General features: G+C 31.3%; 2 protein-coding genes, 1 long non-coding RNA gene and 1 other non-coding gene across 4 annotated transcripts; 1 reads left to right on the forward strand and 3 right to left on the reverse strand.

Annotated features, from left to right (window-relative positions):
• The first annotated feature begins 21,152 nt into the window (after window positions 1-21,152).
• Window positions 21,153-25,166, forward strand: LOC115723320 (serine/threonine-protein kinase-like protein ACR4). Its single transcript, XM_030652755.2, has one exon. It carries the CDS (start codon window positions 22,068-22,070, stop codon window positions 24,831-24,833), a length of 2,766 nt encoding a protein of 921 aa, XP_030508615.2. The 5' UTR covers window positions 21,153-22,067; the 3' UTR covers window positions 24,834-25,166.
• A 64-nt stretch (window positions 25,167-25,230) lies between these two features.
• TRNAT-UGU (transfer RNA threonine (anticodon UGU)) lies at window positions 25,231-25,302 on the reverse strand. The gene has a single exon. It is a non-coding gene; the product is annotated as a tRNA-Thr (tRNA).
• Window positions 25,303-31,253: 5,951 nt separating this feature from the next.
• On the reverse strand, window positions 31,254-32,712 carry LOC133030748 (uncharacterized). The gene is made up of 3 exons (XR_009684288.1): window positions 31,628-32,712; window positions 31,424-31,544; window positions 31,254-31,305 (listed from the first exon to the last, which is right to left on the reverse strand). It is a non-coding gene; the product is annotated as an uncharacterized LOC133030748 (long non-coding RNA).
• An 8,364-nt stretch (window positions 32,713-41,076) lies between these two features.
• Window positions 41,077-48,046, reverse strand: LOC115722774 (phenylalanine--tRNA ligase, chloroplastic/mitochondrial). The gene is made up of 10 exons (XM_030652083.2): window positions 47,528-48,046; window positions 46,527-46,717; window positions 45,821-46,027; window positions 44,628-44,745; window positions 44,420-44,496; window positions 43,296-43,475; window positions 43,118-43,162; window positions 42,908-43,012; window positions 41,567-41,680; window positions 41,077-41,465 (listed from the first exon to the last, which is right to left on the reverse strand). The coding sequence occupies exons 1-10, from the start codon at window positions 47,730-47,732 to the stop codon at window positions 41,415-41,417; spliced, it is 1,293 nt and encodes a 430-aa protein (XP_030507943.1). The 5' UTR covers window positions 47,733-48,046; the 3' UTR covers window positions 41,077-41,414.
• Window positions 48,047-72,089: the final 24,043 nt, after the last annotated feature.

Raw genomic sequence — 72,089 nt, forward strand, 5'->3', positions numbered from 1 at the left:
CTTGATTGTCTTCCAATGTTCCTTTCCTGGATTAATCTGATACCTACTCATTACTCCCACTCAATAGCAGGTGTCTGGTCTAAGGCATACTAAAGCATATCTGAGACCTCTCACTATTGATTTAAGGAATTCTTTCATGACTTTATCTTTTTTGGAATAGTTGAGACTTTTCCTTAGATAAATAAAATCTATGTGTAGAAGTTGAGAAGCTTCTATAGATGGCCATTAGAAAAGAAAATTCTTCAGCATCTTACCGAAGTAAGCTGCTTGCACTAGAGTAAGTAATTAACCAGGTATACCATGAGCCATATGTTTAGATAAACTCAAACCTATAATACTAGGAACATGAAGTTTTGTTAAGTCCATTGAATAGACTTACAAACGAAAAATTTCCTTTCTTGTCCTTGTTACAGAAAACTTTAGGTTACTCCATGTGAATGGATTAAACCATAGTTCTCTTGGCTTTACTTCTTAGTTTCTTATTTTGACAATCCATTACTTGTTTAAACTCACAATGGATTTTAATCACTAGTGTCTTCCAAGTCATAAGAAGGTGAGTTCCTAGAAACCCTCCCATTACGACAAGGTATCGTGAATTATGTCTAAGAAAACTAAATGGTATTGACATCTTCGGTTGTGTCAAGACAACAGAGGCAGTGGGATCATCATATGTAGAATAAGATGATAGAACACTTTTGGAATCAAGAAAAAAAATATCTCCTTTATTTGCTACTTTATTTTCAGACTTAGTCATTTTCTTAGAAAAGTAGTATTTGTTTAAACAAACACTTTCTTATCTATTGACTATGGGATGTTCCACCCCTAATCACTTAGAATAGCTAACAAAAATGCAAACCATGGTTAACAGTTCTAGCTTTTCTTAAGATTTTGATTAGGTCATCCATGAATCTAGTAATGGTTTACACTAAGTACACAACCATTACATCATTCTGAAATTGTATTACCATAGAAGGACTTAGGCAACGATTAGTAACTAATCATCAATATGTAACTCGAATTTCTGGGGAGGTAAGTTTGGATATAATTCAAAAATCAATTTAATGATCTTTGTACTGCATATCTACTAACTATTTCTCCACCCCTATCAGTTCGCAAGATCTTTAACCACTTACCTTAATGGTTTTTTACCATTGCTAGAAATTCATGAAATTTTTCAAACATTTCAAATTTCTTGTGCTTAAGGTAAAATCTAGAGTGATCGTTTTTAGAATACAACGAAAAACTCATATCCACCCCTCAATGTACATCCATTTGCGAATGAGATGAACATACTTTCAGTGGATATAGGCATATTAACTCTTTGCAGAGATTGATCTTGTCAAAACCATTATGAACAAGATACAAATGCCATAGATTTAGAAAATGTGGTTGTAGTCTTTTGATGACTTAGGTTTAGTTACATTAAAGGGTTCTTACAATAGTGCAAGTGGATCCTAGTCACAGAATTTCAAACTCATATTCAATACTAACATACAGTTTGAATCCATTGATAGAAAAAAGGTTATTAAACACTTGTGAAAGTGTAACTGTATAATGAGTAATTCTTTCTTGGACCACCACTACTAATGTAACTCTAAGTCTGATTTGCCCATACAAGTAGGAGATTTCTAAGGTTGAGGATTTATATTATTTTGGGATAGAATTTCGGGAATATAATCATATGCGTCATTTTAATTTCTTAAGAGAAAATATAGAATGACATGAAATGATTTATAGACAATTCATCCAATGATATGGTATTGAGCTAATTCGAAATGAATAAGCTAAGAGGAATTAGAATAATTTCGTTTTTAAATAAGAATCCAACGATGCTTCGATTAGCGAGAGACAAAGTAATCTTATTTATTCAATCTTCTTGTTTCATGTTGTAAATACTAGTCTAAGGTGTCATCAATTGATTAACAGCTAGATGTTGCATTTACAATATTTATCTTTCGAGATCTAACACTATTATGTTTGTCTAATGTTGACAATCCATTAGGGATTTATCTCATTAGAACAACAAACCAAGTTAGACCAACAATGAAGATTCGAAATTAAACTACAATTTAATAACAGAAAATAACATGGTTCAATATAAATTCATACACAATTTAGAAATTATTAAACACATAGCAAGTAGGAATGACAAGTGAAAGTACTAAGACATACAATCCTAAATAATTTCCAAGGTCTCCAACAAACTGATATCAGTGCCCCGTTTAGGCGAGAGTCAGTGATACCATCCATTGAATAGAGTTGTCAGCTCATCTAAAATGAAAAAAAAACATTCTAGCAACCTTTTATTCGATCAAGATCAAAATCCAGCGTTGTCTCGTTTAGGCGAGAGTCAAGGCTAGTCTATCTTATGAGCTTCCACCATTGTTTCATACTTTTGTAAGTCAAATACAGTCGCCACCATTAGGGAGATCAATACCAATATAAAACACTTACAAATAATACTTATCTTTCGAGATTCTACGGCGTTAAATTGCTAATGAACGTTCCTCCATTAGGGAGGATTACTCACTAAAATAAGAACTATGTAGAACCAACAATGGAGATCGAATGTCCTAATAATAAAGCTCATTATTTAAAGTGTATTTTCTTCTAATATTTATTTTAATCAATTTATTTTAAATATATATTTATTTAATTAAAATTTCTAATTTAGAATGAAAAATTCTAAATATCAATTTTAATTTAATATTTATAAATTATACTTAGATGGATATGAAAATAAAATGAATTATTTCCATCTTAGTAATAATTTCCAATAAATATTTAGAAAACTATTCAATTTAAGTTGTTTCAAAATTAATTTAAATTAATTTACAACTCAAATTCAATTTTTTATGAATATATATATATATTGCATTTCGAAAAATTAAAGTATTTAAGAATACAATTTTCGAAAAAAATGCTTTAAAATAAAATAAAAATAAATCTTGGAAAAATTATTCTAATTTAATGTTGGCCCAAAACTAATTAATAAAAATTAATTTACAATAAAAATATAATTTTCCTATTTAATTAAATATTAAAGAAAATTTTCAAATATTTAAGTATCACGATGAAAATCAACTTAAATATTAATTTTCTATTTAATTAAATACACTAGAAAAATACTTCAAGCAAAGCAGATAATAACTATCTAGACTTTCATTGACTAATTAATTCATTTTCTAATTATAATATATTTTAGTTCATTTATTTTAATTAATCATTAAATGAAAAAATCATTGATTTAAGTTGGTTCAAAATTAAAATAAATAATTTTCAACTTTAATCTATTTTTCACATAAAATCGAAATTTTTGCATTTAAGAAATGTAATTTCGAAATTGTGGGAAAAAGATTAATAAAATAAAATATATTTTGAAAATTATTCAAATTTAAGTTATTCTGAAATAAGATTTAAACTTAAAATAATTTTCAATTTTAATTAAATAACTTGAAAATAATAATATTTAAGTATCATAATGAAAATCAACTTAGGCATTTAAAATTTTCAATTTAATTAAATGTATTAAATTCAAGAAATAAATAATTAAGTATAGAGGAGACTTAATTATTAATTCTAGTTTAATCCTAGGAAAAAAAATACTTAACTTAGATTGTACCAAAATTAATTATTAAACAATTAATTTCACAATCTATGATACTTTCCTAATTAAATATTAGAAAATATAATTAGTACTAGAAATAACTATCTATAATATATATCATTAACTAAGTATCTTTTTAAAAATTTAGAAAATATCTAATTTAAGTTGTTATAGAAAGAATCTAAAATAACCAACTTAAAAATTTCCAAATAAAATTTAATTAAATATCAAAATTAAGTTATAACTACCTAATTTGAAAAATATTTCATTTTAAGTTGATTTATATTTTAAAAAAAAATATCAACTTAAAAAATATCTTAAGAATCTTAATAACCAATCCCTAGAATTCCTCAACTTAATTTTGAAATTCAAAAGATATTCAAATTTAAGTTGATAGATAAAATTAGTTAGCAATAACTAATTTACAACTTAAATAAAATGAACAACTGTTATTAATTGAATAGGCCCAATCACTAAATGGGCCTAAATAAAATCTATCATGGTGTGACATTTTATTTAGCAACATAGTCCATTTTAATTACAAAAATTAAATGGGCTTTCTATATGCATCTAACCCAAAGCAAACATATAGGCTCACACAGGCACACAGATTTGGATGATCCTATCATGTTACTAGGTCATACACAGATGAAACCTGTTACAAATTATTTACTTGACCTATTGACAATTGAACCATGGGTTAAAATCAGATCATTGGATATGTCAACAAGTTAACCGTGGCAATTTAGATTAAGCAATAATAGGTTTTACAAAACTTACACACAAGCTAAAACACATACTCCTGCAACAAGTTGAATTTGGATAGTTGGATGTAGGATTTTATTTAATTTTAAATTAATTAATTTTAAAAAAATCCAAAAAATAAATAAATAAATAAATAAAATATTTTTTTCGGTTTTTTTTTAAAAAAAAATTAAATAAAAAATTTAAAATTAAAACCTACAATTTTGAAAAATTAGGTTTCAACCAACCTAAATATCATTTCAAAAATTTGCTAACCATCTTTTAAATTTCATGTTATTTTATAAATTAAATATTCAATAAAATAAAATGATAATAAATATCTTTTTCTGATTTTATAATTTAATTTAAATAAAAAAAAAAACAAAATTTAAGAGTTAGCAAAATATCTTATTTCTATTTAAAATATCTTGATTATAGTAATCTTATTTTAAATTTAAATAAGGTCAAATAATTTAAAAAATAGAATAATTTAAAAAAAAAATGTAAATATCTGACCTTAAATTTAAAAATAATATAAAATAATCAAATTTAAAATATAAGATAGATAATTTAGCAAAAAAGATAGATATTTACCTATTTTCAAGTTCAAATTACACTAATATCATAAATTAATTTTAAAAAATCCAATTAATTTAATCCTGATAATTAGAATTGAAATAGGAATACTAAATATCTAAATACAAAACTATACAAAAAAATCGGAAGTTAATTCCATGAAATAGCATGAAAAATCGAAGAAAAACAAAAAAAATGTGAGCTGTACGAACGGCATGCAAAGCACACCATCCAGGTGCACATCCTTGGGTGCAAGGGGCTGCTTGGGCGCACAAAGGGTGCTGTCAGCAGCCACCCGCGCGCACAAGTGTGTGTCACCACCCCCAATTTTTTCAAAACTTCAAAAAATCATAACTAATTCAACTTAAATCGAAATTGAGTTCTGTAATAAAGGAAATTGCTTAATTTTTTCCAAACTATCCAATAAAAATAATTCTAGAAATGAACATTCAATTATTTTTCATATAATTTCACAAGCATCAATCAATCATCATATAACACACAGATCAACATGAAACCATCCAAATCAACACATATCATCGTTTTAATTCATATTTCATGAAAGTAAATCATTACCATGGCTTTGAGGCTATTTTTTGGAAATATTTTACCAGGATCTCGATTTACTACCATCTATGTTTCATTAACATCCTAATATGAATTCTAAAATAATGAAATAAACACATATAAAGTTTAGGAAACCTTACATTGGGTGCAGCGGAATATAATGACTCCTTCCGTTCAGATCTCTAGCCCTTGATTCCTTTCTGTAGCAGAGCATCACCAAGATCTGAACCTGGATCTCTTTCTCTCCTTCCTTTGATGGTGAATCTCCTTCTTGTTGATTGGATTCTTCACAATCTTCCACACTATGATTGAGATACCACTTGATGTATGTGGGCACTCACTCATTCACTCAAGGCTGAACAATATGAAGAAAAGAAAAGAGAAGGGAAGTGGTTCGGCCTATAGAGAAAAGAATACGAGGCTCAATTTTCATCTGACAAAGTTAAGTGTGAATGTGAGCCATCACTATCTATTTATAGGTAACCACCTAGGTTTAAGTTAGAATTATTTGGCATTAAAATAATGAAAAAATAAATGATAAAATCCATTAAGTGTGGCCGGCCATGGGCTTTGGATAATGGGCCTCACTTATGCAATTTTGCTGTTTTATTATTTCTGCATCTCATTTTCTCAAAAATATCAATTTTCCAATTCAACCATTTAAATGCCAATTCCTATTATTTAATAACTAAAAATTAATTATTAAATTATATTGTCATTTAATATATTTATTAATTAGACATATAAAGTCTCTTAATTAATAAATAAACCTAGAATTTCTTTTCTTTACAATTTCGCCCTTGCTTAGTGAAAATTCACAAAGTAGACATAGTCTAACTTTAGAATTATAATTGATTAATTAAGATCAATTAACTGAGTCTTACAAGCAGTATGGTCTCAACTAGTATGGGGACCATGGGCCTATATAACCGAGCTTCCAATAAGTCGAACCGAATTTACCAATTAAATTCCCTAACTTATTAATTCCTTATTGAATCCACACTTAGAACTTGGAATTGTACTCTCAGTTATATAGAACGCTCTATATGTTCCACGATATAGATACGCTATTAATTATCCATTGTTATAATCCTAATTTGATCAATGACCCTCTAATAGATGATCTACATTGAATAGGAACTAAATTACCGTTACACCTTCAATGTATTTTATCCTTAAAACACTTAGCTCCGTATAAATGATATTTCAGAGAAGTGAAATGAGATCTCCACCATTTATCTCTGTTTAGCCAAGCTCGAAGAATATCATCATTTCACTTCTAAATTCCTATAGAAGTTATAAACTCCATATTTATGTTAGCGCTCCCACTCAATTATACTATCATGTTCCCAAAATGTACGTATCACCCTGACCCAAAAGTAGGCTTAACTAACAAATCAAAGAACATGTATAATACTCTTGAGATCAAACCTAAGCATATCAGGATTAAGATCATTTGATCTAGGATCAACGGGTGATATTGAATTGAATAGATATTACGGTAAATTTTAATAAATCTAATCAAAGTTCAATATCAGTCCCTTCCGATGTATACTCCATACATCCGATACTGGTAAACTTTGCCAATGCCCTGGAAAGGACATACCACTTATCGAAGGTGTAAAAATACCTATCGCTGATTATACCATGCCATTCTAAATCCAGTGTTCTGACAAATCAGGGAATAAACTTTCGAACATATAATCAAGATTATATTCCACTGTGCTGACAACACTATAATCATTAACAAATTTATATGTTCTGGACTTAAATAAAATTTATACATTATATATATAATAATGAAATAATTCATGTGAACCATGCAACATAAAATGTTATTTCTGATCTTTATTAATAAGTAAAGCTGATTATATTGAAATGGGTTTTATTTAGGGCACAAAACCCAACAATAGTTTATTTTAAAAAAAATAATTACAACATCACTAAGTAAATTTAATTTAAAATTGATAATTTAATTAGTTAACACTACAATTGTAACACAAAATTCATTTAAATAACTTGGTAATTTTAAAATGTCACAAATTTACTTATTACTTAATAATTATTATAAACTTTATTAATTTAAAAATTGATAAATTAAAAAAAAATGGATTTCTCTCTCTAGCTTTCTCTCAGCTCTTTGAGCTGCTGCTATGGCAAAGACGAGGGCGACGAAGCAGGGCAAGCCAAGGTCACCAGCGAAGAAGAAGAAAAAATGTGGTCCTGATTCCTCAGCAGATGCGAAGAAGGCCAAGACTATGGATGAGGTGTTAGGAATTGAACCTATCATCTTTTCGGATGCAGAAGAGGATGAAATCGAAGATCAGGATACAGAACATGAAGCGGGAGTTCGAATGGAACAGGAGGATTCATGGAGGGAGAGTATTCGACTGGAAGTCGCACAACTGATGGAGGCAAAACAATTCAGGGAGGCGCAACATCTATCTGCAACTGCTGTTGCGAGAGGTACGACTGTTATACCCCCTGTTCTGAGATCTGGTAGTATAATTCGAAACCTAGAACCAAGTTTCTCTGGTTCATCCTCAAAGCAGAAAATTAAGATTACCCGTGAGGATATACAGGAAGAGGTTGATTTTTGGACTCCTTCTATTGTGTGTTATGTGCTTGGGGCTAATCCCCCAATGTCTATATTAGATGGTTTTGTTAGAAGAGTCTGAAAGGATAAAATTGACAAGGTGGGAATGATCTCATATGGGGTTTTCTTGGTACGATTCAACACAATTGCAGACCGAGATCATGTCTTATCTGGGGGATACATATTCTTCAACAATCGTCCTGTGATAATGAAGGCATGGGCTCTAAACAAGAACTTTAAAAAAGAAGACATTCAGTCAGTGCCTATTTGGGTTCAGTTGCAGGGTTTGGAATTGAAATGCTAGGGTGAACAAGTCCTGTTCAGGATTATAAGTCAGATAGGAACACCTATTATGTTGGATTCTTTCACTAAAGCTAAGGAGAAGTTGAATTACCCGAGAATACTTATAGAAGTCTCCTTGCAACAAGAATTCCCTGAACAAATAGAATTTGAAGATGAGCATGGTGATGATATCTCAGTCTATGTAAACTATGAATGGAAGCCTACAACTTGTGCTCATTGCAAAGGAGTAGGTCATTCTACTATTGACTGTAGGAAGAAAGAGGGGAACAAAGCTGAATGGGTAGTTAAAAAACCAGTTGTGAAGAATCGGGCAAAGAGAATAAGTGATGAGGATGGGTTTTTACTACCAAAAAAAGTGTGGAAAGAGAAGACTACTGAGCACCAAGTTGCTTCTGCTGTGGCAGTGGCAAACTCCTTTGGTAGTCTACAACAAGTTACTGAAAATCAGCAAGAGAATGCTGATGGGAATTTAGAAGGTGAAAGTGATACTCTGCTGGTTCATGAAGGCATAGAGACCATTGGGGACACAAGAGGAGGGGGAGATCCTCCTCTTCCCAATGGATAAAATCGTTAGTTGGAATGTTCGAGGAGTCAACAACCAACAAAAGCAACAAATGGTGAAGCAATTTATTAATACACAAAAGGTTGGGTTGGTTGGTCTCCTCGAAACTAGAGTTAAGGCCTTAAAACTTGGGGCTTTATACTCGAATGTTTTTAACGGATGGTGCTTCACTTCAAATAACCCTTGGCATCCTGGAGGGAGAATTGTAGTTGGTTGGAAACCAACTAGTTATAATGTTAATATTCAAAGTTGTTCTAGTCAATTGGTTCACTTGAAAGTTTCAACTGTGGATATGAAGGAGTCATTTTATGTAACATTCATATATGCCTTTAATGATGAAGAAGGAAGGAAGAAATTATGGCATGATCTTCAAAGCTTATCTACCTTGAAGCCGTGGATTGTAATGGGGGATTTTAATGACATTTTATCAAAGGAAGAGAGAATTGGCAAGCGAGTGAGGTACTCCACTTCTACGCAATTCATTGATTGTATTGCTCATTGTAGATTGGATGATATTAAATTCAGCGGGATTTTTTACACGTGGTGCAATAAGCAATTTGGAGATGACAGAATCTATTCTAAGATCGATCGTGCTTTAGCTAATCAAGAATGGCTGGAAGCATATCCTACTGCTGAAGTTATCTTTCTGAATGAGAGTATTTTTGACCATACCCCAGCAGTTCTAAATTTCCACAACAGTGTTATTAGTGGAAGGAAGCCTTTCAAGTATTTTTCTATGTGGGAATTGCATCCTAGATATGCTGAAATTATTCAGCAACAGTGGCAGATACAATACAAGGGGACCTTAATGTTTCGGATTGTAGCTAAACTTAAGAGTATGAAAATTTCTCTCAAGGAGTTGAACAAGGATCACTTTTCTAATATATGTACCCAGGAGGCGATTGCTAAAGCTAAACTTGATGAATGTCAATCTTTACTTCAGCAGCAGCCTAGGAACGAACAATTACACCAACAGGAAATGTTCTCAGGACTCATTATACCATTGTATTCAAAAGTTACTTGTCTTTTTTGCAGCAAAAAGCAAAGCTAAATTGGGCAAAGGTAGGTGATGAAACTCAGCCTTGTTTCACTCTAGTATTCGAGAGAGAAGAAGACACAATCAAGTTATTACAATTGTGAATGTTGAGGGAGATATGATTGAAGAGTCGAGGGCTATCATTGATGCCTTCATTCATTATTACAACGAACTACTTGGCAGCAATATGCAAGGAAGGAAATCGGTTCAGCAGAGTATTCTTAGAGAAGGGGAATTTCTTTCCCAGCAGCAAGCTGATTTTCTCTTGAGAGACTACAATCAAGAGGAAGTTAAAGAGGTAATTTTTGCTATTCCTGGTAACAAGGCTCCAGGACCTGATGGTTTTGGGAGTTCTTTTTTCAAAAAAATTGGAGCATCATAGGCACTGAAGTAGCTGAAGCAATCATTAGTTTACTTAAAACAGGGAAGTTGCTCAGGGAAATAAACAACACTGTTTTAACACTTGTGCCTAAATTAAAATGTCCTAACACTGTGAGAGATTACAGGCCTATCGCTTGTTGCAATGTAATGTATAAGGCAGCCACCAAACTAATATGCTCGAGACTCAACAGCATACTACCACACTTGATAGCAGGTAATTAGGGAGGATTTGTTCAAGGGAGATTTATTGCACACAATGTAATGATATGCCAAGATCTAGTTCGTCATTATGGAAGGAAGTTGACAAAGCCCAATTGTGTTATTAAGCTTGACTTGCAAAACGCCTATGACACAATAGAATGGAACTTTATTGAAGAAATGTTGTATGGATTGCACTTCCCTGATCAATTCATTCAACTTGTAATGTTTTGCATCTGAACTCCCAGGTTTTCATTGATGATTAATGGATCCCTACATGACTACTTTGAGGCAAAAAGCGGAATAAGACAAGGCGATCCTATGTCCCCCTTTGCTTTTTGTTTTGGGTATGGAATATTTAACAAGGATAATGAGGAAACTTGGGCAGAAAACCGATTTCACCTTTCACCATAGATGCAAGGATCTGACTTAGAATCATCTCATGTTTGCGGATGATGTTCTATTATTTTGCAATGGTGACTTCAAGAGTATCATCTACTTGCTACAGGGTCTTAAACTGTTCTCTCGGACTTCGGGTTTGCAACTTAATCCCTCCAAATCAGCTATCTATTGTCATGGTATGACTCATTCAGAGATACAACGAATTATTGATGCTTCTGGTTTTCAAAGAGGTGAAGTTCCTTTCACCTATCTAGGGATTCCTATCAGTCCTAAAAGATTATCACCAAAAGAATGTTCTAATTTTGTTGAAAAGATGACTCAGAGAATCAGAATTTGGAGTACTCGGCACATTTCTTTTGCGGGCAGAGCTGTCCTTGTAAACTCAGTTTTGCTAGCAATTCATACATATTAGAGCCAGGTCATGCTACTTCCAAAGAAGGTAATCAAAGGGATCGAAAGCATTTGCAAAGCTTTTCTATGGAAAGGGCAACATATGATGACAGGAGTCGGGCAAATCGCTTGGGAAAATGTTTGTCAATCCAAAATAGCTGGAGGTATAGGTTTCAAAAAAGTTGCAGATTGGAACAAAGCGGCAATGTTCAAGTATGTTTGGACAATTGTAACCAAAGAAGACAACCTGTGGATTAAGTGGATACATAGTGTATACATCAAAGGCAAGGATTGGTGGAGCTATGAGATACCCCAAACAGGCAGCTGGTATTGGAGGAAGATCGTAGCTTTAAAAGGTACGTTGCTGAACTTAGTTGACCCTATCACATTCACTCAAACGAAATATAAAGTAGCAGATGGCTACAATTGGCTGTGTCCTACGGTAAATAGGGTCAACTAGAGCAAGGAATTCTGGAATCGGCTAAATACTCCCAAACACAGTTTTGTGTTCTGGCTTGCTATCCAAAATAGATTGAAAACCAGAGACCGTTTGCTCAGATTTCAAATTGCAACTGATCCCTCATGTTTGCTCTGTTTGGGGAGTGCAGAAACTTGTGAGCATCTGGTTTTTCTATGCCCTTTCTCTATTGAATGTCTAAATCAGGTTAAGAGTTAGTTGGGATGGAAGACCCCAGCAGCTAACTTAACTGATCTGGTGCGAGTCATAGAGAAGAGATCCACCTCTGCTTTTCGAAGACAGGTATATACTGCTGCTTGTGCAGCTCTACTTTACCTTATTTGGAGAGCAAGGAACAATGTATTGTGGCTGAAGACAAAAGAAGACCCGAAGTCTATTGTACAGAAGATTAAAAATATTTGTAAAACTAGGATACAAAGTGTATGGCCTAGGAAGGTTTCAATAGGGGATACTACATGGTTTAATGAATTGTAACCAAATGTAATTACTTAGAAGGAAAAAGATCAAACCTTATTTTATAAAAGGTGTTGAATGGATTGTAAAAAGTCTTTTGGAGTAATGAAAAACACTGTTGATTTCCCAAAAAAAAAATTGATAAATTAAAAACTTATTAATTAATTTGAAAATTTTCATTTATATTAGTTATAATGTTACATAAATTGTTAATTTAAAGAAATTAGATAATTGAAAAAATAATTACAGTTGTGACAAAAAAACTATATTTATCACTAATAGGTGAAATTCATTAATTAAGTAAAGTTTTCATAAAATAATTAAAAAGACCATAATTGAAATGAAAAAATTTGGAATTAAAAATAACATTCAACATTGAATTAATAATAACATTAATAAAAATACATAGGTGGTATATAATATAGCATAAAATAACATTGAATGAATAATAACATTAATAAAAGTACATAGGTGGTACATAAAATAGCATAAGACGTTATAAGATATCATAAGACATTTTAAAATAGCATAAAATGAAATTCTTATCCTGAATTGATTTCTTTGGTTATAAACCAAAGATAGGATAGAACAATTTTTTTTGTATTATCATATAGTGATAATTTATTTCACACACACATTTTTCCTTAGACTCGTTTGGAGAGGCTGAGTCAATAAGGACTCTTAAATACACTTCTCCAAATTATCCAGTACTTTTTATGTCCACATGGATAGTTTGGGCTTGTTTTATACCTATAGTGTCATCTATTGCTCATTTGATTGTTTCTTTGTTAAAGATTTTGGTACACCATCTCGCTGCATGTTCTTGTAAGTTGGCATACTTGGTAAAAGTTTACTTACTTATGAGAACTTTAGAGAGGTCCTGCCGAAATTTTGAAAAAAAAAAAAGAAGCAATCTTAAGAGAATAGATTGCACTATATGTATATCACAAGCCTGAATGGGATAGGTTCTTTACCCTTTTAGAAATGGAGTGACAAAGTGGAGTAGGACACATTTTCAACTTTAATTTAAGTTGTGTGTTTTCATATTGTGTAGCAATATGGTGAGCGACAGAAGCTGGATGACTTCAAACAGACGATCTGTAAAGTCTCGTAGGGGTGTGGATGAGTTTGTTGGAGTTGCTCGAATGCATTTAAATTCTTTATGTCGCCGGCAAAAGTCATTCGTCGACGAGCCATTGCCGGCAGCTTTTACCGGCGAGTTACACGTACTTTTGCCGGCGAGCTTATGCGCCGGCAAAAGTAGCTTTTCTTGTAGTGAAAATGGTAGCTGGTATTGTAATGGTATTTTGCTCAAGCGAGAAACTTGCTCCACTATTTTGAATTTTTGGCAGTAAGCACAAAGGTATTATTTAACATAACAATTAGTAACCTCCATTTTGCCATCAGATTGTGGATTATAGGCTGAGCTCATTCGTAATGTAGTCCCCATAAGTTTAAAAATCTTTTTCCAAAATGCACTCATGAAAATAGGATCTCGGTCCGATACAATTGTACGAGGCATTCTATGGAGACGAATGACCATGTTGGTGAATAATTCTATCACTTTGGTTGATGAATAATGATTTGGAAGGGTCCAAAATGAGCATAGTTGGTTAATTTATCAATAACCACCAGAATATTATTGAATCCATACGAGCTTGGCAATCCCACAATGAAATCCATGGTCAAATCCTCCCAAACACGCTCTAGAATTTGAAGAGGTTGGAGCAGCCCATATGGTGCTTGTGGGAAGTACTTGACTGTTTGAAAAACTAGACAAGCTTGAACATACTTATGCAGATCTCAACGCATTTCTTCTAGAAAAAATTGCCACATAGGCGAAGGAAAGTGTGCTAAATTCCTGCATGGCCACCAATGGGAGTGTCCTGAAATTCTCGAATGAGAGTAAGCTTGAGATTGGAGTGTTTGCTAAGAAGGATTTGGTTCTTAAAGTACATCATCCCATATCTAAAGACATTTTGGGAAGTGGCTTCGTTTTGAGTCTGTAGTTGAGTGTAGATCAGTCTGAGATCTGGGCTGCTCAAGTTCTCCTGCCTAAGTTCCTCTAAAATGTCAAACCACCCTAAAAAGAGGGTTGTTTGGAGAAACGAATTAGCCCCCTCATGCTGCCTTGAAAGAGCATTCACAACTTTGTTTTCACGGCCCAATTTGTACTCAATTTTGAATTGGAATCCCAAAATTTTGAAGAAATTTTTGTAGGTCTGGTGTTTGAATTACTTGAGTCAACAACTCCTTGAGACTCTTATGACCAATTCAAATAAAAAAGGGACGTCCCAAGAGGTATTGACGCCACTTAGTCATCGCTCCCACAATAGCACGCAAATCGCGCATATAAGCAGAGGTACCAAAGAATTAAGGGACAAACTCTTGACTGAAAAAAGAAATTAGATGACATGCTTGCATAAGAACACCTCTAATCCCAACATTTGATGCATCTATTTCAACCACAAACTCCTTAGAAAAATCTAGTAGAGCAAGAATTAGGGTATTGGTCATAGCATGTTTTAGAGTGTTAAAGGTGGTTGCTACTTAAGGAGACCAATTAGAGTTGTATTTCTTCAACAAATTGGTTAGAGGAGCTACACCGGAAGCATAATGGGAAACAATCCGCCTATAATAACCCGTAAAGCCAAGAAATCCCCTGAGTTGTTGTTGGGTCGTGGCCAATCAACTATGGCCACAACTTTTAGAGGGTTTGCTCCCACTCCCAGTGCAGAAACTAAATGATCCAAATAATCAATTGAAGTTTGAAAGAGCTGACACTTACATCCCTTAGCCAAAAGCTGATGTTGCTAAAGTAGTTGAAGTACTTGTCGAAGATGTACCGGATGCTCAGCCCATGTCTTGCTATAAACAAATATATCATCAAAAAAAGGTAATGACATTTTTTCGAATGCCAAGTTAAAATTGGCAATTCATGGCCGCTTGAATTATTGATGGAGCATTGGTCAGCCCGAATGACATTACAATGAACTCATAGTGCCCTTTATGATTTCTAAAAGTGGTCTTATGAGTGTCTCTTGGGTCCATTCAAATTTAAAAATAGCATGCTCTCATATCCAGCTTTGAAAACACCTTAGCCCACCCAATCCATCTAACATCTCATCAATGGTGGGAATGGGAAAGCGGTCTTTGACATCCACACTATTTAAGGCTTGATAATCCACACAGAACCGCCGTCTACCATCTTTTTTCTTGACTAATAAAATAGGAGAAGAGTATGGGTTGGTATTGGTGTTTGCAAAATCCCAAGAGATAAAATCACGCACCATGTTTTCAATGATATCTTTTTTAAAAATGAGGATAGTGATAAGGCTTCACATTGATAGGAGAGATTTCCCGCTAAAGGAAAATTTTATGATCAACACTTCGATGAGGACGTAATTGTTTTGGTTCTTAGAAGACCTCTTGATACTCAAAAATCAAGTGTTTCTCTTCACTTGGTAAGTTATCTTCCCAACTCTTATTGTTTAAAGCTATGTAATTGTGTACTTTTGCTACTGTCATTAATCGATACACCTCTAAGACTTCCCCTTCATTGAGCAAGGTACAAAACTGATTGAATGTGAAACAATGAACACCCAAATCAGCTAAACCCGCCAACTTGACAGTCTTTCCTTGCCACTAAAATTCCATGATAAGGGCCTTATGATTGTGCAAACAAGGACCAAGAGTTTGGAGCCATTGCATTTCAAACACAACATCAAGATCCCAAATAGATAGCACATACTGATCCACAACAAATTTATGCCCCTACAACCACAGTTCAAGTCCACAACATATTTTTGATCACATTAAGGAGTTACCATTACCCATGTAATCTTTGAAGCACCTGGTATCTTCACATTTCTCTCAAAAAATTAGCTAAAGTTGCTTGGATGAAATTATTATTGCTGCCAGTATCAATAAGAACTTTTAGCAATTTAGTTCCATGCTTAGCACTTAATCAAAAAATTTGTGGATTCACCAAATTAGATAAAGTATTAAGGATTTGTTTAGCCCAATTTTCCTTTCCCTATTCTAGATGCTTTTTTAGGTATCCTTGGGAGTTTGGTTGACAACCTTGACCTAGACATTGGCCTGAGGATGTGCAACTGCTGAAAAACTCTTTGTAATCTCATGCCTAGAATAAAACTTAGTGAATAGGTCATTGTCGAACTATGTTCCATTGTTTGACAGTATTTTCTAAGGTACATAGAAGTGGAAAATAATGTTCATGATAACAAAGTTATGAAATTTCTTTAATGTGATGGTAGCCAGTGGTTATGCTTTAGCCCACTTAGTGAAATAATCCACTGCTACAACTTTATATTGGACACCTCTTTTCCCCTTTGCCAAAGAGCCTATGAGGTCGATTCCCCAGACCGCGAATGATCAGGTTTTTTGGAAGCAAAACCCAGGAGGCAAATTTTCTGTGAAAGCTGCCTATACTGTGGAAAATGCTGAGATTTGCGCCAGAGAAAAAGTTATGGAAATGGATTTGGGAAGCCGGTATCCATCCAAGAGTGTCAGTCCTTCTTTGGAGAATTCTCAACGAGGCAATTCCCACGAAAACCTGACTTCACTTTCTGCAGAATAAAATGTGCAGCTTATGTGAAGTTGAGGAGGAAAGTGTTTTTCATCTTTTTTGGAACTGCAGCTTCTCCAGAGCTATCTGGTTTGGGAGTAATCTGGCTCTGAAACTAGATGACATACCAGCAGATAATGTGATCAGTATGCTGGAAATGTTAATTGATCTTTTCGATGGTTTTGATAGGAAGGAATTGCTTACCTATTTTGGCTGCATCATGTCTGAAATCTGGCACTAGAGGAATGCTTTTTGTTTTCAAAATATAGCTGTTAATGTCCCTGCTGCTCTGATTAAAATTGAAAAGAATGTTGCAGAGCTAAAAGATTCATTTACATCTGAGAGGCATTGCTGCAATGGTGGAGCAAGGACAGATATGGGGAGGCATGGGACATGTGTGAACCCTGCTATGTTGAACATCCAGCCCTGCAATGGTATCCGCAATATAATTCTCACTAATGCCTCGTGAATTCAAGGGGAAGCAGGCATTGCTGCAATCAGCATCGACATTTCAACTGGCTGCTGGTTTGTCAGCTCGCAAAAGATTCAGGCACTTTCAATTCTAGAAGCTGAACTCTCAGCTATTTTTCTTACTCTTAACAGGGCAGTTGACTTAGGGTGGCGAGAAGTTCATATACTGTCGGATTCGAAGACAGCAGTCAATGCTTTATCAGCAAATGTAGTCCCTGACTGGAGGGTGGCTAGAGTGTTCTATTTAATCATGAACCAATCTAAAACGTTTCATAATTGTTGTTTTTCTTTCATTAATCGTAGCTTTAATATATTGGCAGATGGTGTAGCTAAAAACGCTAGAATTAATAGAGATTTGGCAGTTTTGTACTAAGGGGAGGGTAATCCCCCTGTTGTTCCCATCAACTTTCTTAATCAATGAACAAGTAGTTCTTTCAAAAAAAACCTGGTGATAATATTTCCAATTCAAAATATTATGTTCTATTTTAATTAAAATTAAGGTCAACCTATTTGAATCATAATTTTGAAATACTAAATAATAAGAAATTTTCTCAAAATTTGTGAAGTTTCTGTAAGTATAATACATCTTTATGTTTTTCTAAAAAAAAAAATACATATTAATGTGAAACAAAATGAAATTGTATCAAAATAGTATTTAAAAGTAGTTATTAATGTTTGTCAAAAAAAAAAATAGCGGAATTACCCCATTTACTATTTTTTAACTTTTTTTTTTTAAATTTACGGTTTGGGTTTCTAAAGTGGTTGCAGCGCTAGTTGTAATAGGGGTTTCTATACGATTTTTTGTTGCAATTTAGGTTGCAGCGCTAGTTGCAATAGAGGTTTATATGTAGAATTTTCGTAAAAATAAAAAAAAAATAAAAAAAAAACTGATTTAAAGTGTAAAAGTAAAAAAGCCCAAAAACATAGGGAAAAAAATAGAAAAATACAAAAAAGGAAAAAAAATTACAAAAATACTTTGGGTCGGCCCATTAAACATTTATACAGTCCACATATAAATATTTACAAAAATACCACATGCACTAAGTCTTCAGCTGTACAGAGCGAACCATGAAGGTGAAAATACCGCGATCGTTTCAAAACTGCAAAACAACCAAAATGAAACCAAAACGATAAAAATACAACTATTAATTCTGGCGATAAGTCTGTTTATTTTTTGTTTTGGTTGTGTTATAGTTGCATTATCGTTTTATTATAGTTTATATATTATGCATGAATTTAATTTGACGGGGACCAAAAAATAGTAGTTATAATAAAATAGTTGCATATTAGTTTTATAATGAAATAACATAAGCAAGTAGCAAAACTATAATAAAACTACTAAACAACTGTATACAAACTAAAATAAAGGAAAAACTCTTTGAACATCAACATCCATGATAAATCTCATTGTTACCCATTGATGATATAAAAATGGACAAGAAACAACTAGACAAAAAACATATTTAAAAAAAATACATACAGAAGGTGTTTACACTATTAAAAAACTATTACAAAATGAGAAATAATTAAATGAAGAAACTGAAATGAAAAACAATAAAACATCTGAAAAAACAAAAAACAGAAACATAAAAAAAAAAACAGAAATTAAGACTAAACAAACGAAAATGAAAAACTCATAAAAAGAACAAATAAATTAAACTAAAAAATAGAAGCCCTAAAAAACTAAACAAAACTAAAAGAAATGTTAAAATGAAAAACCTAAAATAGTAAAATCGATAAACACAAAACACAATAATGTCAAATACGAAAAAAATTTCAAAAAGGGGGGAAACGAAAAAGAAACCGAAAACAAACCTGAGATCGAAGACCAGCTCCATCTTAATCATTTTTTGAGCACCATCTTGATGAATTTTTTCCTGAGCATCATCTTAATCATTACAGTTATGGGATTCGGTAATGGGAGTTGAAAAAAAATTAAAGAACAAAAAGAAGAGGGAAATCGAGTTGGGATCGTGGAGGGGGAAATGTTTAGCTATGGAGGTTAATATTTTTATAAAAAAAACTGAAAAGATATGAAAAATAAAAAGAAAAAAGAAGAGAAAAAAAAAAAGAGAGAGAAATGATAGGGAAATTTGAATTTTCATGCTTAATAAACTCATAAATTGGTTTTTTAAACTAATAATATGTATAATTTGTAAAATGGGATAACTTTTTCCTAAACCCCAAAAAACCCCTCCCATTTTTCCCAACCGTCCCTCTCTCTTCCTCTTTTTCCAAAAAAATTGACTGACCATCGGGCTGGCCATCGGGCTGACCATCGGGCTGGCCATCGGGCTGACCATCGGGCTGGCCATCGGGGCCATCGGGCCCCATCGGGCCCTATATCGGGCCCCATCGGGCCCTATATCGGGCCTTTGTCTTCAACCCAGATTCAATTTTTTCATCATGATGCATCGGGCCTGCATCGGCCCGCACGGACTCCGCATCGGCCTCGCCTGTAAAATGCAATTTTCAACCCAAAAATCACAGATTCACCACCGCCTTCAACCCAGATCCATCGGACTGGGTTTGCCTTTGATCTCCGGTGGTGTTCGACCGGCATGCGTGCGTGGTGGATCGCCGATGGTGGTTCGGTTGAGATGGGTATGGATGGGCGTGGGTTGGCTTTCGGCATGGGTGGTTGGACGAGGAGGAGATGGTTGGGGCGGTCGGTCGGTAAGTCAGACGGGGTTGCGTGGAGGGTTGGGGCGGTCGGTGGGTGGGTGGGTGATGATGGTTGAGGGTTAGGGGCGGTTTCCTGCGATGGGGTTTTGGGCGAAGAGGCAAAGAGGCAAAGAGAGTTTGAGGGAAGGAGAGAGAAAGGGTTTGAGTTTTTGAGAGGGGTATTTTTGGGGTTTTGGAAAAGTGATCATATATTTTCAATGTAGAAAAGTATTAGTTTAGGAAAAAAATTATCCCCTAATGCATGCATAGAAATTCAAATTTCCCAAATGATATATAGAAAGATTGATGTGGTACATCAATCTCACGTGTCAATCAAGAGAGCATTTATTGTGTGTGCATGTGGTACAAATGTAAAAAATTAAAAGAAAAGGGTATAAATGTTTGGGTAACCGTGTAGTGATTTTTTGGTAATAAAATTAATATTTTGTATTTTTAATGTAAAAATTTCAAAAAAATATTGTTGTATTAGTAAATATTAACCATATATCCCTAAAAAAATAGTAACCATATATATAAACAAACCAAGCAGACTTATATTGCTAAATAAAAACATGACAAAGGCTACCTATACATAAAGATAGCTAGGTTGAATAAAAAAAATAAGAAAATAAAATCAAGTTAGATCAAATTGGTAGATTAGTTTCTAAATTAAACTATAGATTTAGTAATGATGATCATTGAAAGAAATAACAAATAATGGTCCCTGTAAAAGTACATGCTAGTATCAGCTGAAATAGAAATGTTTTCCAAAAGCCTAACTCTCTCATTTCATCGTATCTCATACGGAGTTCCCTTAATATTCTATGACAAAATAAACTGTGATCCTTTAATGATATATATATATACACCATTTTTCGAAGCTTATTGTACAAGTAAAATAATAAATAAAAAAGCAACCGTTAATAATGAGACAAAATAATCTCTCTTAAAAAAGAGAGAGAGAGAGAGAGAGAGAGAGAGAGAGAGAGAGAGAGAGAGAGACAAAACAAAAATCATGCATGCAAGAAGAGACATGTGAAGAAAAAGCTATAGAGCTTTACGCTAAAGTGTTGTGTTGTGTTATGTGTAGAACTATTAAGAAAATGAAAAACTGGGTACAAAGGGAGGGAAGTTTAGATACATAAATACATACATTCTGCAAAGAAAGAACAAAGTAATAAATCGAGGAAGGTGGAAAAGTAAGTGTGTGAGTGTGTTTGCCTTTTTAAAAAAAAATTAAAAAAAATTGAAGCTTGGAAAGATCAAATATGCATTAACTTCTCATTTATTGCTTTCACCTACACTGAGGCCATTTTCAGAGGTTGCAGTTTCATGTCATTTAATGCTTTCTCTCTCTCTCTCCACACATTCTTTCTCCTGTAACAACAATACCCTGCAACCAACCCAGCTTTCATTTCCTTTCTTTTTATTTTCTAAGATATTCATTTCGTTTTATTTCACCACCAAACCTCTCGTTCAACCCAGAAAACAGTATGAGACCAACTTTGAGTTGAGCTTTGTAAATGAACTTGAAAGTAAGCCAAGCTGTGTTTTGAGAGAGAGAGAGAGAGAGAGAGAGAGAGAGAGAGCGCTTTCAAAAGTAATCTGAATTTTGTTTCTTGATCCGAGGTCAAAGTAAACCGATCTGGGAAGCTTTTGTTTATTATTCTTATTGGTTGTTCACTTCAGTTTTATGTGCTTTTTGATGGGCAAGTGTTAGTATTTGCTGGATAAAGAGAGGAAAGTATGAATTTTTTTTCACTTGGGTATTGAAGAAGAACAGAAGAAGTTGCTGGGAATTGCTTTGAGAATGGGGTGTATTCTGGTTTGAATCTTGTAGTGTTTTGCGTTGGTTAGTTAGTAGCATGACGTTTTGCTTTTACTTTCGCATTCATTTATGGGGATATAATTTGCATTGCATGCCTTTTCTTCATTCTACTTTCATGGAGGAAAGGCTAAGTAAACTACATTAATGGCGGTTTCACATGTTTAGACGAATCCCAGAACTGGTGCCTTCTCTGTCAGCTCTATTTTGCTTTTATTAGCTTAAAATGAGGATCATTTTAAGAGGTTTCCTTGTCTGGACTCCTAATACAAGCACATGGAGAGCTGGGGTTTTGGTGGTATTCCTACTAGTTTTATCAGATTTGGTTTGCTCAGTTTCAGGGCTAGGGTCAATGTCTTCGATTGCAGTTTCTTATGGTGAAAAGGGTGCTGTCTTCTGTGGATTAGAAACAGATGGGTCTCATCTTGTAGCTTGTTACGGGTCAAACTCAGCTATAACAAATGGAACTCCAGTTCGTTTTCCATTTCTTGGTCTAACAGCTGGTGATGGATTTGTCTGTGGCCTTCTTATGAACACTAACCAGCCATACTGTTGGGGTAGTAGTGGCTATATCCAAATGGGTGTTCCACAACCTATGATTGAAGGAGTTGAGTACATTGAAATCGGTGCTGGGGATTACCATTTGTGTGGATTAAGAAAACCCATCACTGGAAAGCGCAGAAACACTTCCTTTGTTGACTGTTGGGGGTATAACATGACAAAAAACTATGAGTTTGATGGTCAGATTCACTCAATCTCAGCTGGTTCAGAATTCAGTTGTGGATTATTTGCTCAGAATAGGACTGTTTTTTGTTGGGGTGATGAAACTAGCAGCAGGGTTAGCAGTTTGATCCCCAAAGAGATGAGGTTTCAGAAGATTGCAGCTGGTGGTTACCACGTTTGTGGGATATTGGAGGGTGTGAACTCTAGAGCCTTTTGTTGGGGAAGAAGCTTGGATATTGAGGAAGAGATCTCAGTAGCTCATTCTCCTGGTCAAGGCAATGTAGATTTGGCACCAAACGACCCAATGCTTTCTGTAGTTGGAGGAAAGTTTCATGCTTGTGGGATTAGGAGCTATGACCGGGGAGTTATTTGCTGGGGCTTCATTGTTAAACCAAGTACTTCAGTTCCTAATGGCATAAAGGTTTATGAGATTATTGCTGGGAATTACTTCACTTGTGGGATTCTTGCTGACAGATCTCTGTTGCCCGTTTGTTGGGGTTCTGGTTTTCCTACTTCTCTCCCTTTGGCTGTCTCTCCTGGACTCTGCAAGTCCACACCCTGTGCTCCGGATTTCTATGAACTCAGCCATAAGAATGCCTCTTGCAAAGATCCAAATTCTAGGATTTGTTTGCCTTGCAGCAGTGGTTGTCCAGCTGAAATGTATGAGAAGACTGAATGCGGATTGAATTTTGATAGGCATTGTGAGTATAACTGTTCCATATGCAACTCTGCTGAATGTGTTTCTAATTGTTCTTCGTATTCCAACGCTCTAGCAGAGAAGAAGAACGAAAGGTTTTGGTCGCTGCAATTGCCTGTCATCATCGCGGAGATTGCGTTTGCTGTGTTCTTGGTGATTGTTGTGTCCTTAACTGCAGTGTTGTATGTCCGTTACAAGTTGAGGGACTGTCAGTGCTCAACAAAAGACACTAAGTCCAAGAAGAGTAACCGGAATAGTACTTCATTCCAGAAAGACAATGGTAGGATTCGCCCCGATTTGGATGACCTGAAGATCAGGAGGGCTCAGATGTTCACTTATGATGAACTACAAAGGGCCACAGGCGGTTTTAAAGAAGATTCTCTAGTTGGGAAAGGAAGTTTTTCATATGTTTTCAGAGGATTTTTGAAAGATGGGACGGTTGTTGCTGTGAAACGAGCCGTTATGTCTCCAAATATGCAGAAGAGTTGGAAAGAGTTCCATACAGAGCTAGACCTGCTCTCGAGATTAAATCACGCCCATTTGCTTAATCTTCTGGGATATTGTGAGGAGGGAGAGGAAAGGCTTCTTGTTTACGAGTACATGGCTCATGGATCATTGCACCAACACCTCCATGGTAAGAACATAGCTCTTAAGGAACAACTTGATTGGGTTAGAAGAGTAACCATAGCAGTTCAGGCAGCCAGGGGAATCGAATACTTGCATGGCTATGCCTGTCCTCCTGTAATCCATCGAGATATCAAGTCTTCGAACATTCTGATTGATGAAGAACATAATGCCCGAGTGGCGGATTTCGGTCTGTCACTACTGGGTCCTGCGGATAGTTGCTCACCATTGCCTGAGCTTCCAGCTGGAACACTTGGCTATCTTGATCCCGAGTACTACAGGCTTCATTATCTTACAACCAAATCCGATGTTTACAGCTTTGGTGTGTTGTTGTTGGAGATTCTCAGTGGCAAGAAAGCTATTCATATGCAATATGAAGAAGGAAATGTAGTAGAGAGGGCAGTGAACATAGTTGAATGGGCAGTTCCTCTGATAAAATCGGGAGACGTAACAGCGATTTTGGATCCTGTTTTAAAGCTTCCATCTGATGTAGAAGCTTTGAAAAGGATTGCAAATGTAGCTTGTAAATGTGTGAGAATGAGAGGTAAGGAAAGGCCATCCATGGACAAAGTGACAACATCATTGGAACGAGCTCTAGCACTGTTAATGGGCAGCCCATGTAACGAGCAACCGATTTTACCAACTGAGGTGGTTTTGGGGAGTAGTAGGCTGCACAAGAAACCATCTCAAAGATCTTCAAACAGATCAGCATCCGAAACTGATGTAGTAGAAGGCGAAGAGCAAAGAATTGAGTTCAGAGCTCCATCATGGATAACTTTCCCAAGTGTGGCCTCTTCTCAGAGGAGGAAGTCCTCAGTGTCGGAGGCAGACTTAGAGGGAAAGAACTTGGAAGCCAAAAACTCCGCCAACGACGGGTTGAGGAGTTTGGAGGAAGAGATTGGTCCAGCTTCTCCTCAAGAAAACTTGTTCTTGCAGCACAACTTCTAGCTGAGTATTGAAAAAAATTAACCAAAAAAAAAAACTTTGATAACCAACCTCTAGTAATTGCAACTTGTTTCATATTTTGTATTCTTCTTCTTTGATACTTGAATTGGGAGAAAAGAATAGAAAGAAAAAAAAAAGAAAAAAATGGAGTCATCATGTACTTTTACTACTACCACTGCTCTGTTATTATTACACTATGACCAACCACCTTCTGTTTTGTCGTGTTTCAGTATTGTTTTTCAATTCTAACTCTTGGGGTTTTGGTGGTGTAAACTGTAACTTGTCTTCATGAAAATTAAATGCAAGTTTCTCCCTCTTATGGAGATGATTAGATTATGATGTATCATGTTATTATGTAATTAGTTCTTAGTAAAGAAGAAAACAAAACGAAAAAAAACATTGCCCTCACGCAGGATCGAACTACGGACCTTCAGTTTACAAGACTGACGCTCTACCACTGAGCTATAAGGGCTCTTCATGTCTAACTTTAGTTTCATTATAATTTCTAAGTTGACCATTGCACTATATAAATTAAAGCTCAATTAGCAAGGCTTCAGGCTTTAAAGCATAATATACTATTGATGTGATCACGTATAAATTTAAGAAATTTTTGCACCAAAGAATCTTATTTTCCACTTATTTACGAATTTGGCCTACCGTTTTCTCTGTTTTGCTTTTTCTTCATATCTTATATGTGTATTACAGGTTTATAGGTTTTAGCTATATATCATTGCTTTTTTCAATTAGTCCCAATCAGTTACGATCATTTCTTTTTTTTTCCTTATTTTTTCTCTCTCATTGATCAGCATACTCAAGTTTCTCTCCCATTGCTTCACCACTCACGATCTCAGACGGTTCAGTTTCTTCTCTCTCTATATATTTTGAGTTGAATCAGTAAGATATCTTTTCTTTTACATTTCATTTTGATTTTATTTTTTTCTTTGTTGTTCTTCATTGTGTTTTCGAATTAGAACTGATTTTAGGGTTTGTTTTTTGTTCTGTAAGAGTTTGAATGTGTTGCTATGGTGATTACGAGAAGCTCGATTTCTCCATCACCTTCTGGTTTGAAGAGAAAAGATGTTGGTGATGAAGGAGGCAATGTGAGGAAAATATGTTTGGGTGATGATAAGAGTGATGATTCTGTGGGTGTGGATGTTGTGAATGAGAGGAGGAGTAAGAAGAGTAATGATTCTGTGTGTAAGGATGTTGAGAATGAGAGGAGTAAGAAAATAAACGAGAAAGTTGCTGAGAATGTGAAAAAGAGTTCAGTGAGTTCTTTGTCGAAGAAAAAGAATCGTGTGCTTGATATTTCTCCTGATGATCGTAAATCAAAGAAGCTAAAGTTGAATAGTGTGGCAGAGGTTGATGAAGGAGTTCTAGAATCTGACGATGAAAGTAGTATTGCGATTCCTGCGAAAGCTAAGGTAATTTTGGTATTTTTTTTGTAAAGATGTGTTGTTTTTATTTTTACTAGTTGATTAGTGATTGTTTTGTTTATATTTATTACTTATTATCATTTTTTTTTAGATTTTTATAGGTTTTGTTTTGATGTTATGAGTTTTGGTAGTTTTGATTTGTATAAATTATGAGAGGTTTGTTTTCTTTTTTTAAAGGTATTTTGTTTAGAATCTTTTTTTTTTTTTTTGGAATGTTTATACATGTTATATGATGTTGTATTTGTATTTGCCAGTTTCTATATAGTTTCTTATTGTAAAATAGGTAACGTTTTGATATTATGAGTTCTGTTTATACAATAAAATATGAGAGGTTTGTTTTTGTTTTTTTTAAAGGTATTTGGTTTAGAATCTTTTAGTTTTTTTTTAATGTTTTTATATGTTATATGATGTTGTATTTGTGTTGGCAAGTTTCTATTTAGTGTCTTATTGTAAAATAGTGTGGCTGGTGCTTGAGTGTTTTTAGTGTAGGTGTTTTTTTCATGTGTTGTATGTGGTGTAAGTTTCTATTTTGTTGTTTTTTTGAGATTTTAATGGTTATATAGTAAAATTTTTATTTTATTGGCTTCATGATTATGTTTTGTTATACGTTTCAGTTTCTAATTTTTTTTTTTTTTTTGGTGTGTTGCAGTTGTGGGAATTTTACTTGAAGCCAGAGGAAATATTTTGTGGTAAAACCATATTCTGGACTCATAATGATGATGTTTTAGTAGATATTAGAGCAAAATTGACTGAGAAGCAGCGTGCTATGTTTATTGCAACTTGTTTTGGGCATTTATTGGATATTTACTCTTATAAATTGCAACATCATATTTTCACACTGCATTGAATAGGGAAGTCCATCAACCAAATTCTAAAGATATGTGATTCGATTTTGGTCGTGATAGAGTTCATTTTGGGTTAGGGGAGTTTGCTGTTATTAGTGGTTTGTTGTGTAAGGGTGATACTGATATGCTTAAGTATGTCAGAAATGGAGATGTGTTTGTAGACAAGTACTTTAGTGATATGATTGTGACTCATGGAGCTGTTAAGCAGCATTTTCTGAATAGCACTTTCAAAGATGATGAGTTTAAAGTTAGGATGGCGGTGTTGCATTTGGTTACTAACTACTTGTTAAGCAAACCTCCAGATAAACATGTTAGTAACAGGTTGTTACATTTGATAGGATCGGGTGAGTTTGATAGTTTCCCATGGGGAAAGGTTGTTTATGATACTACATTGTACTATTTGAGGCTTGGTTTGAAAGGTAAGAAGGGTGCTAAATTGAAAGCCCTTGCTAAGATAAAAGGAATTGATAAGAAGGGGAGTGATTCAAATTCTAAAACATACAAATTGGCTGTGTTTCCTTTCATCTTTTAAGTTTGGTTGTATGAGGTTATTTCTTTTTTTAGAAGTCAAAACTTTTGTACTTTTGACCCTTCTTCGACATATAAGGTATGTGTTTCAAAAATTAAATGCTACTTGTTTCAAAAAAAAAAAAAAAAAAAAAAAAAAGATGCAAAACTAAATTACCATAATTGAGTGAAGCAGTGTAGTATATGTGAGAATTATTATGAGAACTGTTTTTTTTTAAACAAGTAGCATTTCGTTTCTAATATTAAGAATATTAATTTTTAAAATAAAAAAATAAATGTAATGCATCTGGACCCTCCACGTGTCCTTATTTATGAGTTAATGGAAATGGTAGTAATGAGTTTAAGAAAATTGTAACATTAGGTATTTTTGCCTCCGAAAATAAAGATAAGGTATTTAAGTGTATAAATACTAAAATATTAGGTATTTATGTCGCAATATACCCTAATATTTATATAATAATTTGATTGCCGCACACGAAGTGCGGCCTGTTTAATAGTATATACATAAAAGAGAAAAATAAAGCGATAACATAGCACTCTAAAATCACTCTAAAATTATTTTTTTCTTCTCTCTTTAATTCTCTCATTTTTAATATTCTATTAGAGCATAAATCTATAAATTGATATTTTACTTATTTTAATAAATTACCACATGTTATTATTATTATTATTAAAATTATTATTAATTTTATGAATGGATTGATTACGTTAATTGGAAAAAATTATATATATATATATATATATAAAAAAATTAATTAATTGATTGAGTTAAAGTTTTTTAAGAAATAAAAATATCTTCCTAATATATAAACTAATTTACAATTTAGAAAAAATTTAAGAACTATAAAATATAGTAGAATATTATAAATCACAAGTATTTTTCACAATTTTTGTTGTTTTCCAATTATTTTTTCACAAATATTTTTTTAAAAAAAATTTATATTGTTGGATGATAGAAATAGCAAAAGATTATTATTTATTTTTTCATTTATATAATAACATTTGAAAATATCTAAAACACATAATTTAAATGGAAATGGAAAGTCAATTACAAGTGAAATACGGTAATGATAATATTTTTAAAATCATATGATGATGAATTTTCTATAAATTTGTCAATAATTATATATATTTTGAATTCATAACAATATACAATTTGAAAACTAACGGTATAATAATATATATCTATAATAACTTAATTACTTAATAATTATTATTAATTAAGTTTAAAATATTTAGAAAAAATAAAACTCTATAATATATATATTTATATTATTAAAAGCACTACAAAAAAATAGTTACTTTTAGTGATAAATTTTTGTCACAACATAAATTTTTTGTAATTAAATGTGACTTTTAGTCACAACAAATAATTACTTGTAACTAAAACTTAGTATTTAGATACAAGTTGTCACCAATTTAGTTTAGTCACAATACTTATTTAGTCACAACAAATTGTAATTTTTGTGACTAATACATTTAGCCACAAATTTTTTATTAGTCACAACATAGGAATGATGATTTATAATTAGGCAAATACTATTTTGGACCATGTATTTTGCAAAAGTTACATATTGGACCCTCTATTTTATTAAATGATAAAATAAACCCTATAATTTCCAAAAAAAAAAGTAAAAAAAGAACCCTGAGCTTAATTTTTGACAACTTTTTTTTTTTTAAATATAACTAACCTGAAGACAATTCCTAACACAAACAGATACAGAAAATATAAAAAGTTTTGCCATAATACATTTAGATCGGATTATTATTAAATTTTATTTTTACAAAAAATCAATTTAAGGTCCTATTTGTACTATTTTGAAAAATACAAGGTCTATTTTGTCATTTAACAAAATAGAGGATCCAATTGGTAACACAGGATCCAAAATGGTATTTGCCGTTTATAATTTATCACAACTTTTTTACTTTTAGTCACAAGTTTTGTTGTGACTAAAAGTAAAATTTTTTGTAGTGAAATAAAATTATACAAATTTAACAAATTTGTTACTAATTAATATTATTAAAATAAATATATAGAAAATATTAAAATTATCATTAAATACTAATTACAAAAAATATCACTAAACAAAATATAACCGTACGCGAATACGGATTGTTTTCTAGTTGTTAAAATACAAAAATAAATAAAGTAACTAAATAAAAATCAACTAAACTAGCATTATTTGACTGTGGGAACCTAATGTTGCCGTCAATTTGGCAAAAATAAAGTTAAAAGAGTTTGAGAGGAACAATTTACTAAAATTAATATAATTCAGAGACTTAACAAAATATCTATTCTATATAAAATGTGGCTATATAACTGAATTATTGGTTTATGAGAAATTATTGAGTGATTTTTTTTAAAAAGAAAAATATTCAAAAATAATATTCTTTCTTTGTTGGCTGAAGTTAACGCCTTATTGTTAACTTTCAAAAAATAAGTATTAAAAAATTAATAAAGACCTTTTAGCGATTATATTTTTTATTAATATTTTTCTTTAAGAGAAACCAACTTAGCTAAAAAGAAGGAGAAGTAAGAAAATAAATTTTAAAGCTTATCAAAGTATAAAAAGAATAGATGAATAATTCATAATAGTTTTTTCTCGATTTTACTTTTCTTTCATCAATTCAATTAATTCATTATTTAATCACTTACCTAATTTATTCTATTTTATTGTTTGATTTAAAATTCATTCAAGAACTTTTTGTTTGTTGAAATTTAATTTGTAACTGAGATTTTATTTTTTTTTCCTCCAGTTTTTATAAAGAAGTCACGCGATTGGAGCTTAAGTATTGTTGGTGGCCAAATTCATTGGCAGGCCTCAAAAGTCACCAATATTTGATCTAATCTAAAGCTTTGCAAGCAAGTATCGACTTGAGATGAATGAACCTCATAAAACTTTGCAAGCTCTTACTAATGATTCCCCATAAGTAATGATATTTATATAATCGGTTCAATAAATTAATTGAAATATTTTTGAGTTTAATTATATGATAATTGAAAAGTTGATGAAATGTGTTCCCAAAAAAATTTTGTACTAGAAGATAAATCAAACTTTATTTTTCAGTGATGTATTTTGCTATATTAATTATGATATTTTTATTCTGATATATGATATTTTGTGTGTATATATATATAGCTATTTATATTATAAATTATAATATCTTTGTATGCACAACACCATATATAGAGGCATATATATTATACTAGCAAAAAACTACGTGCGAGGCACGTATAGTAAATTTTATGCTAGGTTTTTTTTATGTTATTTGAAAGTGAGATTATTATTGAATACTGAATGCAATATATTAGTGTTTAAGAAAACTTAATGATTTAAATATGTTCTTAAGTTAATCCAAAAATAAACTAAAAATTGATGTTCCAATACTTAAAGAAATATTACTTAAATGGGGGTAAGATAAAAAGAAAATTAAAAATCAATCTCTAAATTGTTGATAATTGAAGATAGCATTAGTTTTAAAATTGTAGATAAGAAAACTAATGATAGTCATTGGTGGATTTCAATCTTCATTTTCTTTGATAGAGACAATAGTGTAATTTTTGTATTTTGCACTTTTCATTCTAGCCGGGTCCGCATATATCTAGATTATCCATTTTTTCTTTGATAAATTGATTATGGTAGTGTCGACAAAGCGGCGGTGTTCCTGCAAACAGTGATGTATTTTCATTTAAGATGATTAGACATGATGTGCATAATTTATTTAATTAAAAAATCAACTTATGAAAGTCATGTAAAACTATTTAATTTTTTAAAAACTACACCTCTGCAGTATAGTTCATTAGTTGGGCAGCATTACACGAAAATATTTTTTCGACAATATCTGCGAACATGACAGCAGATAGGCTCTTTGTATTGTCATCAAGTTCAACATATGCTATAGCACTGTAAAATACATTATAAGATTGTTAGTATATTTTTTTATTTTAACTTAATTTCAATAACATTATATGTTTTTTGTAATATACCGTGGTGTAGGAAATCCTTCTTGGCCGCATGTTGGCTTGTCACATATGATTTTTTCATCGCGATTGTATAAATCTATTTTTTTATGACATGCGTCACATGACATGTAATAAAAATTCTGGAGAGTGTCAGTTATTTTTATAGCCGCCTCAATCCAAAAATATTTTTTCTACATCCAAATCAAATGGTGTTAATAATAGTAAGATATTGAAACGAAAGTTTCATAAAGTAAATATTATAGTAGTTTTTACCTCATTCAGTTGCAAATTTTTCGTCAACTCTGAAATTTAGATGTTAGTCACTATTTCGTGTAATCCAACAAAAGATTTTGGAGAAGATTCGTATGTCAAGCAGTTTGCTATTGCGTTTTTAATTTTTGTTTCGTTGCTCTCCGCCCTTAAAATAGAGTAAGTATTATTATAAATATAGTATACAAAAATTTAATTTTTTTTGTGAAATGTGTAGCTATAATAGTATGTGTATTTGATTTTATGAGTATTACCATTCCTTTAGTGCTTCTGCTTCGAGGAGTTGAGGATTGATTTTGAAGGTACTCGTGTCGCGTGACGATAGAGACAGCCCTAAATCAAAATGTATGTGTTAATTGAATTTTTGAATTTTCGCTTTTAAATATCAGTAGTTTAATTAATGCAAACCTCTCTTGGTTTGAACAATTAGTTTTGATCCCAATATTATGGGTCTTTCTTCGATTACTTCTGCTATTTGTAAGCATTCATCGTGAACTTCATGCCCCCACATCGTCAAACATACTGGTTTGAAGCTACAACTTTGTAAAGAAATAAAAAAATGGATTAGCAAAAATTTTGTTAAATAGTATTTAATATATCACAATAAAAATGAACACAAGGGTGTATTTATAGTGGTAGATTAAATGTATAGTTTACCTTTCATCAATTAAATATATCTCTTGAATTGTATGTAGTCCATAGGGAGTGTTGACTTCTTTTGGTGGGTTCATTTTGAGAGCAATAGCCAAAATATCTAATAAATTGAAATATTAAATAGTTAGTCAATGAGGAATACATATATATAAAAATCAAATTGTAAATACCTATTGGTTTGCTGAATTCTTTAGGTGTATTGTGTCGCTAAACGGAATGAAATCATAGTTTGGTGCTGATATCTGGTTGTCTTCTGTTTGGATTTCTTCGATTTCTGTTCTTGAGTTCAATGTCCAAGAATATTTGTAGTCTCGCTTTTTATCGAAAGGTGGGGCTGTTTTTTTTACATAAGCGTTGCTGATGTAGTAAGTGTGGAACACTTCCAAAGTGTTTTCTCTAGCATCAATTTCAGTGCCAAATATTACTGCTTCAACATCATTACCCTGTGTTCATTTTAAGGAAAAAAATATATTTATGAAATAATAATTTGTTGGAGCGTGTTTATAGTCAGAATTCGGTAAATATAGCATTTATTAGTAGAGTATTTACAATTTCAACGGTAAATAAACTAATTGTATACCTTTTTATCTGCTAACATAAGCTTTTGATATTTGAGTGGTGAACTCTTGCTTGTCCGCTTTCCAAATCTTTCTAACACTCTCATTTCAATCTTCCAACTTTCTGTAGTTGGGGTGATATCCTTAATTGTGGTATATATGGTAGCCATTTATTCAACTGTTTTCAAATAAATCTGTAGATAGACAAAATAAAAAATATAGTAATGACTACGTAATCAATAAAAAGAGTCATAAAATATAATCAATATCTTATTAATTATAATATTAGTGAAGAGTAGTGCATGAGATTGAAGATGGTAGCCTTCACTTATCTTTGGGTTACACTATAACAATTGAAGGTAAAAATAAAAAAAAAATTAAAAAAAAATGGTCAGTTTGAACGGGTTAACCGACAAAACGATAAATTTCATTACGCGGGTTATTATTTTCTTTTTGCTTAATTGGATAGATTGCACTTAGATTTTTGTAATCCGTCTTTACATTAAATTAAATAAAATATAGCATAAACTGACCAAATCCACTAATGTACACCCCTAGTTAGTACTCCAATTCGAACCCGTCCGTCCAATAAACAGGTCCAATCTAATTTCAACGGATTTTGAATGGCCAGACTTCATACAAATGGATTCTGATGGATTGGGCGGCGAGGCAGATTGACAGATATTTCGTTCTCCTACCTTAAACATAAGCCTTGCTAAATTTCCTTTTTAAAAAAAAAAAAAAACCCTTTGCTAAATTTTAGTGATACATATTTTGGTTAAAGACGACAGAGTACAAAATTACAAATACTCTTTGTGTAGTTGGGATGGGACAGACTACCCCATGTAGCTGTAAGCCAATACTGTTCAAAAGCTTGTTTCCTAAGCAAAAAAAATCTAAAGGCACCACTCCTCTAGCTACTCTCTATTTTTCTTCTCTTCCTTCACAATAATAATCAATGATTAAACAAAAAAGTTATATACATACCAAACACAATGATAAGTAAAAATATCAGCAGCCAACCCCAAAATCCATCTGCCATAGAACAGGATGATAAGGCATCTTTAGCACTCAGTGACTTCTTATATAATCCTGCAAAATTTTCAACCAACGTGAATGTTTAGACGACATATGCCAGTGCATGCAATAATACATTAAATTTAATTCATTGAAGTGTCTTACCTTCCCAATCTTGTTAATTCTGGTTCTTCAAGAAGCATGTCCTGCAGAGGCTTTACGTCTTTATCTTCGCTTGCACAGCTACTAAAAAAGAAATAGAAAATTAATGTCATCCATGTCGATCAACTACTTGTAGAGTTGACATGAAGCTAACAAGAATATGTACTATTGTTTCGTGAACATATTAATTCAGATCATTAAAGGGATTGTTGGAGAAAGAATATTTTTTCCTATTGACTAAGTAGTGAGTATGGACATCCAATTCTGATGAAAAAAACAGATTGTAATCAAGAAACCAATAATTTCTTCTAAAGGTTAAAATCACTTTTCCCTAAACAAAGTCAGCATACCGAATGCGATATGCCAGGATTAAGAAAATCCATGATTTCTATATCTTAGATGGACTGTACATCTAAATATAGAGGAAGATTTACACAAATTTCTTGGCCCTTTTTTTAGACTTTCTACTGTTGGTACTTGCATCATACAAGACACGGTACCATCTATATTGCCATCAACAGTGATTTTACCTGTCTGGACATCAACCCTCTCTTGCAGTGCATAGATGACAATTTCAGCAAGATAGATGAGCAAATTCTGTGGAGTAGCGATCATGGTCGAGATTAATTCGATTGGGAAACAGGAAAACTCGAAGCAAACCATGCCAGTATGCTGTACATACTTCCAATGCAGTTTTTTTTGTTTACACATCAACTTATAAATCCTGCTTGATATGATGATCATACAAAAGAAAAACAAAGCAGAAACCTTATTATTGTTCAATTAAATCAAATTCAACTTCAATCTTTACACAAAGTGCTTCAGCAAAATTAAATCAATCAACTCAACTATAACATTAATTTAACAAATTTCGAAGTATAAAAAACCAAATCAATCTTGATTTCTTCTCACGAAGGCTTTGAATCCGTTTTGTAAAGCTTGTTATAATCCTCAAGTTCATCGTAATAAATATCCCATAAGCATCGAACGCAACCGCTTCCACAACAATCCCCAGGCAACGGTTTTTCCGGCGGAGGAGGCGGCGGAGGTTTTTCCGATCCAGTAGCGGGAGGTTCCTCCCAACCCAAGTGAAGTGCCAAGTTGTGATTGTTCGAAAAAAAAAAAAACAAAGAAGAGATAATGATACACATTCGTATGCGCATGTCTGGGAGATACAGGACGCCTATAGCTTATAAATGAGTTAATGATACACATTCGTATGGTTCTGTAATTGAGGGCAGAGGTTGATTCAATTGTTTTAGAATATTTAATTGAGGGCAGAGATTGATTCAATTGTTTTAGGATATTTAATTGAGGTGATTGTTAATATTAGTTCAAATTCAAATATTTAATTTAGGATATTTATTATTATTTTATTATAGATAAATAATATTTTATAATTCTATTAAATAAAAATTAAAAGTCACCCATAAAATTCTCAAAAACCAAAAATTTCAATTATATAGGTATACTTTATATAGAATAGATATAGTCGTGATATTAAGCTTCGCCATATATAGTTTCTTTTTTCTCTTTTGGAAAAAAAAGTCATCTTTTATTTTTCATTTGCTAACTTTAATATAATATATAAATCTATCTATATATATTTTAAAAGTTGGTAATCAAATAATTAAGCTACTGATCTAAATGATCAGTTTAATGGGTAAAATTTTAGTCTAATTCATAAGATATATATGAATAGAATTAGAATATATTTTGTAACTTTATTTGGTTGATTATATTTCCATCATCATAAAGAAAATTAGAATCAAAATGCATATTTTTTTATTACATATATAGTGTACTTATATTATGTTGAACTTTGACCAATTACCAATTTATATTTTATGTTTTTAAAATTTTTATTTTCATACTTTATTTTGTAAAATAGCTCTATTTTGTAGGAGATATTCCATTTCAAATCTTATATTTGAATATAATGACTTATTGAGAATTTTTATTTTGTAACAAAACATATAATTTTATAAATAAATTTTTAATTATGAAAAAAATATTATTTTTAGTTTAATTTAACTGAATGCTAAAGTAATCACTATTTTTAAAAATATTTTAAAAGTGATTTTTTTTTCAAAATTTTTAAAATTTTGATTTTCAGTTAAAAAATTGAAAAAATAAAAATAATTTTATAGAATATATTTTTTAAAAATATTTTCACTTTTCTAATTAAAAAAACAAAAAAAATAATTAAAAAGTGTTACCAAACGCACCCTTTATTTAATTCTTTTTTTTTTTTAAAAAAAAAAATCAATTTTGTTTCCTCTTTACATCTGTCGTCTTCTGATTTGTATCACTAATGTAGTAAAGTTTGATTGAACAATCTAAATTTAACAAAAAAAAGTTACCTTACATGTTTGTTGATTTTATTTTCTTTTGATTAATATTATTTTTGTCTTTCTCATTTTCTTGTAAAACACCATCAAAGAAGTGTGTGAGTTCACTTGTTTAATGTATTTTTGACAATTTACTTTTAATTGTCAAAATTATAAACTATAATATTTAGATACACATAATAATAATCTCACTTAATAACAAATAATATTTTTCCTTTAATTTTTAATTGTATCACTTTTAAATAACATAAAATAAAATTAGTATAAAATTTAGTATACGTTGCCTCGCAGTTTTTTCTAGTATATATATATAATTCAGAGACTTGCGGTATACAAAAATTAAACTATGAATTCCGAAACTTTTAAAAAGAAATAGTAGCGAAGTTTCTCACTTAAGTCTATAAATGATAACCAACAACAGTCAACTCAAGTGGTATGGGAGGTGTGTGTAACTTAGAGGAAGGAGTTTGATTCCTATTTCAAAACATGTCTACAAATGATAAAATAGGCGAAAATTATGGAGAACGCATACATAAAAAGATGAGGTTAATTATTTATTAGTAAATATTATTTTGAATTCTGTAATTTACAAAAGGTTAACTAGGATTTTTTTTCTTTTCAAACTTTGAGATGTACCAAATCATGGTTAAAATTTTGAGAAAATTACACTCTATACCTTTTTTATATTGTTCTCTTTTATTTTTACTCTCTTTTTAAAAGTCTATCATTTTTACCTCTTTTTTTAAACATTGTATCAATTTTACCCCTGTCACTTCAAGATACTCTCCATGTGACTATCTTATGTCAAGGTATTTTGGGTACAATACATATAAAAAGATGTATATTTCAATTAAATATAAAATTAAAGGTAAATTTGATTAATTGATTAATAAAAGTGGTATTTTTCAACTTACCCCTAAAAATTTTCCTTGAACTATTGAGAGATTTAAAGATGTGGAAATTACATGCAGTATGGCTTTTTTACATGTTTTATGATAAATATGGCAGTTTTAAGTTTGGACAATTTGTATGGCATTTTTTCTTTTTTAGGTTTTTATATGGGTTTGAGGATGCCATATTTAGGTAAATGATTCTTTAAAATCCCATATTTAAGGATAAAGGAATCTAACTTCTCTCTCAAACGCTACTCTCTCTAGCTCTCTCTCTCTCTCTCTCTCTCTCTCCAATCGACTATACTCTCTTCTACCGCTCACTTAAACCGAAGTCCACCACATTCTTAGCTGCCTCTTTCCCTTTCTTCTCTATTAAACTTGTTTTTTTTTTCTATTTAAACTACTATTTATTTATTTTTTTTTTTTTGTTAACAACTAATTATTTTATTAAAAATAACACAAAAAAAAAAAAACCAGTTTCATCAACATCATCATGGAAAAAAAGAACAATATAAAAAATTATAATCTAAAAAGAATACAAACTTTAAAAACTACTTTTATCAACATTGAAAATAACTAATATTTCATTAAAAGATTAAAAAAAATAGTTTCATCAACAAGATAATGAAAAAAAATTACAATCTAAAAACGATACTAACTTTAAAAACCAGTTTCATCAATATTAAAAAAAACTAATTATTTCATTAAAAGAGGCAAAAAAAAAATAGTTTCATCAATAACATACTGAAAAATACACAATGCCTAATAACTAAACTTTTACAAACAATACTAAATTTAAAAACCAGTTTTGAATATATAAATTTTATATCAATACCTAATAACCAAACTTCTAACTTTATTCTTTATTTTGACATTTAATTTTTATTTGCTTGCTCAAAAAATAGAATTGATTTAAACATACGTTATGTAGCGAATGTAGCAAAGAGAATTAGAAATTAAAATCAAAGAGGAAAAAAGAAACAAAGAAAATTAAAGAGACAAAATGCAATAAAAACCATAAAAGAATAACAAAAAAAAAACAGTGGAATGTAAGAAACCAGTTAGTAAAACAACCAAAATAAAAACAAACAAATAAAAACCAGTTTCTTGAAATAATCAAATAAAAAATTGAAACTTAAAACTCAATTATGAACAACAATAAAAAACCAGTTATGAAAACTAGTTACTTAAAAAAAAAAAACCAGTTATGAAAATAATAAAATAATATGTTTGTCAAAAACTGATTATTTAAAATAAAATAAAAATTGTTGTTCAAATATAATACAATAATAAAACTGGTTTTATACAAACTAAAAAAAATACAATAATATCATAAAAATGGAGCAACCCCATTACAGAACAGTTAAAACATGTGAAACCAGTTTCGACCTATGAAACCAGTTTTGACGCTATAAAAAATCATAACAAAATATAAATATTAATTATAAAGTTAACTGAAACTAGTTTCATCAGACAATCAAATAAAAAAAATACACACACAAAAATACAAAAAAAAAAAATACTAATCACAAATATAATCAAAACAACACACCATGCATACAAATATTAAAAAAATATATATAAGTGTAAAACAACCATAAAAACAAAAAAAAAAAAAAAAAAACCATAAAACTCGAATAAAAACCATAAAAGAATAACAAAAAAAAAAACAATGGAATGTGAGAAACCAGTTAGTAAAACAACCAAAATAAAAATAAACAAATAAAAACCAGTTTCTTGAAATAATCAAATAAAAAATTGAAACTTAAAACTCAATTATGAACAACAATAAAAAAACCAGTTATGAAAACTAGTTCTTAAAAAAAAACCAGTTATGAAAATAATAAAATAATATGTGTGTCAGAAACTGATTATTTAAAATAAAATAAAAATTGTTGTTCAAATATCATACAATAATAAAACTGATTTTATACAAACTAAAAAAAATACAATAATATCATAAAAATGGAGCAACCCCATTACAGAACAGTTAAAACATGTGAAACTAGTTTCGACCTATGAAACCAGTTTTGACGCTATAAAAAATCATAACAAAATATAAATATTAATTATAAAGTTAACTGAAACTAGTTTCATCAGACAATCAAATAAAAAAAAATACACACACAAAAATACAAAAAAAAAATATATTAATCACAAATATAATCAAAACAACACACCATGCATACAAATATTAAAAACAAAATATAAGTGTAAGGTTCCAACCTAGAAACAAAATAATAAAAAGGTAACTTAAAATAAAAAATTTGTAATAACATAATGAAACTATTTTTTTATTTTTTTTAATGAAATTATTAGTTTCTTTCAATGTTGATGAAACTGGTTTTTTTTCAAGATGATGTTGATGAAACTGGTTTTTTTTTTCTGCTGCTTTTAATGAAATAATTAGTTTTTAACAAAAAAAAAAACAGTAGTTTAAATAAAAAAAAACAACTTTAATTTCTGTAAAAAAAAACAACATTTACAGTTGAGATCATTTTTTCTTTATTTTAGTGTTTTATTTTTTAAAAAAAGAAAAAAAAAATAAAAAGAAACACAAATTTAAAGTATTTTATGACATTCCTCATTACTTTTTTCCATATTTGTAAGTTTTTTTAAAAAAATTCCACATTTAGAATAATTAAGTTTTTATGCCATATATATCAAAACATATATTCATTTTCCCATATTTTTGTAAATAGCCCTTTAAAGATTTTTATCTAATTTTAGTAAAAAAATTCTAACATGAATGAAAGTTCAGGAACATAATTTAGTACATATCAAAGCTTGAGGGGCATGATTTGGTAAATATCAAAGTCCGGGAAGCATGATTTAATACATAAACAATCACTGAAATAGTAAAATTGAATGACATTAGACAAAAGTCCTTAAATCTAACAATCTCAATAGTTCAGGGAGAATTTTTAACGGCAAAAAAAAGTTCACGGGACATAATTTAATACATGTCAAAGTTCGGAAGAAAAAAATCTTAATTAATCAAATTTATCAATTAGATCTATATTTTGTTAGCTGACAATTCGAATCCTTTAACTTTCAAAATGGAACACAATAAAACATAGTAATACCAGGTTAGTTACTTTTTTGGTATTTAGAAATTAGCTTTAAGTTGATTTCTAATACCATGTTAATTACATTATTTCATTAAAAAAAAAAAACTAAAATTGACTCACGATATTATTAGCAATAATTACATAAAGCACTATTTTTTGTAAAAAAAAATTACATTTTTACGTTTACAAATTTTTTTTTATATATATTTTTACAGTTTTTCATAGAAAATAACAAGAAATCTACATAAAAATAACATGAAAATAACATCAAAACAACAACAGATAATAACATACAAATAACAAAAAATCAACAACAAATTAACAAGGGTACAACATAAAAAGACCGTATTTTCTGTAAATAAAATCGTAAAAATATTTAAAATTCCATAAAACCGTATTTTTGTAATTTTTTATTATTATTATTTTTGCGTATTTGTGAAATAATCCCATATTATTATATACCATTTTAAAAAACAAATTACAGAGTTATAATTATGATTTAACAAAACAAAACCTTTATTTATTAGAAAAAAAAAAAAAAACCATCCCCATCATAATCTTTTTTGTTTTTTCATTGTGTGTCAAAGGCAAGTGAATAAAAATGGTACGACTTGACATGCTACAGTCATCGGGAAAATACAAAACAGTTTTGAGTTATGGCTGAATAAAAATAATGACAAAACAATCAATTCTTCTTATTTTAAGTTATATCTACATCACCTTGTATGAATGGAAGCGCATGTTGCCACAAGCCAAAAAAGAACTTGGCAGCATAAAACTCAGTCCTCATAGAGCCAACTTCATTTAGGCTGCCTAATCTGCCACTCTTTCAAATCTCATCTGAGGATAACATTCAACTTGCTCACTGCTCGTTCTCTTACATCCCACTGCACAGACAAATAGAAGTAAACATTTACTTTAGCCACTTTTGAAAATAAGCCGAGGACGTCTATTGGAATATTTTCACAAACAGTAGCTCATGGAATACCTGAAGCTTATTAATTTCCTCATCGGTCAGCGAACGCTCCATGGAGCGGTATGCTATCCTGTAACAGTGACTTGTCATTCCTTTCTTGTTTGTGAAGTTGTCTATGAGTTGCACCTGGAGTTCAAAGATAGGAAGTGATTAACTTTTAGATCACTTGTCAAAACCTAGGAATTTCAGAGTCTATGGAGAAAATATGCCTCATATAGAAGTTGCTAAGTAGTGTTTGAAAGGTGTTTGAAAGGTGGAGAAACTTTGTATTATATATTAAGTAAGAAAATTTCAGCCGAAATTAAAAACAAAGATATCACATATTGTTCCTAAAAGTGAGTTCACTAGTTGCAATAGAATTGCTAGCTAACTAATAAATAAGTCCTTAGTCTCTATCTTCCTCTGCCTCCCTTTCTTGCTCCACCTTTCTCTTTACTGCTCCTTTTATCAGATATAGTCCAACATCAAAATAATTAGGATTTGTTGAAGAAGAAGAAGCAGTTGTCTAGGAAAGCATATCGGTTGTCACATTTTCTCTTAGAAAATGTCCTTGAAAATGTCAGACTAACATATTGGCTATAGCTGTTGAAACTTGAAACTTGGTTCCATGCTGCATGGATTGTTGATCTTTCTAAAAGGTTTTGTTCTGCAAGAATTATAACAAAGCCTACATTGGAGCTTGGTTGTATCAAAGTAGGTCTGAGAATTTTCAAGAATTTATGAATTTTCATGCAATTGGCTCTTGGGGGATTATGGAAAGATCAAATAATCTAAAGTGAAAAGATTTTAGGATTATGTGTGCGTACATATGGATTGTTAATATGGAAATTGTCTTGTAGGAACAATGCCAAATTCTTTTCCCAGAAACCAAGAGAGTTTTTTTAGCTTGAGTCATGAACTTTTCGGTGTTGCTTGTCCTTCTTCAGTGAGCTAAACTGTTTTTACCTCTGTACATTCCTCATAATTTCACTTGACTACTTCTCATTTGGCTCTTATTCCTCGAAGGATAGAAAGCATTATTTGGACTCCCAGTAGGTTTTTGTTTTAGAAAGAAGAGAACTCATTTTTACAAAACAATAGTAAAAACTTAAAAAGCAAAGTTTCCTTTGCATTATTTATCAAGATGATCCTTAGTGTTATAGTTATATAATATTATTGTTACTTTTGAAAAAGAGACAAAGGTCGAATGTCTTATGCTCCAGACCAATGTTGTGCATGTGTACTCCAAGGAGATAGGATTATTTTGGAACAAAAAATGCACTTCTGCTTCAGTAGTTCATACTGAGAAGAAAGAAAAAACAAGACAAGAGAGGAGGGGGACAACTTTAAAAACTTTAACACAACCAGAATTACCTCCTCAACAAGATCTCCAGCAATTTCTCTAACAACTTCACATAAATTGTTCTCCGTGAACGATTCATCAATCCAAAAACTAATATCTTTGTAACATGGAGGATACTGCAAAATGAAAAGAATGGTAAATTAATATTTTGCAAGCAGATTTATGCCATTCAAAATTGTAAAATAACATTTCAAAAGATGGGTGAATGCTTCAGATAATACCTTGGAAAATGGCTTGAATTTAACACCCAGCTGGCCAGACGAAAACTGTATGCCAAAATTACTATATTAGAATATCATTAACATTAGTAGTTCACAAAACCATGATCTTATTCTTTTCCACAATGTAACTGCATTAAGATATGATATATCATAATATAAATAAAAAATTCATGATTACCTGAGAAGTAAACCTTTCATCAACTGACCAAAACAGGCGTATATCTGGTATATCAAATAAAACCATTGCTAGCCGCTCTAATCCAAGCCCAAAAGCCCAGGCAACGTTATCTGTTTTCCCACTTCTTTGCAATATTTCTTTCTCTGTAACCCCACATCCCAAAACCTCTAACCATTTTTCCTGATATTATAATAATAAATGATAAGCACTCTGAAGATAAATTAGATCGAACGGTGATTCACAACCAGTTCATTTTTAACTTTTAAGGCAGAATATTTGATCATGAATATCAACGCTAATAGACTAAACTAAACAGCCAGAATTTACTTATTTACCTTTCCTCTCTAAATACTAATTCAATTCAAAACTTAGCTTTTCATATTGTATTTAGAAACAACCAACTGCATTAAATCACATAACATTTGCTTAAAATAAGTACAATGACCTCAAGAACAACCAACAGCATTAAATGTCTTAATTAAGTGAGGCCAAAAGGCTCATAATCCAGCTTCAAGAAGAGGTGTGTGACGTAAACAAACAATTGCCAAATAATTACTTTTTCCTTGGGCATTATTCTTGTAAATTGTTATATGTGAGATAGCGAATACTTGAATATTAGAGATTATCTAATATACAAACACATGCATATATTTTCACAGCACTTTGTTTGGTTTTTACAGTTTTGTTTTTTGATCACATAATTATACAAAATGAATAGTATATTGTTCCAGGTAATGCAGTCATTAAATTTTTTTAAAAAAAGTTATACATACATAATACATAAAAACTGTTACCTTATGGCCAGTACCACCAATATTATGGTTGTCCTCATTTTCAAAAGTTGCACGATTCATACAATGTGATTCTTATTTGATTGCACACTTGCAAACATTTTTGCTAAATACATAGAATTTATAAAAGAATTACATGGTGTTGAATAATTTTATCTCATTTGAACCAGAAATGAAAAGTCGATGCAGAGAAAAACAGGAGCAATATGAAAAAAGTAGACTGACCTGCAATAAATATTGCTACGACGAAGCTAAGAGGAAAAGGTCAAAGAAAGAATTACTGAAGTGTGCTATACTATCACTTTGTAGAAAATATAGGAGTTAGTAGCATACCTGGAAAAAGATCTCAAGCTCAAATGATGGACTCGTGAATGGAAAATATGTGTCAATCCACCGCATTTCAACAGCACCTGAAAATTTAACAATATCGGGGTTCACAAAAGAGCATTCTCAACATGGTTAATGATAATTAAAGAAAATCAATGGTGATAAGACTATAAATAACAGATATTATATGTGTAATTTCCAAAGAAAAATGTACCAAATAAGTGACGTGCCAAACCCTCAAGACACTCCTTTAAGTCTTTAGCAGCGTAAGATGTGGCATCAGTCCCAGATGTATCCCAATCATTTGGGGAAAACACTCGAACACCTTCCATCTGGTAATAATGAATTCTATCAAACAAAATAAGAAAATTGATGGGGTAGATCGCAGTCAATGTAATACAAAGCCAGAAAGAGCTTAGTACTGTGTAGTGAAGTATATTGAGCGTCTTTTCTTTTTAATAGTAAAATATACACATTTTTCAGGACAAGATATCTTATGTGCAAAGTTCCTTTCCTTATAATGAGAATTTTGATGGTGAACTTTTCATATTTCATGCAATTTTTAACATTTAATTTTATACCACTCTTTGATGAAGAAAATGGCAAACAAATCAGGGATTCTATCTTCTCAATGGAGGCATAATCAATTGAACATGAAAATCATCTCAAAAATACTTGAAGATGAAGCCCATCAATTCCTTTGCCCAAGAATAAAACATTCTCTACACTTTTGTATTTGCTTATTTATTTTTCAATAAGAAATGAAAAACAAAACGAAAATATAGGTACATTTAGATTTATATATTCAAAAGGAGTACAAACATAACAGCAAATCAGGGGGCCAGAAATTGTCCAAGAAAAGAAAAGAAGTGACCGAGAGAGAATTACTTAAATCAAGGAAGAAAGAAAAAAATATTTAACTTACTATAAAACATAAACCCAAGAAAGTACCTTAGGTTTCAGCCTACCTTAAACAGTGATCTTACCCCATATTAAAAAAGTTTATTATTTCCAACCAACCAACAATCTTCTAGCATAGCACATTTCTAACAAGAATTTATACAGTGACCTATAAGTTCTTGCAGGTGAAAATTTTCCCCTGGCATCTGTTGCATCAACTACACGCATTTCAAGTTCTCATAAATGGTTAATATTATCTTAGTTTCCTGACATTAAATAATCATGATACTCGTCTATTATGAGACTAAGGACAGTAATTTAAACAATTTGTTTTCTCAATCACATTTTATTTAATACCACACAAGAACCGCAATCATGTCACACAAGGGCTAAAGCCAAACTTTGCATATAACCTGTTCCTCATGCTTCATTTAATAAACCACATACACCCACATATAAAGTAGAAGCTAGACAGCACCAAACCCTGATCGGTGATTAGTTAAAAACCTGATGAAAAACGGGGTAATGAGTTGAGTCAATGGAGTCCCTACGATAAACATCTCCAGTTACAAGAAAATGTGTGTGTCCATTTCTTAGCAACTCCGCCTGATGAGCACTTGTATGGCACCTCAAAACAGTTTGTGAGTCAACATAATATGTGTCATTATAACTTCGGCTCACATGATCGGCAGGAACAAGTACATCATCAAAGTTCTGCAAGGAGTAGAATTTTGTTACACAGTTTGTATAAAATAAAATACTTAATTACAAATACAAATCTATACTTGAGCTTTCCAAAGTAAATTCCATACTAGAAATGCCTAAAAACATTCTCTCATGTTCAAACCAACCACAACAACCTGAATAGTTTCATAATAAAGTAATAAAAATACATAAATTAAATACATAAAAAAATCAATGCTGGGAAATACTTAGCACAATATATCCTCAAATAATAATAATGAAAAAGATTGAATACAAACAAACAACAGCCAGGTCAAATGGAGTCTTCTAGCAAAAATTAAAGTAGACAAAAAGACTAGAATATTAATAAATATCAGAGGAACAGAATAACTGTAAATTGTATATGTTGCATCAGCATATTGCCAATATAAATATGTACACATATCTGCAGACAGAGGCGAAACCGCTAATTGGAGTACCCATGAAAGGATTGACCTCTAACTAACTGTGCACTCATTCTTGAGTGTACCTGTTTTACAGTAACCAATGGACATAGGTCATCAAACTTATCGAACTTGTTGGAGTAATTAGTGTCAAAGTAATCATAAATCGCATTCTTCAGAATCCCAATAGGATGTTTATCTCTTCTGTGGAGTTGCATTCCAAGCTTGGAGAAAATTGTATCCGGAACATTATTTGTAGGATCATCCCTCACAACATCTACGATTCGAAATACAGATAATCAACTAATTACACATAAATGAAAAATACATATATACATACATATATTTATATAGAAAGACAAAAAGCCTCAAGTATAGATAAAGTTAACCTGGCGTAATGCAGAAAGACAAAAGCAAATTTAGTTGTTGATATGCTCTCATTTTCCTTTCAGATAAATTGTTTTCTTGGTTTTTGGGATGAGGGTTATGATTTTTTCTCTATCCCTCTCTTTCATGTACTTTTGTCCTAATGAACATAACTAGTTAGTATTCAATGTAGCATATGGTACTAAGACATTAAAATGCCATTCTCAAAAAATAAATGCAAAATTGTCATCATCAACAACGGAGAATTCTCTAAGACACATTTCACCAAACAGTTGGTAGGTATTATTTAGGCTAATTAAGATTTTTACCCTCTAAAATTAGACATAAACTGCTCCCTAAACTAAATTCTTCCAGAACTATTAAAATTGTTAGATTTAAGAATTTTTATCCAATTTCATTCAAATTTACAAATTCTATGATTGGTTAAGTTCCAAATGATGCTTCCCTGATATCAACCAAATCATGCCCCTCAAACAATCTCAATAGTTTGAGTGGATTTTTAACAACCTTAAAAGTTCCACAAAAATACTAATTAGAGAGTTATAGTCTAATTCCTTATTAATTCAAAATGTTCGAAAAAAAAAAGACTATTGTTCATTTGAGTTACGCGGGACTTAACTGTTTTTACTTGAGATGTATCGTTTAGCCAATAGAAAAATTGATAAGAGAAAATAAAAGAAAGAAAATGAGATAAGATTACCCTGTCGGGCAATCTTGACACCTCCAAGCTCCAGCGATGAAACAATAGGCTGCCTCCATTTCTTTTGGTCAAGCTTAGAAGAGGAAGTGGAAGAGGAGAATGGTAGAAGAAGAGTGAAGCTCCGTAGACCATTTCTTTGGAGTGAGTTTCTTGGGAAACTGGAGAAGTGAAAGACTTGGCTAATACAGAAAGCTGCATTCGCCATGTCAAATTCGTGGGGTGATAACTAGACAGTGAGCGGCTGCGGCGGCGGACGGTGACGGAGACAACGGAGGAAGATGGCCTGTTTCAAGTGAGAGAGGGAGAAGAAAACATGGATGGTGCGTTTCGGCTAAAGCTTTTACGGAAAATGCTGAAAACCATTGATTGGCGCCCACTTCCTATTCTTCTCTAATCTATTCGATATGCCGTTGGGTGGGCCTGGAGTGGTGCGTCCAACTCCAACACCAAACAAAGCGCTCATTGGAACTTTGTGAAAATATTACTTTATAACAGAATCTTACAAAATTATACAAGTTTGACCTAAAAACCCTTTAAGCAACAAAAAAAATGTTTTATATAAAAAGTTACTAGTATAAAATCATATTTGGATTAAGGCAACATTTGTCTCCTTCCCTAGATGATTAAGACAAGGTGATCCTCTCTCTTCTTATATTTTCTTGATTTGTGATGAAGGTTTATCTCATTGGATCAAAAAGAAATGATGCAAAGGATCCATCAAGGGAATTAAATGCGACAGATTCGGGCGAACAATTTCTCATCTTTTCTTTGCAAATGACAATCTCTTTTTTTTTATCAATACCAATAAGACGCTTGTTGTACTTTTATAAAGTTGTAATCTATATGTTAGAGCATCAAGGCAAGTAGTTAACTTTGATAAGTTTACCTTCTGTACGAGTCAGAGCATTGTTAAAGAGCTGAAAAGGGAGATAGATGCTACTATTCAAATTATGAGAGTGTCCTGTTATGAGAAATATCTAGGGCTGCCATGTTTTGTGTGTACTACTGAGAAAGCTCTTTTCCAACATGTAAGAGATAAAGTTTGGCAAAAAGTTTAGAAAGCAAAATTCTTTTCTCAAAGAGGTAAAGAAACTCTATTAAGGCAGTGATCCAAGTTATCCCTTCTTATTTAATGAACCTGTTCAAATTTTCTACTTCTCTTATAAAAGACCTCGGAATGGTAAGATTATGGTGGGGGAGAAAGAAAACAAGAAGGTAAAAATAGAGTAAAATTTGTTGACATAAAAACAATGGTGGCATGGGTTTTAGAGACCTAAGTGTGTTCAATAAAGTTATGCTTGCTGAATAAGTTTGGAGATTCCATTATGACCCAAACTTACTAGCAGCTAAGGTCCTAAAAAGGTTTTTATCTCCCAAGCTCTACTATTTTTGAAGTTGGAGTTCCTTCTAAAATGTTATTTATTTGGAGAAGTTTGTTACGGGAGAAAGAGCTGGCTCTTACTAGGCCTCATTAGTTGTTTGATAACAATGAAAATGTCAATATTTACAAAGATAAATGACGAAATCTCAATGAAACTACAATGACTATTTTCTCAAGGGATTTTTCTTTAGATGTCAAGGTTAGTATGAGTTGGAATATATTTTACCAGGATCTTAGATCTACTCACAAGTATGTTGTTTAAACACCCTAAATATGAACATTCTAAAACGATAAATTAAACACATATAAAGTTAAGAAAACCTTACATTGATGCAGCGGAATTAATGTCTCCTTCCACTCAGATCTCTAACCCTCGAATCCTTTCTGTAGCAGAGTATAATCAAGATCTGAGCCCGAATGTCCTTCTTCTTCAAGTTTGATCCTTCACAGTCTTCCAATCTATGATTGAGTTACTGCTTGCTGTGTGTGGGCACTTACTCTTTCACTAGGGTCGAAAAAGATGAAGGAGAAAAGAGGAGAGAGGGTTTCGGCCAGGTATAGAAAGTGGGAAAGGCTCAGTTTTTCTGAAGAGAGAAATTTCTGTCAGATTACTAATTAAAGCATGTTTTGTGACTGAGCCATCACTTTCTATTTATAGGCAACTACTAGGTTTAGGTTAGGATTTATTTGGCATTAAAATAATGAAAATATTAATTTGAAAAACCTATTTAAGTGGCCGGCCATGGTGTGTTATTGGGCCTCACTTAATTTTGCAGTTTTATCAAATTTTATCTTTATTTTCTCAAAAACGCTAATTTTTCAATTCTAACCTTTTCAATGCCAAAACTAATTATTTAATAACTAAAATAGATTATTAAATAATATTGTCATTTAATTTAATTATTAATTAGACATATAAAGTCCATTAATAAATAAATAAACCTAGAAACTCTTTTCTTTACAATTTCACCCTCGCTAGTGAAAATTCATAAAATTAGACATAGTCTAACTTTAGAATTATAATTGATCAATCACGAATCAATTAATGAGTCTTACAAGCAGAATGTTCTCAACTAGAATGGGAACCATGGATCTATATGCTGAGCTTCCAATAAGTGAACCAAATTTACCAAGTAAATTCCTACTTATTAATTCTTCGTTGAATCCACTCTTAGAACTTAGAATTGCACTCTCAGACTTATATATAGCATATTGTATGTTCCACGATATCAATATACTATCTCATTTAACCATTGTTATAATCTTATTGTGATTTAAAGATCCTCTATATAGATGATCTACATCGAGATGGGATTTCTTTACCGTTCTCACCCCTCAATGTATTTTGCCCCTTAAAACACTTAGCTACCTGTAAATGGTGTTTAGTGATCTAATAATTAGACAGTTAAACAAGAGCTCATCCATTTACTTCTATTTGCTAAGCTCGAAGGGAATCATCACTTGACTTCTATACACCAAATAGGTTATAGATTCCATATTTATGTTCAGCACTCTCACTCAATCATACTATCATGTTCCCAAAATATACGTATCACCCTGACCCAAAAGTAGGCTTAACTAATAAATCTAAGAACATGAATAGCACTCCTGAGTTGAGCCTAAGCATATCAGGATTTAGATTCTTTTAATCTTAAGATCAACTACTGATATTGACTTGGAAAGATATGTATAACGGTAAGTTTGTAATATCTTAACTTAGTTGCAATATCGGTCAAGTCCAATGTATACTCCATACATTCGAAACTAGTATACTTTACTAATGTCCTGGAAAGAACATAACACTTACTCCAAGTGTAAGTACACATCATCGCTGATTATCACATTAGTGTAAATCCAATAACACTGATGAAACAGGGACCAAAACTTTTGATTCATATGATCACAATCACATTCGACTGTGTTGACGATACTGTAATTGTGAATAAACATATGACCTGGATTTAACTGATTTTGTGTGTATGAATGTAATAAACATATTAAACCATTAGCATGTAAAATTCATGCAAACATCAATCACTTCAAATTTTTTATATTGATAACTAATCAGATTGTAAAGAGTTTTATTTATGGCATAAAACCCAACAAGTATGATGGAGAATGAGGATAATAGTTGGAACACTCCATTTATCCTTTCCAACTTTAATTAGAAGCTAGAAACATACTTGCCATTCCTTCTTCAATTTTCCAGTAATAGGACAAAAGGATGTAGTCCCATGATCAATCAGGGAGGTACTCGATGAAAAGTGGTTATTGGGCAGATATTAGAGCTTATTCAATTTTGCAAGCATCTACATCTCAAGGAGAATCTAAATGATGGAAAGTGTTTTTGAAACTTAATATTTCTAACAAAGTTAAATTCTCTCTTTGCAAGCCTCTCTAGATTGGATCTCGACCAATGTAAACCTTTCTAAAAGAGGAGTGGATTCTGATGGTTTATGTCAAGTTTGAATCCACTGCTCATGCCTTGTTTTAGTGCAAATAACTCAAAGGTGTTGGGAGTTTGTTCTTTTCATATGCTTACCGGTTTCCCAAAAGGTATTATCTTATATGAGGTTGTCCTTAAGTTGGCAAGTACCCTTTCTTTTTAAGGAAGTGAGGATTTTTGTTGTTATTTGTTTGAGAGTTTGGCATAGAAGAAACAAGTGGGTCCATAACAATTAATTGTGGAGTGGTAGCTTTACAAAAAGTGAGGCAGTTGACCTTCTTCAAAGTTCAAGATCAAATGACCTCTCAATCCCTAACCGCCATGTCCAATCAAACTCCAAGTTTGAGAACTCTAGTTTGGCTTGTTAAACATTTATATGTATGAAATAAAATATATGTATGTGTATATATAAATACGGAATAAACGAATCTATAGTATATAACTTAAGGATCGAAATACCTCCAGCCATTGATTTTGAGCTTCAATCCCACACAAGCTTTGATCTGCGAAGAAAACTGATTGATGTGGGTAATCGTGATTCCTCCCTCTCTCAACTCTCTTTAGATGGAATTTCACTGTTATGAACAGAATGAGTGAGGAGCTTGGGGACCGAGACCCTATATTTATGGGTGAGATACTCCATCAGTATCTACGCCACATTAATTGCCAGAATATTTTGACAATTACTTTAGAAAATCAAATCGGGTAATGAATATTGAAATCTGACCATATATAAAATATTACGTAGTTAATTTTGTCCAAATTCAATGAATATAAAATACTCATTTATCACAAAATCAATTATTTATTTATTTTCTTAAATAGAAAATATTCTAATATGGCTAACTATAGCTCAACAAAAAATTTGTATTTCGAATTTGAATTCTTTACACCAGGATTGATCTAATTGTAAAGAGTAACTTTGCTAGTTTACATAATTTTCCCAAATTACTGGTGATTTCCTCCTTTGTCTCTTGTTCCCGAACTAAGATAATATGTGGAGGATGTATTCTGGTAGAGTTTTGACTAGTCTGGTGTGATAAAAAATTCTTCGTCTTTTAGAATGGCGGGGTCTCCTATTTATATGCGAGAATTAATATAGAATTGCCCTCTTCTTTCGATCTAAATGCTTTGCACGAACTTGTTCTTCTCGCTTCTTTGAGCTCTTCCTTTTCCATTCTGCTTATTATCCTCTATTCCTTTTGATGTTCAGCTTTGATCTGTTGTTTTTGCCTTTTTTTTATAGTGAAACGGTTGGTTTTTTTTGTTATTCTTGCAACATCACCTTATTAGTTCTATTGTTGTTATAAGAGTAAAATTATTTTTATATCCTTGGGATTATTTTTATCCCTTACAATTGCCCATCGATTCTACAATTTTCAGGCTTATGACTTCTTTAGTATGAGCTCGAATGTCGTGGAACTGGTTACTCAAAATTATTCTCATGTGTCATAATATAGTCGTGATTGATTTAATGAAAAAATCATTTCAAATTTTTTTAGAAAATGTCCAGCCTTTTCAAATAACCCTAATTTTCATATTTTAAATTTGAATTGTGTGTATTTATAAAAAGAAAAATTATCGATTCTAGTAACTTTCTTGATATTTTCAATTATCTCTGATATTTATGCCTCTTTTCGCCCTTTCCTACTTACATCTTCTTGCTTCGCTTACCCTTTTACCTTTAATTTTTATTTCCTCTATTCTACAATCATGACTTCAAAAAACACTAAAGGTAAATCCAAATTGACTACTGAGAAAGCTTCTACCTTAACTGATACAAATTTTAATTCTGATTATGAATCTACTTACAACAATATTTTTTCTAAATACCTTATTCCAAAAGGAGTCACCTTTTGCATACTAACACATACGAAGCTAAATAAAAGTTTGGTAGAATTTGAAATATCTAATGGTGAAATCTGTTAGGTTTTATGCCCTAAATAAAACTCCATTTCAATGTAATCTATTTTATTCAACATCAATAAAGAAACAGAAGTATTTTTCATTCATTTGTGTATGTTTTGGTTCACTTTATCAATTGCTTGTCTATTTGATTTATAAATTCATCTTAAACCCTTTTCACATACTTGATCGTGTTTATTGTGCTGTCATCACATTGGAAAGTAAACATGACTATGTGAATAAAGTTTCCTAGATTTATCAGACACAGGGTCTTACTGATATGATAAACTACAACAAGAGTTTACTTGTATTTGGAGAAATACTATGTTCTTTCCAGAACATTTGTTAAAGTAAAGCTCAAGTTGGATGCATGGAGTATGCATCGGAAGGGACCGATATTGAACTTTGATTTAGATTTAATTAAACTTACCGTAAAATCTATTCAAGTCAATATCGCCAAGTTGATCCTAGATCAAATGATCTTAATCCTGTTATGTTTAGGCTCAATCTTGAAAGGTTATTCGTGTTCTTTGATTTGTTAGTTAAGCCTACTTTTAGGTCAGGGTGATACGTACATTTTGGGAACACAGTAGTGCAATTGAGTGGGAGCGCTAGCATAAACATGGAATCTATAGCTTCTATCTGGGGAATAGTAAGCAAAGGATGATCTCCTTCGAGCTTGACCAAACGAAAATAAACGGTGGAGATCTCATTTCACATAAGCTGAAATATCATTTATACGGGGTCAAGTGTTTTAAGGATAAAATACATAGTAGGGTGTTACGGTAATCTAATCCATTTACAGTGTAGATCATTCATATAGAGGATCATTGATCGCATTAGGATTATAACAATGGATAACTAATGATGTGTCTATATGGTGGAACATATAGAGCATTCTATATACTGAGAGTGCAATTCTAAGTTCTATGCGTGGATTCAACGAAGAATTAATAAGTTAGTGAATTTTAGTGCTAAATTCTTAATCTACTTATTGGAAGCTCGGTTATATAGACCCATGGTCCCCCACTAGTTGAGATAATATTGTTTGTAAGACTCATGTAATTGGTTTTGATTAATCAATTATAATTCACAAATTAGACTATGTCTATTTGTGAAATTTTCACTAAGTAAGGGCGAAATTGTAAAGAAAGAGTTAATAGGGGCATATTTATTAATTATGATACTTTGTATGGTTCAATTAATAAATATGATAAATGACAATATTATTTAATAATTATTTATAGTTATTAAATAGTTAGAATTGGCATTTAAATGGTTGAATTAGGAAATTGGCATTTTTGAGAAAATCAAATACAAAAGGTGTTAAAATTACAAAATTGCAAAAAGCAAGGCCGAGTCCACTAAGCCATGGCCGGCCACCTTTGTAGGCTTTTTAAGTTGATATTTTCATTATTTTAATGCCATATAATTCAAATCTAACCCTAGTGGAATGCTATAAATAGATTGTGAAGGCTTCAGGAAAATTACACACTTCACATCAGAAAAACCTGAGCCTCTCTCTCTACCTTGGCCGCCACCCTCTCTCTCTCTTCTTCCTTGATAATTTCGACCTACCTTAGTGATTAGATTAGTGCCCACACACATCAAGCAATACCTCAATCATAGTGAGGAAGATCGTGAGGAAGATCGTGAAGAAAGATCATCAGCAAAGGAGATTCAGCATCAAGGATTCAGAGAAAGAGATCCAGGTTTAGATCTTGATAATACTCTGCTACCGAAAGGATACAAGGGTTAGAGATCTGAACGGAAGGAGTCATTTAATTCCGCTGCACCCAATGTAAGGTTTCTTAAACTTTATATGTGTTTAATTTATCGTTTTAGAAAGTTCTTATTTAGGATGTTAATAAACATACTTGTGAGTAGATCTAAGATCCTGGTAAAATAATTCCAACAACTGGCCTCAGATCCATGGTAATTGATTTACTTGCAAGAAATTTGGACTTTAAAACAATTGTTTGTATGTTTTTTGATGGTATCATGTTGTATTGAGTGTTATTTGATGATTGATTGATGTTTGTGAATTTTCGTGAAAAATAATTGCGATTCTATTTCTGGAATTATTTTTATTGGATAGTATGGAAAAAATTAAGCAAGTTACTTTTTTACAGAACTCAATTTCGATTTTATTTGAATTAGTTATGAATTTTTGAAGATTTGAAAAAATCGGGGCTGTGCTGAAATTTTCCTGCAATCGCGAAAACTGTTCGTACAGCTCACATTTTTTTTCGTTTTTCTTTGATTTTTCATACTTTTTCATGGAATTAACTTCCGATTTTTTTGTGTAGTTCTATATTTATACTATTACTATTCCTAATTCAATTCTAATTATCATTTTGAATTAATTTAATATTTTTTAAATTTAATTCAAGATATTAGTGTAATTTGAATTTGAATAGAATTAGTATCTATCTTCTTGCTTAAAAATCTATCTTATTTTAAAATTTGATTATATCTTATCTTATTTTAAATTTAAAATAAGATAATTATAATCATGTAATTTTTAAATGATATAAGATATTTTGCTAATTTTTAAATTTTGTTATTTTATTTATTTAAATTACATTTAAAATTTGAAAAAGATATTTATTTATCTTTTCTAATTTTTTATTTAATTTTTATTTATAAAATAACATTTAAAATTTAAAAGTAGTTAGCAAATTTTTTTTTTTGAAATGATATTTGGGTTGTTTGAAACCTAATTTTTCAAAAATTGTAGGTTTAATTTTAAATTTAAATATTTAATTAAATTTCGATTTTTTTTTTTAATTTTTCAAATTTTTTTTAAAATTTTCGAATTGTTTTTAATAATTTTCGAAATTAATTATTTAATTTAAAATTAAATAAATCCTACTTCCAACTATCCACCTAACCTTGTTGCAGGAGTATGTGTTTTAACTTGTATGTAAGTTTTAAAAACCTATTATTACTTGATTGCAAATAGCCATGGTTACTTTTTGCCAGATCTAATGATCTGATGGCTCCTTTGGTCAAGATAAAAATTTGTAACAGGTATAATTTACAATCTTCTTTCATCTGTGTATGACCTAGCAACATGATAGGACCCATCCAAAGTGTGCCTGTGTGAGCCTATGTGTTTAATTTTATTATAGATGCATATAGGTTGTTGTTGTTAAAATAAATTATCATAGTTCTTGATAGAATTTATTGAGGCCCATTTAGTTTTTGGGCCTATTCAATTAATAACAGTTGTTCTTATTAAGGTTAAATTTCTCTCTTTTGGGCCTTGTGTGAGAGTTGGGAGCCATAGAAGTGGGTACGACATACTGAACCCAGCCTCCCCTCACATGAACCACCCCAATTGTGAAGGCCCATTTGCTTGATTTGAATGACTGTACTAGGTTAATTAAACTAGTTTAACCTAATTAAAAATTGATTAGCAACATAATTAATTTCATTTATTTTGAAATTAATTTAGAAAATCATAGTTTAAAGAATTTTATATTCTAAGCTAAACTATATGTATTTTCTTGTATTTAATTAAATATAGAATTATAACCATCTAGATTCTTTCTGAAGCTTAATTTAAATTTTTCATTAAATATTCCTATTTAAGTTGATATTTAGTTATTTACAACTAACCAACTTAAATCTGAATATCTTTTGGATTTAAAATTTCAAAATTAAGTTGAGGAATTTTAGGCATTGGTTATTAAGATTCTTTAAAATATTTTTTAAGTTAATATCTTTTCGAATATTTACTTAAAATGGAATATCTTCAAAATTAAGTGGTTACAACTTAATTTTAAATTTAATTAAATCTGATTTGAAAGATATTTAAGTTGATTTTTTAGATTCTTCTAAAAACAACTTAAACAAGATATTTTCAAATTTGTTCCATTTATTATTCGAATTTATTTTTCGAAATTAATTAATAATTGAAAATTAATTAAAGTTGATTTTTTATTTAAACCAACTTTGATTTGTAATTTTTCATTATTATATTATGGAACTTGTTCGATATTTATTTGAATTTATTTTTTAAAATTAAATAATAATTGAAAATTAATTAAAGTTGATTTTTTTATTTAAACCAACTTTAGTTTGTAATTTTTCATTATTATAATATCGAATTAAAATGATTATACAAAATACATATAATATTTTTTTAAAATAATGAGCTTTTAATCAAGAGACATTCGATCTCCATTGTGGGTTTTACACCGCGTTTGTTTTAGTGAGTAATCCTCCCTAATGGAGGAACGTTTATTAGCAATTTCGCACCGTTTAACCTCGCTTGATAAGTAGTTTGTAAGTGTTTTGTATGGTATAGATCACCCTAATGATGGCGACCATACTTGACTTGCAAGTTATGAAACAATGGTGGAAGCTCATAAGATAGAATTGCCTTGACTCTCGCCTAAACGGGACAACGCTGAATTCCAATCTTGATCGAATAAAAGGTTGCTAGAATGTTATCATTTTAGATGAGCTGACAACTCTATTCAATGGATGATGCTTTGACTCTCGCCTAAACGGGACACTGTATCATTTTGTTGAAATACCTTGGAAAATAAACTATGTTAGATTTAGTATTTCTATAACATATGTCATTTCTTGTTATTTTCTAAATTGTGTATGAATTTATGAGCCAAAACCTTACTTCTGTTTTATTGATGTGTTGTAGTGTCATTATGAATAACCCGCACCCCGATCCTCTCTTAGTTACTATCTTAGCAAAAGAACTCTATAGTGTGAAAATGCATCCTGGTAGTTGCATTAACTCGCACCTGTTGATGATGAATCTGAAGTTCCAAAAGGCAAATCTACTAGGAATTGATTTATCAAGAGAACAATGGGTCCAACTTATCCTTAATAGTCTTCCTCCGGAGTGTAATGAATTTGTTATCTCTTACATGATCAACAATTCTAACTCCTCCGACATGGACAAGCTCGAAGCAGAATTACGAGCCCATGAACGGAACTTGATTGCAATGGGTCCCCCTGGGTTTGCAATCAATAATCGAAGGAAAAGGACTAGGTATGAAGGATCTAGCAACCGCTTCTTCAAGTACAATTATCAGACATAATCTTCTATGTTCGAATTGTAATGGAAAGGGTCATCATGAAGAACAATGTCCCAGGCTTCTAAACAATTCAAACGAAGGTAATGCTTTTGTCTTTGAATCATGTGTTTTAGAGAATGACAAATCCATCTGGATTGTTGATTCTGGGTCTACTAACCATGTATGTTCTTCATTGCAGTTGCTTGAAACTTGGGAAAATCTGCTTCCAGGAGAGTTAAAGCTTAAAGTTGGCAATGGCGAATTAGTATCGGTAAAAGCTAGAGGAAAAGCTCGCATCAAGTTTCAACAAAGATTTTTAATTTTAGAAAATGTTTTATTTATTCCAAACTTTAGTAGAAACTTGATTAGTGTCTCATGTTTGCAAACACAATCTTATATATTGAATTTTTCGAGTACAAATTGTTCAATTTCTCGTAATGGATTTCAAATATGTGTTGCTATAATGGAACAAGGGCTTTATGTTTTAAGACCGAGTACTCAAATCTCACTAAATAGTGAACTTTTCAGTGTAGCTAGACCTAGAAACCTAAAAAGAAAAGAGATTGATAATGATGATCAAACTTATCTATGGCATTTACGTTTAGGTCATATAGGCTTTGATAGACTCAATAGGCTCACCAAAGACGGTCCATTGAAAAATGTCGTCTTAGGTGAATTGCCAGTATGCGAGTCCTGCCTAAAAGGAAAAATGACTAAACGTTCTTTCTCTGCAAAGGGAGAGCGTGCCAAAATCCCTCTAGGGTTAGTGCATTCCGATGTCTGCGGACCTTTGAATGTCAAAGCCCGAGGTGGTTATGAGTATTTTGTCACTTTCATTGACGATTTCTCTAGATATAGTTTTCTTTACCTAATGCAAAAGAAATCTGAAACGTTTGAAAAGTTTCAGGAGTTTCATGCTTTGGCCCAAAACCAATTAGGTAAATCATTAAAGATCTTGCGAACTGATAGGGGTGGAGAATATATGGATATGCAGTTCAAAGATCATTTAATTGAACTTGGAATTTAATCCCAATACACTGCCCCAGCCACTCCACAACAAAATGGAGTTGCAGAAAGAAGAAATCGCACTCTTTTGGAAATGGTTAGGTCTATGCTGAGTTATTCAACTCTGTATACGTCCTTCTGGGGATATGCTATACAAATGGCAAATGACATTCTAAATGTTGTTCCATCTAAAGCAGTCCCTAAGACACCCGTCGAACTTTGGAATGGTCGAACACCTAGTTTACGCCATTACAGAATTTGGGGGTGCCCTGCTCATGTCTTAAGAAAGAAAGAAGGCAAACTTGAATCACGTACCGAAGTATGCATGTTTGTCGGAAATTCTAAAGAGACTAGGGGTGGACTATTTTATAGTCACAAGGATAACAAAGTGTTTGTTTCTACAAATGCTACTTTCCTTGAAGAGAACTATATTAAAGACTACAAACCGAAAAGTAAAGTTGTTCTAGAGGAATTGCTATCAGATATAAGTCCTTCCAATGTTCCGTCTTCTTCCACTCGTGAAGAAGACAATCCCACTCCCTCGCCTGAACAACCGAGAAATCTACTACTAAAGTTTCGTTCGTAAGACAACCGTACCTCGTCGTAGTGGGAGGGTTTCAACAAAACCTGCTCGTTATGGCTTGGATGGTGAAATCAATATGGTCGTAGGTGACGGTATTGATGACGATCCATTAACCTATAAACAGGCAATGGCTAGTCCGCAATGGAAACGATGGTCAGCCGGCATGGATTTAGAAATGGATTCCATGAAAAAGAACAAAGTCTGGGAATATGTAGACGCACCTGACGACTATCATCCGATAGGATGCAAGTGGGTTTACAAGAAGAAAAGAGGAGCTGGAGGCGAAGTTGAAACTTTTAAAGCTAGACTTGTAGCCAAGGGTTATACCCAAAGAGAAGGTGTGGACTATGAGGAAACTTTTAGTCCTGTTGCCATGCTCAAATTCATCCGAATTCTTCTCTCCATAGCTGTTGCTTTCGATTATGAAATCTGGCAAATGGATGTCAAGACTGCCTTCTGTTGGAATTTATTTTACCAGGATCTTAGATCTACTCACAAGTATGTTTATTAACATCCTAAATAAGAACTTTCTAAAACGATAAATTAAACACATATAAAGTTTAAGAAACCTTACATTGGGTGCAGCGGAATAATATGACTCCTTCCGTTCAGATATCTAGCCCTTGATTCCTTTCTGTAGCAGAGCATTATCAATATCTGAACCTGGATCTCTTTCTCTGAATCTTTGATGCTGAAACTCCTTTGCTGATGATCTTTCTTCACGATCTTCCTCACTATGATTGAGGTATTGCTTGATGTGTGTGCGCACTACTCTAATCACTAAGGATTTCGAAATTCAAAGGAAGAAGAAAGAAGAAGTGGTAGCTAAAGATAGGGAGAGAGAGAGGCTCAGTTTTTCTGAATCAGAAGAAGTCAGAAGAAAAGTGTAATTTTCCTCAAGCCTTCACTATCTATTTATAGCATTCCACTAGGGTTAGATTTGAATTATATGGCATTAAAATAATGAAAAAATCAATTTAAAACACACACCATACGTGGTCGGCCATGCCTTAGTGGATTGGGCCTTGGGCTTTGCAATTTTGCAATTTTAACACCTTTTGTATCTGATTTTCTCAAAAATGCCAATTTCCTAATTCAATCATTTAAATGCCAATTCTAACTATTTAATAACTATAAATAATTATTAAATAATATTGTCATTTATCATATTTATTAATTGAACCATACAAAGTATCATAATTAACAAATATGCCCCTAAAACTCTTTCTTTACGATTTCGTCCTTACTTAGTGAAAATTTCACAAATAGACATAGTCTAGTTTGAGAATTATAATTGATTAATCAAAACCAATTACATGAGTCTTACAAGCAATATTATCTCAACTAGTGGGGGGACCATGGGTCTATATAACCGAGCTTCCAATAAGTAGATCAAGAATTTAGCACTAAAATTCACTAACTTATTAATTCTTCGTTGAATCCACGCATAGAACTTAGAATTGTACTCTCAGTATATAGAATGCTCTATATGTTCCACCATATAGACACATCATTAGTTATCCATTGTTATAATCCTAATGTGATCAATGATCCTCTATATGAATGATCTACACTATAAAGGGATTAAATTACCGTTACACCCTACAATGTATTTATTCCTTAAAACACTTGATCCCGTATAAATGATATTTCAGCTTATGTGAAATGAGTACTCCACCATTTATGTTCGTTTGGTCAAGCTCGAAGGAGATCATTGTTAGGTTTTATGCCCTAAATAAAACTCTTTACAATCTGATTAGTTATCAATATAAGAAATTTGAAGTGATTGATGTTTGCATGAATTTTACATGCTAATGGTTTAAAATGTTGAATATGTTTATTACATTCATACACACAAAATCAGTTAAATCCAGATCATATGTTTATTCACAATTACAGTATCGTCAACACAGTGGAATGTGATTGTGATCATATGAATCAAAAGTTTTGGTCCCTGTTTCATCAGTGTTATTGGATTTACACTAATGTGATAATCAGCGATGATGTGTACTTACACTTGGAGTAAGTGTTATGTTCTTTCCAGGACATTAGTAAAGTATACTAGTTTCGAATGTATGGAGTATACATTGGACAGGACCGATATTGCAACTAAGTTAAGATATTACAAACTTACCGTTATACATATCTTTCCAAGTCAATATCAGTAGTTGATCTTAAGATTAAAAGAATCTAAATCCTGATATGCTTGGGCTCAACTCAGGAGTGCTATCCATGTTCTTTGATTTATTAGTTAAGCCTACTTTTGGGTCAGGGTGATACGTATATTTTGGGAACATGATAGTATGATTGAGTGGGAGTGCTGAACATAAATATGGAATCTATAGCTTCTACTGGTGTATAGAAGTCAAGTGATGATTCCCTTCGAGCTTAGCAAATAGAAGTAAATGGATGAGCTCTTGTTTAACTGACTAATTATTAGATCATTAAACACCATTTACAGGTAGCTAAGTGTTTTAAGGGGCAAAATACATTGAGGGGTGAGAACGGTAAAGAAATCCCATCTCGATGTAAATCATCTATATAGAGGATCTTTAAATCACAATAAGATTATAACAATGGTTAAATGAGATAGTATATTGGTATCGTGAAACATACAATATGCTCTATATAAGTCTGAGAGTGCAATTCTAAGTTCTAAGAGTGGATTCAACGAAGAATTAATAAGTAGGAATTTACTTGGTAAATTTGGTTCACTTATTGGAAGCTCAGCATATAGATCCATGGTCCCCATTCTAGTTGAGAACATTCTGCTTGTAAGACTCATTAATTGATTCGTGATTGATCAATTATAATTCTAAAGTTAGACTATGTCTAATTTTATGAATTTTCACTAAGCAGGGGTGAAATTGTAAGGAAAAGAGTTTTCTAGGTTTATTTATTTATTAATGGACTTTTTATGTCTAATTAATAATTAAATTAAATGACAATATTATTTAATAATGTATTTTAATTATTAAATAATTAGTTTTGGCATTTAAAAGGTTAGAATTGGAAAATTGGCATTTTTGAGAAAATAGAGATAAAATTTGATAAAATTGCAAAATTAAGTGAGGCCCATTAACACCATATGGCCGGCCACTTAAGAGGCTTTTTCAAATTAATATTTTCATTATTTTAATGCCAAATAAATCCTAACCTAAACCTAGTAAGTTGCCTATAAATAGAAAGTGATGGCTCATTCACAACACATGCTTTCATAAGCCTTTCTGACAGAAATTTCTCTCTTCAGAAAACTGAGCCTTCCTCACTCTCTACCTTGGCCGAAATCTCTCTCTCTCTTTTCCCTTCATCTTTTTCGTGACCCTAGTGAAAGAGTAAGTGCCCACACACAGCAAGCAGTAACTCAATCATAGATTGGAAGACTGTGAAGGATCAAAGCTTGAAGAAGAAGGAGATTCGGGCTCAGATCTTGATTATACTCTGCTACAGAAAGGAATCAAGGGTTAGAGATATGAGTGGAAGGAGACATTTATTCCGATGCATCAATGTAAGGTTTTCTTAACTTTATATGTGTTTATTTTATCGTTTTAGAAAGTTCATATTTAGGATGTTAATAAACATACTTGTGAGTAGATCTAAGATCCTGGTAAAATAATTCCCAACAATCATCCTTTGCTTACTATTCGCCAGATAGAAGCTATAGATTCCATGTTTATGATAGCGCTCCCACTCAATTGCACTACCGTGTTCCCAAAATGTACGTATCACCCTGACCTAAAAGGAGGCTTAACTAACAAATCAAAGAACACGAATAGCCTTTCAAGATTGAGCCTAATCATATCAGGATTAAGATCATTTGATCTAGGGTCAACTAGGCGATATTGTCTTGAATAGATTTTACGGTAAGTTTAATTAAATCTAAGTCAAAGTTCAATATCGGTCCCTTCCGATGCATACTCCATGCATCCAACCTGAGCTTTACTTTAACCTATGCTCTGGAAAGAACATAGCACTTCTCCAAATGCAAGTAAACTCTGTTGTAGATTATCATATCAGTAAGACCCTGTGTCTGATAAATCTAGGAAAACTTTATTCACATAGTCATGTTTACTTTCCAATGTGTTGACGGCACAATAAACAGGATCAAGTATGTGAAAAGGGTTTCAGATGAATTTATACATTATGTACATATAATCATGAAATAAATCATGTGAACCATGCAACATTAAATGTTATTTCTGATCTATATTAATAAGTAAATCTGATTATATTGAAATGAGTTTTATCTAGGGCATAAAACCCAACAAACTCCCACTTGCACTAATATAAAACAAAAAGTGCGTTTCAAATAATCTCAACACCTTGATATACAAATCAAGTGTAGTAGTAGTAAACTCCTCGTAATAGGATCTGAGAGGTTGAATTAACCACAACCTTTTCTCCACCATTACTCCTCCTTAATCACAAAATCATTGATAATGTGAAATTCCTCTCTATATGTCTACTCTCTTGGGATACTGGATTCTATATCTTTGGCAACTACTTTTGGTTAATTAGGAAATTAACACTAGTAGTTTAAGGCAATTTGGAATGGTGCCAAAAATGTATAGAACTTTCCTTAGACTGAATAAGTACCTTTCCTGCAGCTTTAACATTCAGTCTCTCTCTGGTAGACCTAGAGACTTCAGATAGGTTTTTACACTTCTCCAAAATCACTATTAATCACCATCTTATCAGAAAGATTTACTAGCACAAAGGCAAATTTCGAAATCTGATATGGTGTAGTCTAAGAGTTTTAAACATACCCTTATAGACTAACATATAGTTCCTCTTCTTAATCTTAAGATTTACTTGATTGTCTTCCAATGTTCTTCTCCTGGATTAATCTGATACCTACTCATTACTCCCACTCAACAGCAGGTGTCTAGTCTAAGGCATACAAAAGCATATCTAAGACCTCTCACTGTTGATATAAGAAATTCTTTCATGGCTTTATCTTTTCTGGAATAGTTGAAACTTTTCCTTAGATAAATAAAATCTATACCTAAGAAGTTGTGAAGCTTCTATAGATTGCCATTAGAAAGAAAAATGCTTCAGCATCCTACTAAAGTAAGTTGCTTGCATTAGAGTAAGTAATTACTAGGTATACCACAAGCCATAGGTTTAGATAAACTTAAACCTATAATATTAGGAACAAGAAGTTTTGTTAAGTCCATTGAATGACTTATATACGAAAATTTCCTTTTATGTCCTTGTAATAGAAAACTTTAGGTTATTCCATGTGAATGGATTAAACCATAGTTCTATTGGCTTTTCTTCTTAGTTTCTTCTCTTGACAATCCATTACTTGTTTAAACTCATAATGGATTTTAATCACTAGTGTCTCCCAAGTCATAAGAAGGTGAGTTCCTAGAAACTCTCCCACTACGACAAGGTACCGTGAATTATGTCGAAGAAAACTAAATGGTATTAACCTCTTTGGTTGTGACAAGACAAGAGAGGCAGTGGGATCATCATATGTTATATAAGATGATTATTCACATTTTTGGAATCAAGAAATAAATATCTCCTTTATTTGCTACTTGTTTTCAGACTTAGTCATTATCCGAGAAAAGTAGTATTTGTTTGAACAAACACTTTCTTATCTATTGACAATGGGATGGTCCACCCCTAATCACTTAGAATAGCTAACAAACCATGGTTAATAGTTCTAGCTTTTCTTAAGATTTTGATTAGGTCATCCATGAATCTAGTAATGATTTACATTAAGTATACAACCATTACATCATTCTGAAATTGTATTACCATAGAAGGAATTAGGCAACGACTAGTAACTAATCATCAATATGCAACTCAAAATTTCTAGGGAGGTAAGTTTGGATATAATTCAAAAATCAATTTAATGATCTTTGAACTGCATATCTACTAACTATTTCTCCACCCCTATCAGTTCGCAAGATCTTTAACCACTTACCTTAATGGTTTTAACCATTGCTAGAAATTAATGAAATTTTTCAAACATTTCAAATTTCTTTGCTTAAGGTATAATCTAGAGTTATCGTTTTAAGAATACAACGAAAGACTCATATCCACCCCTGAATGTGCATCCATCTGCGAATGAGATGAACTTACTTTCACTGGATATAGGCATATTAACTCTTTGCAGAGATTGATCTTGTCAAATCCACTATGAACAAGATACAAATGCCATAGATTAAAAAAATGTGGTAAAGTCTTTTGATGACATAGGTTTAGTTACATCAAAGAGTTCTTAGAATAGTGCAAGTGGATCCTGGTCACAGAATACCTAACTCATATTCCATACAGTTTTAATCCATTAATAAAAGATGGATATTAAACACTTGAGAAAGTGTAACTGTATTGTATCTGGAATTAGAAATATAAGAAAATTTCTGTTTGGATTATAAAATTAAAGTCAAAGACTTAAATTCAACCAAATATAATGAGTAATTCTTTCTTGGACCACCACTACTAATACAAACTCTAAGTCAGATTTGCCCATACAAGTAGGAGATTTCTAAGATTGAGGATTTATATCAATTGGGAATAGAATTTCGGGATTATAATCATATGTGTCATATAAAATGACATGAAATGATTTATAGACCATTCATCCAATGATATGTTATTGAGCTAATTCGAAATGAATAAGCTAAGAGGAATTAGGATAATTTCGTTTAAAATAAGAATCCAACGATGCTTCGATTAGCGAAAGTCAAAGTAATCTTATTTATATAATCTTCTTGTTTCATATCGTAAAAATACTAGTCTAAGGTGTCATCAATTGATGAACAACTAGATGTTGCATATACAATATTTATCTTTTGAAATCTAACACTATTATGTATGTCTAATGGTGAAAATCCACTAGGGATTTATCTCATTAGATAAACAAGCCAAGTTAGACCCACAATGAAGATTCGAAATTAAACTACAACTTAATAACAGAAAATAACATAGTTCAATATAAATTCATACACAATTCAGAAATTATAAACATATAGCAAGTAGGAATGACAAGTGAAAATACTAAAACTTACAATCCTAAATAATTTCCAAGGTTTTCAACAACCGATATCGGTTGTCCCGTTTAGGCGAGAGTCAAAGCTACCATTCATTGAATAGAGTTGTCAGCTCGTCTAAAATGTTAAACATTCTAGCAACCTTTTATTCGATCAAGATTGGAATTCAGCGTTGTCCCGTTTAGGCGAGAGTCAAGGCAATTCTATCTTATGAGCTTCCACCATTGTTTCATAATTTGCAAGTCAAGTATGGTCGCCACCATTAGGGTGATCCATACCATACAAAACACTTACAAACTACTTATCATTCGAGATTAATGTTGGGTTTTATGCCCTAAATAAAACTCATTTCAATATAATCAGATTTACTTATTAATATAGATCAGAAATAACATTTAATGTTGCATGGTTCACATGATTTATTTCATGATTATATGTACATAATGTATAAATTCATCTGAAACCCTTTTCACATACTTGATCTTGTTTATTGTGCCGTCAACACATTGGAAAGTAAACATGACTATGTGAATAAAGTTTCCTAGATTTATCAGACACAGGGTTTTACTGATATGATAATCTACAACAAGAGTTTACTTGTATTTGGAGAAATACTATGTTCTTTCCAGAACATTGGTTAAAGTAAAGCTCAGGTTGGATGCATGGAGTATGCATCGGAAGGGACCGATATTGAACTTTGACTTAGATTTATTAAACTTACCGTAATATCTATTCAAGTCAATATCGCCTAGTTGATCCTAGATCAAATGATCTTAATCCTGTTATGATTAGGCTCAATCTTGAAAGGCTATTCGTGTTCTTTGATTTGTTAGTTAAGCCTACTTTTAGGTCAGGGTGATACGTACATTTTGGGAACACGGTAGTGCAATTGAGTGGGAGCGCTATCATAAACATGGAATCTATAGCTTCTATCTGGCGAATAGTAAGCAAAGGATGATCTCCTTCGAGCTTGACCAAACGAACATAAATGGTGGAGTACTCATTTCACATAAGCTGAAATATCATTTATACGGGGTCAAGTGTTTTAAGGAATAAATACATTGTAGGTGTAACGGTAATTTAATCCCTTTACAATGTAGATCATTCATATAGAGGATCATTGATCACATTAGGATTATAACAATGGATAACTAATGATGTGTCTATATGGTGGAACATATAGAGCATTCTATATACTGAGAGTGCAATTCTAAGTTCTATGCGTGGATTCAACGAAGAATTAATAAGTTAGTGAATTTTAGTGCTAAATTCTTGATCTACTTATTGGAAGCTCGGTTATATAGACCCATGGTCCCCCCACTAGTTGAGATAATATTGCTTGTAAGACTCATGTAATTGGTTTTGATTAATCAATTATAATTCACAAGTTAGACTATGTCTATTTGTGAAATTTTCACTAAGTAAGGGCGAAATTGTAAAGAAAGAGTTTATAGGGGCATATTTGTTAATTATGATACTTTGTATGGTTCAATTAATAAATATGATAAATGACAATATTATTTAATAATTATTTATAGCTATTAAATAGTTAGAATTGGCATTTAAATGGTTGAATTAGAAAATTGGCGTTTTTGAGAAAATCAGATGCAGAAAAGGTAAAACTGCAAAATTGCAAAAAGTGAGGCCCAAATCCACTAGTATAGGGCCAGCCACTTTTGTAGGAAATTTAAACTGATATTTTCATTATTTTAATGTCAAATAATTCAAACCTAACCCTAGTGGAATGCTATAAATAGATAGTGAAGGCTTCAGGAAAATTACACTTAAATTTTCTATTTTTCCTTCAGAGAAAAACCTGAGCCTTTCTCTCTCCCTATCTTTAGCTGCCACTTCTTCTTTCTCTTCCATCTTGATAATTTCGAAATCCTTAGTGTATGAGTAGTGCCCACACACATCAAGTGATACCTCAATCATAGTGAGGAAGATCGTGAAGAAAGATCATCAGCAAAGGAGATTCAGCATCAAAGATTCAGAGAAAGAGATTCAGGTTCAGATATTGATAATGCTCTGCTACAGAAAGGAATCAAGGGCTAGATATCTGAACGGAAGGAGTCATATTATTCCGCTGCACCCAATGTAAGGTTTACTAAACTTTATATGTGTTTATTTCATCGTTTTAGAAAGTTCATATTTAGGGTGTTAATCAACATACTTGTGAGTAGATCTAAGATCCTGGTAAAATAATTTCCAACAACTGGCCTCAGAGCCATGGTAATTGATTTACTTGCAAGAAATTTGGACTTTAAAACGATTGTTTGTATGTTCTTTGGATGGTATCATGTTGTATTGAGTGTTATTTGATGATTGATTGATGTTTGTAAATTTTCGTGAAAAATAATTGCGATTTTGTTTCTGGAATTATTTTTATTGGATAGTATGGGAAAAATTAAGCAAGTTAGCCTTTTACAGAACTTAATTTGGATTTTATTTGAATTAGTTATGATTTTTTGAAGATTTGGAAAAATCGGGGCTGTGCTGATTTTTTCCTGCGATCGCAAATCTGTCCGTACAGTTTCGAATTTTTTTGTTTTTCTTCAATTTTTCATGCTTTTTCAGGGAATTAACTTCCAATTTTTTGTATAGTTTTGTATTTATACTATTACTATTCCTAATTCAATTCTAATTATCATTTTGAATTAATTTAATATTTTTTAAATTTAATTCAAGATATTAGTGTAATTTGAATTTGAATAGAATTAGTATCTATCTTCTTGCTTAAAAATCTATCTTATTTTTAAATTTGATTGTATCTTATTTTTTTTAAATTTAAGGTCAGATTTTATAAGATATTTATAAAATCTTTTAAGATATTTTTAAGATATCTTATCTTTTAAGATATTTTTAATTATATCTTATCTTTTAAGATTTTTTTTTAAAAAATAAATCTTTTTAGATATTTTGACCTTATTTAAATTTAAAATAAGATATTTATAATCATGTTATTTTAAATAGATGTAAGATATTTTGCTAACTTTTAAATTTTGTTATTTTATTTATTTAAATTAAATTTAAAATCTGAAAAGATATTTATTTATCTTTTCTAATTTTTTATTTAATTTTTATTTATAAAATAACATTTAAAATTTAAAAGTAGTTAGCAAATTTTTGAAATGATATTTAGGTTGGTTGAAACCTAATTTTTCAAAAATTGTAGGTTTAATTTTAAATTTAAATTTTTTTAAAAAAAAAATTCGAAAATTTTTTTAATTAATTAATTATTTCGAAATTAAAAATTTAATTTAAAATTAAATAAATCCTACATCCAACTATCCAGCTAACCTTGTTGCAGGAGTATGTGGTTTTAGCTTGTATGTAAGTTTTTTAAAACCTATTATTACTTGATTGCAAATAGCCATGGTTACCTTTTGCCAGATCTAATGATCTGATGGCTCCCTTGGTCAAGATAATAATTTGTAACAGGTATATTTACAATCTTCTTTCATCTGTGTATGACCTAGCAACATGATAGGACTCATCCAAAGTGTACCTGTGTGAGCCTATGTGTTTAATTTGATTATAGATACATATAGGTTGTTGTTGCTAAAATAAATTATCATAGTTCTTGATAGAATTTATTTAGGCCCATTTAGTTATTGGGCTTATTCAATTAATAACAGTTGTTCTTATTAAGGTTAAATTCCTCTCTTTTGGGCCTTGTGTGAGAGTTGGGAGCCATAGAAGTGGGTACGACAAACTGAACCCAGCACTCCCTCACACAAACCACCCCAATTGTGAAGGCCCATTTGCCTGATTTGAATGACTGTACTAGGTTAATTACACTAGTTTAACCTAATTAAAATTGATTAGCAACATAATTAATTTTATTTATTTTGAAATTAATTTAGAAAATCATAGTTTAAAGAATTTTATATTCTAAGCTAAACTATATGTATTTTCTTGTATTTAATTAAATATAGAATTATAACCATCTAGATTCTTTCTGGAACTTAATTTAAATTTTTCATTAAATATTCCTATTTAAGTTGATATTTAGTTATCTTCAACTAACCAACTTAAATCTGAATATCTTTTGAATTCAAAATTTCAAAATTAAGTTGAGGAATTTTAGGCATTGGTTATTAAGATTCTTTAGATATTTTTTAAGTTAATATCTTTTCGAATATTAACTTAAAATGGAATATTTTCAAATTAAGTGGTTACAACTTAATTTTTGATATTTAATTAAATTTAAATTTGAAAAATATTTAAGTTCTAGATTTTTTCTAATAAAACTTAAATTAGATATTTTTTCAAATTTTGTGGAAAAGATACTTAGTCAAATAAGATATTTTCTAGATAGTTATTTCTAGACTACTTATTATTTCTAATATTAAATAGGAAAATATTATAAATTGTGAAATTAATTATTTAATTAATTTTGGTACAATTTATTTTAAGTATATTTTTCCTAGTATTAAACTAGAGATTAATAATTAAGCCTTCTCTACACTTAATTATTTATTTCTTGAATTTAATACATTTAATTAATTTGAAAATTAAATATCTAAGTTGATTTTTATCATCATACTTAAATATTTCTTTTTTCATGACATTTAATTAAATAGAAAATTATTTTTAGTTGAAATTTATTTTTCAACTAAATTTAAATAATTTTCAAAATATTTTTTTTTATTTTATTAATCAATTTTCGAAATTGCATTTCTTAAATGCTAGAATTTCGAATTTTATCTTGAAAAATAGATTAAGTTGTAAATTAATTATTTATTTTAATTAATTCTTGGATCAACTTAAATCAATGATTTTTTTCATTTATTGATTAATTTAAAATAAATTAAATTAAAGTATATTATTAGAAATTGAATTAATTAGTCAAAGAAAAATCTAGATAGATGATATTTTTGCTTGAAGTATTTTTCTAGTGTATTTAATTAAATAAAAAATACATATTTAAGTTGATTTTCATCATCATACTTAAATATTTGAAATTTTTCTTATATATTTAATTAAATAGGAAAATTATATTTTTTGTTGTAAATTAATTTTATTAATTAATTTTGGGCCAACATTAAATTAGAATAATTTTTCCAGGATTAATTTTTTATTTTAACATGCATTTTCGAAAATTGTATTCTTAAATACTTTAATTTTTCGAAATGCAATATATATTTATAGAAAATTAAATTTGAGTTGTAAATTAATTTATATTAA

Source organism: Cannabis sativa, chromosome 9, assembly GCF_029168945.1.
Source record: "Cannabis sativa cultivar Pink pepper isolate KNU-18-1 chromosome 9, ASM2916894v1, whole genome shotgun sequence".
In the NCBI taxonomy this organism is placed as follows: Eukaryota; Viridiplantae; Streptophyta; class Magnoliopsida; order Rosales; family Cannabaceae; genus Cannabis; species Cannabis sativa.

Excerpts from the sequence above, each read along its gene's own strand:
- LOC115723320 (XM_030652755.2), top strand. The coding sequence starts at position 22,068 with ATGAGGATCATTTTAAGAGGTTTCCTTGTCTGGACTCCTAATACAAGC.
- LOC115722774 (XM_030652083.2), bottom strand. The coding sequence starts at position 47,732 with ATGGCGAATGCAGCTTTCTGTATTAGCCAAGTCTTTCACTTCTCCAGT. Across the intron at positions 46,028-46,526 it reads CATTGGTTACTGTAAAACAG|AACTTTGATGATGTACTTGT; the intron begins GTACACTCAAGA and ends TACTCCTTGCAG. Across the intron at positions 43,476-44,419 it reads AGCTTGAGATCTTTTTCCAG|GAAAAATGGTTAGAGGTTTT; the intron begins GTATGCTACTAA and ends TTATAATATCAG.